Source organism: Hibiscus syriacus, unplaced genomic scaffold (assembly GCF_006381635.1).
Source record: "Hibiscus syriacus cultivar Baekdansim isolate YM2019G1 unplaced genomic scaffold, ASM638163v2 tig00021103_pilon, whole genome shotgun sequence".
NCBI lineage: Eukaryota > Viridiplantae > Streptophyta > Magnoliopsida > Malvales > Malvaceae > Hibiscus > Hibiscus syriacus.
The window spans coordinates 1-72,089 of record NW_024062509.1 but is presented as its reverse complement, the minus strand read 5'-3'; the positions used below and the strand labels follow the sequence as shown (position 1 = coordinate 72,089).

The window sequence follows — 72,089 nt, the reverse complement described above, 5'->3', positions numbered from 1 at the left end:
TTCCAATTAAGAACTTAACCCTTATTTGTTTATACCAGTCCCTTGCTAGAGTTAGAGAGATTCCGGCACCAAAATAAACAATAAACGAAATCAAAGAGATTCAACAGGAATAGAATATATAATTTTCATCAATATTGGACATAAAAAACATACCTGAGTCAAATGAGTCCGAAGGCAGTATGTTTGTAAAACCCGGGTCGACAATCTCATCCACCAACATGAAACGCTGACAATCCAACAAGTATTTTTTAAACCATGCAATTTTACGATTCTGTTGTGAAAAATATATATTTTTCATCATGACCGCTTCCATCATCCTAAGCAACTTATCCCGGTCAACAGAATCCAATGCCTTAGAACATCAGCAGCAACAATTTATACACCAACAATAGTTGTTGAATCATTCTTTAGAGTGATTATAAAAAGACGAAACTTCTTGTAAGCATCATCATAATCAAACACTGCTGACCCCAACTTCCTGTAGATGTCGTATTGCTGGATCTATTTACCTATAAATTGCATGTTGCAGATTTTATTCTAATAAGATTGTAATATTCTATTGTTTTTTATTTTATTTAAGATGATTTACAATAAACATTATTTTTTATGACATTGCTAAAATATGTTATTACGTCTCATATCTTACTATTACATATTGCAGAATAAGTGTATTCACACCGTGGATAACTCATATGATAGTATATTTATAATTCCTTTGATCACCAATGCTGATAATTATTCTGATGATATAATAATCTGTTTTTTAACTATACATATGAACATGCAGAGACACGAGTAAGGTAAATAGATTACAGTTTAGCAGTCGTAGATAATTTAAAATTCTTTTGATTCATGTATATGTGTACTACATTCAAACAAGTGCGTCACTTGTCAATTATTTCAAAATTAAGTCTCAGCACATATGAAATGAAGTTAAAATTGTATTTAGCCAATAAAACATCCGACAAAGATGTTTATAATAAGAACTTTATATATTTGGTCCTTAGATATCACTCATTACTAAACTTGCTACAACAACTCATACGTAGAACTAGGCGTTGCAATCATTTGAAAATATTGAAAAATATTATCATCTATCATCTACGGATTAAAAGACTAGAACAATACTTGAAATAAATATTACTTGTGATGTTCGAAAGTAGAAGAGACATCATACGAAATGCTTACGTGATATTTGTCAAGTTGTTACTTTTTGTTAATGCAGTCGTTTATTTTTAAGCTTTATTTAAAATTTGAAGAAACCAATAAATAATTTGTGACATACAATATACTAATTCTAAACTACTTCTTAATTGACAAACTCATTTTTATTTTATGAGGGGAGCGTTTTAATTTTCAAAAGCATAAGCGACGCCTTATGCGAGTTTAAGGTTTTTGAAAACTGGGACACTCGTCTTTTATTACATAGAGTTTGCACCAAATCCAACAGTAAATATAAAATGAATCAACAAACAAGTCATTATATTTAATGTAATGTATTTGTTTCATTCAAAATTTTCGATTATGAACAATTTTTATGCACCTAAATATTGACTTCTCAAATGTTCTCATATTTCTATTTAGTAGTATTCGGTTTGCAATATGAATAAGCCAAACAACCTACAAAAATTCAACAAGTCATCAAGTTACAAAGTCGAATTGACTCACACTAATATTATTCATGTTCAGAGTGTTTTAGTTTTATTTTACACCACGAGATCTTTTGAACATTTGTTTGCCCATTACATCGTTCCGAAATAGAAAACACCATACTCAACTTTTAACAAAACTTTTTGCACCTTTTTTCTCTAAAAAAAATTTGAATCTTGAAAACTAAATGTATACAAATTCATCTAAATATAAAGCAATCACATTTGCTCATTTCGTTAAGTAAAGCTTGAAAACATGCACTAACATAACTACAACCACACCAATAAACAAATAACAAGTAGCAACTTGTCAAAAACATCCGTCAAGTCACATGACGTGTAACACCCCCAACCCGTATCCGACTCGGATACGAGTCCGAAGTGTCACATTGACTTTTCAAACATTTATTCGTATAAAATAGTGAGTAATTTAAAAACTTTGATAACATTTAACTTATTCAAAACATTTACAAAATATATCAGAGTTCATACAATTTTTATCTTTAGACTACATGCCAACTACACTCTATATACAATACATATATTTTCTGATCTGACATTTGGTAAGGAGAACTGACCTGTCTTGCTTCGCATTACTCTTTACTCTTCTCGAAACCTACGTGTGAAACAATCACACGCTAAGTCGTTGACTTAGTGAGGCATATAAAAAATATAATATTTCATATAACATAAATCATACATAAACATATACCATCATTATCATTAAGAAACACACATAACATCATACGGTTCATGTAACACATTTCAAACCACTTATAAACCCATCGTATACATATCACATTCAGTATGCTTGTTTAATCACTTTATTAGCCCATGTACACTAGTGAGAACTTAAGGTATGTGAGTACATTGAGGTTGTGCACACATATGCTGTCACCACAGCTCGATCAATGTCCCGAAGGACCAGTCCATAGATTCCGAAGAACCTAGGTAAACAGTCCATATGTCCCGAAGAACATAGGTAAACAGTCCATATGTCCCGAAGAACATAGGTAAACAGTCCATATGTCCCGAAGAACATAGGTAAACAGTCCATATGTCCCGAAGAACATAGGTAACCCTCGACCCTTGGCATGCCAACTATACCCCTAGCTCTCATATCACATAACATGGGCATTATCATTTATGACTGTTCACATTACTTATTCATATTCTTTCTCTTATAAACACATATCTTTTCTTTTCAGTCACGTATCACATGTACGTGTAATCCTTGATCTCATAATCACATGTTCCTTCTCTTCTATCACATATCAAATGTATGTGTAAGCACATATCTAATATCATATGTTGCATTTTCATGTAAGCATGTAAATCATGTAACATATAAACATACATCCATTTCAATGTACTAATGCACACAGAGTAATCACATAACATTATATAATTTACTTCTTACCATAGTAACTCTATCATTGACTCATCGCAAGCCAATGTTTGATCAATCACATAAGTACAATTTAAATTGCACTCACCTTAGCCTTGCTTTGACTCGATTATAATCCTTTGATTATTCCGGAACTTGTTTAGGTTCAATATCTACATAAATATATCATTTCAAAACAACTATCAGAAGCCTAAACTTTAAACTTGATGTTAATAACTTAAACCGGTTTAATGAATCAAATTCTATATTTTCATTTAGGGGGGAATCGATACCCCCCCAGGGGAATCGATACCCCCTGAACATACTGGAATTTTTCGTTCAAGAGGGGAATCGATTCCCATTCATAGGGTATCGGTTCCCTCTACCCAGAAATTGTATTCTAAGCTCGAAAATCATCAATTTTCAACTCAAACCTTCCTATTTCACTTCCTTTAATACTCATAACTTTAATACACATACTTAAACTTATTTCTATTCCATAATCACTTCTTTAACTTCAAATCTAGTCATTCCTATGTAATTGCAAAAATTATACTAGTTTTGTAACATGTTCAAATTCCTATTCTAACACTTCCTATCCCTTAATTAACTTGATGACAAGTCAAATTCAACTTTCAATTCTCAATATAAACTTTATTTCGATATTTCATTCAAAAACTCCAAATCTTTAAATCCTCATAAACTCTTCATTTTGTTGTTTTAAAGCAAATTAATCCTTCCTTAATCTTACTTAGCATCTAATAATCAAAACTAAACTTAAATTTCAGCACATAATCAGCTCAAGAGAAAACTCACCTTTGCTTGGCTTCACACGTGGAGAAGAGAAAATGAAGAAGAAAAGAGAGAAGAGATTTTTCTGGAAAATCTCCCATCCTTATCCATATATATATATATATATCATTTAATTATAATTTTCAAGTCTAATGACCATTTTGCCCTTTAATTCTTTGGATAATTACTATAAACTTTTAGGAAATATTTCCGAACAAATCATTAAACTATTAAACTATTATACTTTAATCACCATATTCTGAAATTTTACAATTTTGGTCACTAACCCGTATTTTGGGATGTTACAAATCTCCCCTCCTTTTAAGAAAATTCGCGTCGAATTTTCACTGAACATCTTAATAAGAACAGATCTTCTAATGTTCTTATGTTGCTTCCCTGACTTATTCTTTCTTGTCATCATCAGAAACTTACTTTTCAATCCTTTAATTTTCCAACTATCTTTTTCGTTTATACATTCATCTTCTGTTCCTTATCATATAAACAATAACCAGTAATACCAATCCATTGTTGTCTTTTCTCTCATTCGATTAAGCATTTTTCCTTTGACCTTTCTAAAATTCCATATAATGTCACTCATCACGTTGACAGTAACATCCATCTCATCACTCTATATCAGAAATCCATCTATTTCTTCATAACTCTCTAATTACCTTATAACCATACCAAACTTGTATTTCGTCATCATTTGACCAAAACTCAACTTTAAATCTTCTTCAATTATGATTAAACATATACTTTAAGGAGTCAAACAATATTTTCACATCACCTTGCACACTTTTCGGGTTTCTATATCGAACTTATCATTTACACTTCCATACGAATCCTCACTTCATTCACTTATCACATTTACGTAATCAAAATATACAACTATATCCAATACAATTTCATCACAAAATCTTGTTAGTCAACGCTAACTCTTTCATTCTAAAGTACAAATCCTTATCATCTCCACACTCTTTCTTATACACAATATTATCCCTTTGTTTTAAATTCATAACTCTGATTTCATTCATATAATGTTACTTATCCTGTAGACAGTAACATCAATTCTTATCACTCAAAATCAAAAATCAATCAATTGATTTCTTTCCTCATTTCCTAATTAATTCTCCACAATCCAAACTTTTGCTCAATCTTTCATCCTTGTCTGTATTACGATACACATAATCTCTTCATATAACCTTACATACTTTTCTTACTTCTAATCAAACTTATAATCTGCACTTTCTTATAATCATTTATCATTTTTAATCCTTTCATTATCAAAATCTTCTTATAATATAACTAAACTATATCTTTTCATAACTTTGATAATCAACCTTACTTGTACATAACCTCATTCTTATCATCTATTATACTTGTATTTCCTTTAAACATACAAATCTTTATCTTCTTCACCACAACACCTTACAATGATCAAACTATACAACTGTATCCAAATCCTCTTCATATTTGGTTATCATAACCTGTCAATATATTATAATTCCATTACATTTTCATCACATACTCTTGTTAGCCAATGCTAACTATTTCCATCTAGAATACAAACTCTTTTACAAACAATAACCACGTCACTTGATCTTTTAACATCCTTATGGTGACACTCGTTCACCATATTCCATCTTATCCACATAATAACAAACTTCTCAATTTAATTTCTCCACTATGGAGAAATGAACATCTTCTAGCATTATCTTCATATCATATACCCAAAGGTCTGTAACAACAGAGCCTTCCTCAAATTCACCCTTGAGATCGGGTGCTCATAACTCTTTTAACTATTTTGATACATTCATTCTATGAGTTAACGAAGTATACAATTAAAAACACATCGGAATATCATTCAACATCATGAATCATCCTCTAATCTTATACAGACATTCCATGAGGTTTTCGCTCTTCTCCCTGCCTGGCCAGGGCAGGTGAATGCTATTACTCTCAGGTCTATCGCCTTGTGCTTCACTTTGGAAGCTCTCATATATTCATGTGCTCATATCCTTACTTCTATTACATATCACGTGTGCATATGATCATCCAATTCATATCATATAACGTATGTCATTTGTATATGTTCACATATCATCTATCATATTATATAAACATATATATATATCTCATAACTCATTCTCAGTATTCACTTATCTTATATCACATAACAATTTAACTCTATTAACAAGACATCACACTCCTTACCCTATCAGATCAGAAATTTTTCACTCTATGTTGGCATGTACACATTTTATTACACTTTGGACTTCGTTTTATGCCGAGAATCGGCTAAACCTTAGCTCTGATACCATTAAATGTAACACCCCCAACCCGTATCCGACTCGGATACGAGTCCGAAGTGTCACATTGACTTTTCAAACATTTATTCGTATAAAATAGTGAGTAATTTAAAAACTTTGATAACATTTAACTTATTCAAAACGTTTACAAAATATATCAGAGTTCATACAATTTTTATCTTTAGACTACATGCCAACTACACTCTATATACAATACATATATTTTCTGATCTGACATTTGGTAAGGAGAACTGACCTGTCTTGCTTCGCATTACTCTTTACTCTTCTCGAAACCTACGTGTGAAACAATCACACGCTAAGTCGTTAACTTAGTGAGGCATATAAAAAATATAATATTTCATATAACATAAATCATACATAAACATATACCATCATTATCATTAAGAAACACACATAACATCATACGGTTCATGTAACACATTTCAAACCACTTATAAACCCATCGTATACATATCACATTCAGTATGCTTGTTTAATCACTTTATTAGCCCATGTACACTAGTGAGAACTTAAGGTATGTGAGTACATTGAGGTTGTGCACACATATGCTGTCACCACAGCTCGATCAATGTCCCGAAGGACCAGTCCATAGATTCCGAAGAACCTAGGTAAACAGTCCATATGTCCCGAAGAACATAGGTTAACAGTCCATATGTCCCGAAGAACATAGGTAAACAGTCCATATGTCCCGAAGAACATAGGTAAACAGTCCATATGTCCCGAAGAACATAGGTAAACAGTCCATATGTCCCGAAGAACATAGGTAACCCTCGACCCTTGGCATGCCAACTATACCCCTAGCTCTCATATCACATAACATGGGCATTATCATTTATGACTGTTCACATTACTTATTCATATTCTTTCTCTTATAAACACATATCTTTTCTTTTCAGTCACGTATCACATGTACGTGTAATCCTTGATCTCATAATCACATGTTCCTTCTCTTCTATCACATATCAAATGTATGTGTAAGCACATATCTAATATCATATGTTGCATTTTCATGTAAGCATGTAAATCATGTAACATATAAACATACATCCATTTCAATGTACTAATGCACACAGAGTAATCACATAACATTATATAATTTACTTCTTACCATAGTAACTCTATCATTGACTCATCGCAAGCCAATGTTTGATCAATCACATAAGTACAATTTAAATTGCACTCACCTTAGCCTTGCTTTGACTCGATTATAATCCTTTGATTATTCCGGAACTTGTTTAGGTTCAATATCTACATAAATATATCATTTCAAAACAACTATCAGAAGCCTAAACTTTAAACTTGATGTTAATAACTTAAACCGGTTTAATGAATCAAATTCTATATTTTCATTTAGGGGGAATCGATACCCCCCCCCAGGGGAATCGATACCCCCTGAACATACTGGAATTTTTCGTTCAAGAGGGGAATCGATTCCCATTCATAGGGTATCGGTTCCCTCTACCCAGAAATTGTATTCTAAGCTCAAAAATCATCAATTTTCAACTCAAACCTTCCTATTTTACTTCCTTTAATACTCCTAACTTTAATACACATACTTAAACTTATTTCTATTCCATAATCACTTCTTTAACTTCAAATCTAGTCATTCCTATGTAATTGCAAAAATTATACTAGTTTTGTAACATGTTCAAATTCCTATTCTAACACTTCCTATCCCTTAATTAACTTGATGACAAGTCAAATTCAACTTTCAATTCTCAATATAAACTTTATTTCGATATTTCATTCAAAAACTCCAAATCTTTAAATCCTCATAAACTCTTCATTTTGTTGTTTTAAAGCAAATTAATCCTTCCTTAATCTTACTTAGCATCTAATAATCAAAACTAAACTTAAATTTCAGCACATAATCAGCTCAAGAGAAAACTCACATTTGCTTGGCTTCACACGTGGAGAAGAGAAAATGAAGAAGAAAAGAGAGAAGAGATTTTTCTGGAAAATCTCCCATCCTTATCCATATATATATATATCATTTAATTATAATTTTCAAGTCTAATGACCATTTTGCCCTTTAATTCTTTGGATAATTACTATAAACTTTTAGGAAATATTTCCGAACAAATCATTAAACTATTAAACTATTATACTTTAATCACCATATTCTGAAATTTTACAATTTTGGTCACTAACTCGTATTTTGGGATGTTACATGACGTCTCTTACATTTTCACAAATAATATTACCATATGTTATTATTCAATCTCTAAACCCGAAGATGATAAAAGATAACATTTTTAAATGATTGCAATACCTAAATCTACGTGTGAATTGATTTAAACATTCTTTTAATTTTTTCTGTTAATTTTATTAATTTAGGTTTATATTAAGCTCTACCTGGTATTAGTAGATGTTATCTATAGTTAAAAAAAAGGTAAAATTTATTGTGACCTTCACGAGCAACGAATCAAGTACCAAACAACGAGATTTTTAACGAACACGAATCGAACAAAATTTTAATTAGCTTAACGAGCGACGAGTTAAATCGAGCAACAAAATTTTCTAAAGAACATGAGTTGAACAATGTCTAACTCGTGATCGACTCGCTCGATAAGTACCCTAATCAAATGACAAGTTACATCTAGAACTATCCAGAAAAATATAATATTCTTTCATGATATAATTATTCAAGACTTTTGTAATGTGAAATTAAAAACTCACATCTAGAGTTCTGAATAAATTAATTGCGAGGTATACGTACTAAATTAATTCAACAAATTTTAGTTGTGGAGAGTTGCTTTTACACTCTATTTAATAATTTCCTATGTTTCTGACTTAATAATTATATTTAGATCACAAATTAATTTATTTAAGTGATTAAAAAATTATTGTTATTTTATAAGTTATAGGATCGAACGCCAACGACTACAACATGATGGCTGAACATTTATTGTCAAATGATTGATAACATATTTGAAATATATACTACTTGTAATCATATTATCTTAATAAAAAATTATATTTAAACTCACTTAAGATTCGTTTCAAAAATCATACAATTTAGTTATAATAATAGGTAATTAAATTGTTTTATTGAATTTGCCTTTACTAAATAATTTTTATTTTATTCTGTTGTGTTGAACAATTAGAAAAACCTTCAAGAACTTGTGAAATTTCTTTATTCAATCAAAAAAGGATGATTACACTCTCACATTCTTTCAGCTTATATATAACAGCTTTTACATGCTTGAAAAACTGCTCAACAATATTCTGTTGCACAATTACTAATACCAATCTTGTAACTAACTACCTCTAGAATCGTCTTTAATCATCCCATACATATGGATGCACGTGAGCATTCATGGGGCTGCTATACAACACGCAGTAACTCTCAACATTCTCCCTGCTTCTTCTCGTCTTCAGCAATCAATTAACCTTTTAGCTTATCACGAAAGCTGATGAATGCTGACTTTGACAACGACTTGGTCAAACCATCTGCAGTTTGATGGGCTGCTAGAACATAGCTCACATAGAGCTGATTTGCTGCAATTTTTTCTCGAACAAAATGAACATCTAAGTCCACATGTTTGGACTGTGAATGATATACTGGATTAACACTTAGAGCAATTGCACTCGTGTTGTCACACCATATAGTGGATTGCTTATCTCGTGGCACTTTCAAGTCAGCAAGCAAAGCATCCACCCACGCTACCTCTGCTGCAGCATCTATGTAACATCCTCCATACCGGGTTAGTGATTAAATTATAAAGTTTCAGAATTTGGGGATTTAAGTAGAATGATGGAAAAGTTCAATGACTTATTTGAGTTATTTTGTGTAGGATTAAATTATAAAGAAGGAGAATTAGAAGGACAAAATGGTCTTTTCATAGTAAGATAATTATTTGGGGTTAGTATTATATTAACCACGTGGAAGTATAGGAAATCAAAACAAGCTTCCAGAGTCCTCTTCTTCTTCTTTCTTCTTCTTCATACGTGAGACCCAAGCTAAGGTAAGATCTCTTGTTAGTGAATTTCTTGATGAATTTATGGTTGATTTATGACCATTAGGCAATAGTTAAGCTTAAAGGAAGTTTAATTTGTTTTAAAACCCCAAGATGAGAAGTATATGAAGAATTAAAGAAATGAAGTAGAAAAGTGAAATCTTGGATTTGAGTTCATAATAAGAATAGGAAGTGAGATTTGACTTGTCATCAAGTTAATTAAGGGATAGGAAGTGTTAAAATAGGAATTTGAACATGTTGCAAAACTAGTATAATTTTTGCAATTACATAGGAATGACTAGATTTGGAGTTTAAAGAAGTGATTATGGAGTAGAAATGAGTTTAAGTATATATATTAAAGTTATGAATATTAAAGGGAGTAAAATAGGAAGGTTTGAGCTGAAATAAGGTGATTCTCTAGCTCAAAATGAGATTTCTGGGCCAGGGGAATCGGTACCCATTCAAGGGGAATCGATCCTCCCTCAACCGAATATGAATTTCTAGAATACTAGAGGGGAATCGATACCCCCAAGGGGGAGCCGATTCCCCCATAAAAAAAGAGAGAGAGAGAAGCTAAACTATCAATTCCTTAAATTGTTAGGCTATTAGAGGTTAATTTCAAGACTTAGGCATCTGATAATCATCTTGAAAATTTTGCTTATGTAGATATTGAGCCTAATCGAGTTCTGGAACAATCGACAAGTAGGATCGATCGAGGGAAAGACAAAGAAATCTAGGTGAGTGCATATGCATAGCATGAATATAGTATTATAATCAGTTCTAGACTTATGATAAGTCTAGATTCAATATTTTGATGCATGATTACATTCCATATTGTGAAACATGATATGAGTTTATACCATATGCATTATGTGATATGAATATGCAGGAAATGATATGTCTATGTGATAAAGGTATGAAAATACTATGTCTACGTGATCCAAATTATGTGAATTGTGAAAGCCCATGTTATGTAGATGAGAACTATAGGTATAGTTGGCATGCCAATGGTAGAGGGTCTACGTGGTCCTTCGGGATATATATATATATTCTTTGGAACATGCGTGAGGTCTGGTGTGACACATACTTGATCCCTAGTATATGTATATGATTCTTAAGGAATGATATGTAGTCCTTATGGACATTATTATATGGCACTACGGTGCAATTCTACGCGGCACTCCGGTGTAATTCTACGTGGCACTTCGGTGCAATTATACGAGCTGTGGTGATAGCATAGTGCACAACCTCACAATACTCACATACCTTAGGTTCTCAGTATGGTATCATGGGCTAATGAACTTAACAATGTGAACTTATGAATATGAAATTTGATAAGTCTATGGGTAAGAATATGGTTATGGTTATTGCATTGATTACATTCATATTATCATTGCAACCCATCTCATTTTGGCAATTTATTTATATTTTATGGTTATTATTATATTGCCTCACTAAGTCGATGACTTAGCGTGTGAGTTTTGCACACGTAGGATTCGATAAAGTTGACGATCGAGGTTAAGCAGCTGGACAACATTACTCCTGCAACTATCAGATCAGAAGCAACTTAATAGTATGTCATTTTGTTATATAAATCAGTGTTGGCATGTAATAGAAGGTTAAGTTGCGTATGCTCTGAGTATTTTGTGAACCTTGTATAAATTTATACATACATATATATATATGTAGATTATCGTATTTTCTTAATTTAAATATTTTGTTATTTTATTAAGAATAATGCTTTAAAAAGGTAATGTAACATCTCAGACTCGTACCCAGGTCGGGTACGGGTTGGGGGTGTTACATTTAATGGTATCAGAGCCATGGTTTAGCCGATTCTAGGCATAAACCAGAGTCTATAGAGTCTTTAAATGGAATACATGCCAACATATAGTGAGAACTTCTGATCTGGTATAGTATGAGTATGTTGTTTTGCTAATAGAACGATGTTTTTATTCTTACTAGATGTCCGGACATAATAGCTCCCGAAGTGAAGCGGGAGAAGATAGGCCTGCTGAAAGCAGTAATTCACCTGCCCTGGCCAGACAAGGTGAAGGACAGGCATCTCAGGGAGTGTCTGTACAAGACCAAGATACTTTCTTCAGGACGTTGGATGCTATTTTGACGCGTCTTCAACCTCATGCTCCACCAACTCAAAGAATGAATGTAGCAAAAGATTTGAGAGGTTTAGGAGCTCCCAAATTTAAGGGAGAAGCCGAGGAAGGTCCGGTTGCGGTGGATCTTTGGTTAAATGATTTGAAAATCATGTTGGATGGTCTCTACTGTTCTGAAGTGGAGAAGTTAGATGGAGCTGTCTCGTTGCTGAGGGGTCAGGCGAGGATATGGTGGACGAACATCACCATGAGGATGTCCAATGACCAGTTAATCTGGTCTTTGTTCTTAGATGAATTTAAAAATAAGTACATTGGAGATCAGTTTATTCGGCAGATGAAGCAGGAGTTTTTGAATTTGAAACAGATGAACCGATCTGTATATGAGTATGAGTACGAGTTCAACAAGTTGAGTCGGTTCGTAGCCGAGCTTGTGCCTACTGAAAAAGATGTTTGTGAATGGTTTGTGGAGGGCTTACGCCCTAGATTGAAAGAGATGATGATAGTATTGAATTTGTCCTCGTTCCAGAAGGTGATCAATCGTGCAAAAGCTCTAGAGAGAGCTCAGAATGAGAGATTCAGGGATTTAAGAGTTCAAACATCAAAGAGGACAGGTGTTTCTTCCAGCTCAGCACCATCAAAAAGTCGGAAGAGATTCGGGATTTCGAACACAAGCTAGATCAGAATCAGTTGCATCCTCTGCTAGAGGAGCAAGTCAGGTGAAACCTAGACATACACAATCAGTGGGATCTGGTGCTGGGAGATCCACTCAGAGTCAAGTGAGACAGTGTCAGCATTGTGGGAAGAATCATTCTGGGTTATATCGGATGGCTTCTGGAACCTGTTTTCGATGCGGAGATGCCGAACATTTTATCCGGGATTGTCCATTAATGGTTAGTGAGCCTGTAACATCTGAGAGAGTTGGCTCTGCCTCGTAGAGAGGACGAGGAAGAGGCAGAAGAAGGAATCAGTCTGAATCCTCTGCGCAACATGAAGTTCGCTCAACCGCTCGGGTATACAGTTTGATGACAAGTGAAGATCGGGATGATCCTGATATTATAGCAGGTACTTTTCAACTGTATGATAAATTAGTATTGGTACTGATTGATCCGGGTTCTAATTATTCTTACATTACAAGTAAGTTAGTAAATGAATTGAGGATCCCCTTAGATGCTACGAGTAATGAAATTATAGTAACTAACCCTTTAGGCCATAGTGCTCGGGTGAACAAAGTCTGTAAGGGGTGTCCCATAAAGATTCAAGGAATTGAATTCCCTGCTAATCTGATGGAATTACCCTTTGACGAGTTTGAAGTAATTTTGGGAATGGATTGGTTGTTCCGTTACTATGGAGATGTTAATTGTAGATTGAAAAAGGTAACCCTGAAGAGTTCAGGAGAAACAGAAGTAAGTGTGATCAGTGAAAGGCTTAATCCTTTTTCAAATGTAATATCAGTGATGTCTGCCAAGAAGCTACTGTTGCAAGGATGTCAAGGTTTTCTTGCTAATGTGATAGATGCCAGAACTAAAGAGAAATGATTAAATGAGATTCCAATAGTTCAGGAATTCTCTGATGTTTTCCCTGCTGAGTTGCCAGGATTACCTCCAGATAGAGAGGTAGAATTTCAAATTGAAGTAATGCTGGGAACCGCTCCAATTGCAATGACACCTTATCGGATGACTCCGAAAGAATTGCAAGAGTTAAAGAATCAATTGCAAGAGCTGTTAGAGAAGGAATTTATTCGACCAAGTGTCTCACCTTGGGGAGCTCCGGTGTTGTTTGTTAAGAAGAAAGATGGGTCAATGCGTCTCTGCATTGATTATCGACAGCTTAATAAGGTGAAAATAAAAAATAAGTATCCCCTCCCGCGCATTGATGATTTGTTTGATCAGTTAAAAGGAGCTTCAGTATTTTCGAAGATCGATCTACGTTCGGGTTATCACCAAGTAAAGATTCAGGAGAAGGACATTCCAAAGACGGCTTTTAGAACGAGATATGGTCATTATGAATTCATCGTAATGCCATTTGGAGTAACGAATGCACCTGCTGCTTTCATGGATCTCATGAACAGAATTTTTCAGCCCTATTTGAACCAGTTTGTTGTTGTCTTTATTGATGACATACTGGTTTACTCGAAGTCCATGGAAGAGCATAGCGTACATTTACAAACAGTTTTGCAAATTCTTAGAGATAAGAAGCTTTATGCCAAACTGTCCAAATATGAATTCTGGCTAAGGGAAGTAATTTTCTTAGGGCATGTGATCTCTGTTAATGGGATTCGAGTGGACCCTCAAAAGATAAAAGCTTTAATGGAATGGGAAGTTCCAAAGAATGTATCTGAAGTTCGGAGTTTCCTTGGACTTGTCGGTTATTATCGAAGATTCGTTAAGAATTTTTCGATGATAGTGCTGCCCTTAACGAAGTTGATGAGAAAGAACGTATCGTTTGTTTGGACTCCTGAATGTCAAGATAGCTTTGAAGCTTTGAAGAAAATTTTGACAGAAGCTCTTATTTTGGTTCAACCGGAATCTGGTAAGAATTTTGTAGTATACAGTGACACATCTCATAAGGGTTTGGGTTGTGTATTAATACAAGAAGGGAAGGTGGTAGCGTATGCATCGAGACAGTTGAAACCACAAGAAAAGAATTACCCCACTCATGATTTAGAAATGGCTGCTGTAGTATTTGCTCTCAAGATTTGGCGTCATTATCTTTATGGGGAGCGTTGTTACTTATATACGGATCATAAGAGCCTGAAGTATCTGATGATTCAAAAAAAGCTGAATTTAAGGCAACGTAGATGGGTAGAGTTCTTAAAAGATTATGATGTGTTAATTGACTATCATCCCGGAAAGGCTAATGTGGTAGCAGATGCCTTGAGCAGGAAAACGTTTGCAGCCTTACGAGCTTTAGATGCAAGTTTATCTTTAACTGGAGACGGTGGTCTATGTGCAGAGTTAAAAATTAAACCAGCATGGTTGGATCGAATAGGAGAATTGCAAAGCCAAGATGAAATATGTTTGAAAAGATTAAAGCAAGTAAAGAATAAAGAGATTAAGGATTTTGAGGTGAAGTTTGATGGGAAATTGTATTATAAAGAAATAATTGTGATACCAGACGATGAAGAGTTGAAGAAAGATTTATTGGCCGAGGCTCATTGCAGTCCATTGATGATGCACCCAGGTGGAATTAAGATGTATATGGATTTAAAGGGTCGGCATTGGTGGCCAGGGATGAAACGAAGCATTACTGAATTTGTGTCCAAGTGCTTAATATGTCAGCAAGTTAAAGCCGAAGATCAAGTTCCGTCTGGATTATTGCAACCACTTTCCATTCCAAAATGGAAGTGAGAAAATGTAACGATGGATTTTGTTTCAGGGTTACCCCTGACTCCAAACAAAAGAGACTCAATTTGGGTAATTGTTGATCGATTGACCAAGTCAGCACATTTCCTTCCTGTCAGAACAGATTTCTCTATGGAAAAATATGTGGAACTGTATATTAGAGAAATTATTAGACTGCATGGGGTGCCTGTTTCTATAGTTTCTGATCGAGACCCTCGATTCACTTCAAGATTCTGGAAATGTTTGCATGGAGCGTTGGGACTCGCTTAAACTTTAGTACTGTCTTCCATCCCCAAACAGACGGATAATCAGAAAGAACTATTCAAATATTAGAAGATATGTTGCGAGCATGTGTCATTGAGTTTAAGGGATCGTGGGAGAAATATTTATCACTGGCAGAGTTTGCTTATAACAATAGTTACCAGTCTAGTATCAAGATGGCACCTTATGAGGCGTTATATGAGAGGAAATGTCGTACGCCATTAAACTGGTATGAGCTCAAAGATCGAAGTGTTCTTGGTCCAGATCTGATTCAAGATGTGGAAGAGAAAGTTCAGGAAATTCAGCATAACTTAAAAGTGGCATGTGATCGGCAAAAGTCCTATTCTGACCTTAAAAGAAAGGAGATTGAATTTGAAGTTGGGGATAAAGTGTTTTTAAAGGTATCTCCATGGAACAAGGTGTTGAGGTTTGGTCGGAAAGGAAAGTTAAGTCCCCGATTTATTGGACCATATGAGATTGTAAAAAGAGTGAGACCTGTAGCATACCAATTGACTTTACCACCAAAAATGAAAAAGATTCACAATGTATTACATGTCTCAATGATTCGGATATATCGATCGGATCCCTCTCATATCGTAACCCCAGAAGAGATCGAGGTACAACCGGATTTGACTTATGAGGAAGAACCGATTAAAATTTTAGCTCATGAGGTTAAGAAATTGAGAAACAAGACTATCCCATTGGTTAAAGTGTTATGGAAGAATCAAAAAGTAGAGGAAGCAACATGGGAGCGTGAGGAGGATATGAGGAATCAATATCCCCATCTCTTTTCTTATTGAAAATTCGAGGACGAATTTTCTTAAGGGGGAGATTTGTAACATCCTCCATACCGGGTTAGTGATTAAATTATAAAGTTTCAGAATTTGGGGATTTAAGTAGAATGATGGAAAAGTTTAATGACTTATTTGAGTTATTTTGTGTAGGATTAAATTATAAAGAAGGAGAATTAGAAGGACAAAATGGTCTTTTCATAGCAAGATAATTATTTGGGGTTAGTATTATATTAACCACGTGGAAGTATAGGAAATCAAAACAAGCTTCCAGAGTCCTCTTCTTCTTTCTTCTTCTTCTTCATACGTGAGACCCAAGCTAAGGTAAGATCTATTGTTAGTGAATTTCTTGATGAATTTATGGTTGATTTATGACCATTAGACAATAGTTAAGCTTAAAGGAAGTTTAATTTGTTTTAAAACCCCAAGATAAGAAGTATATGAAGAATTAAAGAAAGGAAGTAGAAAAGTGAAATCTTGGATTTGAGTTCATAATAAGAATTGGAAGTGAGTTTTGACTTGTCATCAAGGAAGTGTTAGAATAGGAATTTGAACATGTTGCAAAACTAGTATAATTTTTGCAATTACTTAGGAATGACTAGATTTGGAGTTTAAAGAAGTGATTATGGAGTAGAAATGAGTTTAAGTATGTGTATTAAAGTTAGGAATATTAAAGGGAGTAAAATAGGAAGGTTTGAGCTGAAATAAGGTGATTCTCGAGCTCAAAATGGGATTTCTGGGCCAGGGGAATCGATCCCCCCTCAACCGAATATGAATTTCTAGAATGCTAGAGGGGAATCGATACCCCCAAGGGGGAACCGATTCCCCCATAAAAAAGAGAGAGAGAGAGAAGCTAACTATCAATTCCTTAAATTGTTAGGCTATTAGAGGTTAATTCCTTAAATTGTTAGGCTATTAGAGGTTAATTTCAAGACTTAGGCATCTGATAATCATCTTGAAATTTTTTTTATGTAGATATTGAGCCTAATCGAGTTCTGGAACAATCGACAAGTAGGATCGATCGAGGGAAAGACAAAGAAATCTAGGTGAGTGCATATGCATAGCATGAATATAGTATTATAATCAGTTCTAGACTTATGATAAGTCTAGATTCAATATTTTGATGCATGATTACATTCCATATTGTGAAACATGATATGAGTTTATACCATATGCATTATGTGATATGAATATGCAGGAAAAGATATGTCTATGTGATAAAGGTATGAAAATACTATGTCTACGTGATCCAAATTATGTGAATTGTGAAAGCCCATGTTATGTAGATGAGAACTACAGGTATAGTTGGCATGCCAAGGGTAGAGGGTCTACGTGGTCCTTCGGGATATATATATATATTCTTTGGAACATGCGTGAGGTCTAGTGTGACACATACTTGATCCCTAGTATATGTATATGATGCTTAAGGAATGATATGTGGTCCTTATGGACATTATTATATGGCACTACGGTGCAATTCTACGCGGCACTCCGGAGCAATTCTACGTGGCACTTCGGTGCAATTATACGAGCTGTGGTGACAGCATAGTGCACAACCTCACAATACTCGCATACCTTAGGTTCTCAGTATGGTATCATGGGCTAATGAACTTAACAATGTGAACTTATGAATGTGAAATTTGATAAGTCTATGGGTAAGAATATGGTTATGGTTATTGTATTGATTACATTCATATTATCATTGCAACCCATCTCATTTTGGCAATTTATTTATATTTTATGGTTATTATTATATTGCCTCACTAAGTCGATGACTTAGCGTGTGAGTTTTGCACACGTAGGATTCGATAAAGTTGACGATCAGGTTAAGCAGCTGGACAACATTACTCCTGCAACTATCAGATCAGAAGCAACTTAATAGTATGTCATTTTGTTATGTAAATCAGTGTTGGCATGTAATAGAAGGTTAAGTTGTGTATGCTCTGAGTATTTTGTGAACCTTGTATAAATTTATACATATATATATATGTAGATTATCGTATTTTCTTAATTCAAATGTTTTGTTATTTTATTAAGAATAATGTTTTAAAAAGGTAATGTAACATCTCAGACTCGTACCCGGGTCGGGTACGGGTTGGGGTGTTACAATCTACAAGACTCCTGTACTCAGCTTCCATGGTAGATCGTGATACTACATTTTGTTTCTTTGCACTCCATGACACAAGACTGTTTCCAATGAAGACGCAGTAACCAGACATTGATCGCCTTGTTCAGTGTCCCTGCCAGGTAACGCAGAATGCATTTAGCTGCAAGTAAGTGTTGCTCTCGAGGAGCATGCATATACCGGGTCACCTTGTTCACACTGAAGGAAATATCGGACCTTGTGTGACACACATAGAGTAGTCCCCCTACCAAACTGCAAAATTCACGAGCATCATCAAGCAAGTGTCCTTCATCCTTATTCATCTTGAACGAAGCGACCATGGGGGTGGTTGTGGACGTAGCTTTAACCATTCGTGCCTTCTCAAGTAACTCCAAGATGTATTGTTTTGACTAAGAAACAGCAATTGATCACACCGTTTCATTTCAATACCTAAGAAATAATGTAACTCACCTAAATCTTTTAAGGCAAAACGATTTTTCAATAGTAGCACCACTTTCTCAATTCCATCAGACGACTGTCCTGTGACTATTATATCATCCACGTAAACTAAGACATAAGTTGATACTCCTCCCTTTGTTAGAACAAACAAAGAAGCATCGGCTCTAGACTCCTTGAAACCAAGATGAAGCAGATTGTTCTTCAATTTAGCATGTCAGTTCTGTGGTGCTTGGCGCAGACCGCACAAAGATTTTTGGAGGTTACAAACTAACTTACCACCATCAGGAGTAAGTTTCTCGAAGCCAGGTGGCTGTTGCATGTATACATCTTCATGCAAATCACCGTGAAGAAATGCATTGTTGACATCCACTTATCTCAATGACCATCCTCCAGACACGACAAGAGCAAGAATAACATTCAGCGTGGAAAATCGAATAACAGAACTAAAGGTCTCATTGAAATCTTTCTCGGGTACCTAAGAGTACCCTTTAGCCACCAGCCGTGCCTTGTATCGTTGCACAGACCTATCAGAATTATGCTTTATCTTAAAAAGCCACTTGCAACCTACAGTGGTTCGCCCTTCGGGTAGTTTCACAAGTGTCCACGTGTTATCACTCTGAAGTGCAGTAAGTTCTGCATGAACTGCTGCGCTCCACTTTTTAGACTTCATCGCTTCATCAATGGATGTGGGAAGAGAGTCATTCAAGTAACCGACAAATGCCTTGGGCTTAAAGATCCTACACTTGCTCCTTGTTAGCATGGGATGTTGATTTGTCAAGGTCATATTCTGCTCAGGAGCATACTGCATGTGGTCATTAGATAGATGTTCAGATGTTGTAGGAGAGAATTGGGTGGGTTCTGTATCTCTAGGCTAGGCTGTGCTATCTTGTTCAGCTAAATTATCAACAACACCTTGAACACTGGAACCTACATCATTTTAACTATTAGAGTCTTTATGCATATACGAAGACGTGTGAGAATGCAATGAAGGTTAAACCACAGCCCTTACGTGTACTTGTTTTGACACAATCGGTAAATGTGTTGATTGCCACGCACGAACGTCAGATACACAAGACATATTCATCAAATTTGGCATGTCTTGAAATATACACTCTACCATCCTGAGCAAGACATTGAAATCCTCTATGTTATGAGCTGTAACCCAAGAACACACATGGGGCAGACCGAAACATTAGCTTATGCTGTTGAAAAGACCTCAAATGAGGAAAACAATAACAACCACACACGTGTAGTGACTTGTAGTCAGGTTTTCGATCTAAATAATTTTTCAAATGGTGAGATGTTACCTAACACCCTTTTAGGTAATCAGTTTATCAAATGTGCTGCTGTGGCCACAGCGTAAGACCAAAATCTGAATGGAAGAGCTGCCTGAGCAAGTAGTACAATGGCCAGTTCGATTAAATGGCGATGCTTCCGTTCTACAACGTCATTTTGTTCAGAGGTGTGAGGGCATGTGACTCGATGAGAGATACCTGCACAAGTCAGCTCACATGATAGCTGTCTATACTCACCTCCCCAATCACTTTGAACTGATTTAATGTTCAAAGAAAACTGAGTTCCAACCATTGCCTGAAATAATCGAAATGCATCAAGAGCTTGAGATTTATTTTTGAGCATATAGACCCAGGTATGGCGTGTGCATGCATCTACAAATGATACGTAATGCCGATAGCCACAAGAGGGAACATGTGCAACACCCCAAAGATCAGTATAAACTAGTTGAAAAGGAACGCTATAAACTGTAACAGAGGAATCAAAGGGCATCTTGTGGCTCTTTCCCATGCAACAAGCAACACAAGTTGAATTAAGAGAGTTTGAAATATTGATATTGAGCAAAGTACACACATCTTTTAGTGTTTGAAACGAAGGGTGTCCTAATCTCCTATGCCAAAGTTCAAACATACTAGAAGCAACAACATTATGAACTTCAGCTTTATTACATGAAGTAACTGCATGTTCTATAGCAAACGTATAAAGCCCTTCACGTTGTTGTCCTCGAAGCACCACAGCACCAGTCATCTCATCCCGAACCAAGCACTCATGAGCATTAAACTCTAGGAAGACTTTTTTATCCTTAGCAAGCTTGGACACAGAAAGTAAATGCTTCGTTATTCTTGGTACATGTAAAAGATCGCTCAAAATTAATGTCTGAAGAGAAGCATTTAAAACAGAAGAACCAACCGAGTTTACCCTTAGAGAAACACCATCACCTACTAGAAGTTTACCTGGTCCAGTAAACTCAGAGGAGTTCATCACCTTAGATGCGTCTGGAGTTACGTGATGGGTCGCACCAGAATCAATAACCCACTGCTCACCTGAAGCCATGTGTGTTTGAGGAAGATTGGAACCAGTTTTAGCACTACAACAGGCACATCCTGACGAATCAACAAGCGCACAGTTAGCAGCACCCGACTCATCCCTGGACCGTGATGAACCAGACATCGTATTAACCCTAGGGAAGTCTCGATCAAACCTATACCAACATCGATCAACCGAATGCCCATTTTTGTCGCAGAGCTGACATTGAATATGGGCACGGCCTCGACCTCGGTCTCCAGACTATCCCCCATGAACTGAATCAGTCAAAGCAGCCACAGACCTCTCTTGAACCATATGTGCACTCATTGGGAAGTTCTCAGGCTGGGAATCAAACCCAACAATCTGAGTTTCGGCATCGACCAGTATGAAATAAACTTGATCTAATGAGAGTGACTCACGAGTGGTTGTAATTACTGCCATAAATGGCTGATACTCTCGTGGCAAGCCTTTAAGGATGCTTACAATGTGCTCGACCTGGGACACTGGGCTCTCACAAGAAGCAAGGGCACCGCAGATCTCTTTAACTCAGGTGAGATAAACTCGAATCGAGTCATCACCTTTCTTCATGGACTGAAGTTTATAGTGAAGATTCATGATAACAGTCATGGATCGATTTGCAAAGAACTGTAGGACGGTATTCCAGACAGCGGTAGCCGACTCAGCACCCACAAATTATGGTAGCAACGGAGCACTGATCGTGGAGAGAAGCCATGACGCAAGCGCACTGTCTTGTGCGACAAAGTCTTCATGAGCTTCATTCACCACTGTTTCACCATGCTCATTGACAATCGTTTCTGATAGAGCTGGTAAAGTACCGTTAAGCAACCGTTCAAGACGGTGACTGCGCACTGTAAGCAGAACATGTTGCTTCCATAACAGGAAGTTTGTCTCGTCAAGCACGACATTCACTAGTTTGTTAGTGAACAACCGAGCTTGTGAGGAGGATGAATCAGCAAAGAGCACCATTGCAGCTTCAGCAGAACGCTCCAGGACCAAAAGCGAATGATACCATGTTGAACAATTAGAAAAACCTTCAAGAACTTGTGAAATTTCTTTATTCAATCAAAAAAGGATGATTACACTCTCACATTCTTTCAGCTTATATAACAGCTTTTACAAGCTTGAAAACTGTTCAACAATATTATGTTACATAATTACTAATACCAATCTTGTAACTAACTACCTCTAGAATCATCTTTAATCATCCCATACACACGCATGCACGTGAGCATTCATGGGGCTGCTATACAACACGCAGTAACTCTCAACATGTTGTAGGGGAAATGGGAATTATTATGTAAAGGAAAAATTAATTAGAAAAGCCAACAAGAATTGAATTATTCTTTAAGTATAGACACAAGACACTTGAATCAACTCCGGAGATTTGCAATGACTTTGATCTTTGGTAAACATGGATATAATATTTGGTTCCATTTCTTTGTCAATAAATATTATTTTTTAATAAACTGTTTTTTTTAATATTGATTATAAAATATATTAAAATATGTTTAATATTAATTCGTTATAAGTAGGGATGGGCATGAGTCGGGTTGAATTTTTCAGTCCACCCGACCCGACCTAAAAATTTTAAATCCTCTACCTGATCTTAAACTGACCTGAAAAATATACATATTCCACCCAATTCGAGCCCAACCCAATTTTTTGAGATAAAATCCAAACTCGATTCAATACGAACCAAAATAATATATTTATTTAAAATACTATTTTAATTTAATAAAAATAGAGATTTAATTGAAAGAAAATAATATATATAGGGGTATTATTATAATTATCTCTAAATATATAAGGTAAAATCATAAATTTTTTTAGGTCGAGTATTTTTCACCCTAAACCCGAACTCGACCCGATCCGACCCGACATATAGCCGATTTAAAAAAAATCCTATCCGATCGAATTCGAATCTCATATCTCTCCCTAGTTATAAGAATCAATCATTACTATATATAAATGAGTTAATTTGGTATCGGAGTTCAGATTAAATATTGAAAGATGTTAAATTAATTTATATATATATATATATATATATATATATATATATATATAATAAATCTATTACAAAGTTAAATTTAAATATTATAAGAGTTGAATACCTTATTTGATTAATATTTAAAATAAAAAAACCTAAACTATCATTATATAAAAAATAATAAAAAGGTACTAAATAAATAAATTGCATGAATTGATGATAAACATATTTAAACTTAGACTATAATAACTCTAAACATAAATCATGTACAATAAAATTTAAGGTAAGGTACGATTCAGACGATTATCAATTTTTATTGAAAATAAATCAGTTGGAATTTATGAATAGTTGAGTGACAATTTTACAACTTTAAATACTCGAATGACTCAAAAAAATATGTTATAATTAAAGGATCATTTTTGTAACTTCTAATAACCGAATGATATTAAATTATATAATAAAACATAGTTCAATCTCGGTACATACTTTCAACTTCGACGGTGAACCTAAACACATTATTGGATTATTAAATGGGATCCAGCAAGAACATAGTCCTATGATATGATATCTATGTTTAAGTTATGAATGATTGGTTTTACAGTGGACTTTGGTTTTACAAATCACATTATTAATTATTAGTATTAGTTTATTAAATCCTAATTATTTAGGATAGAAACGCTTTTCAAATTAGGAAGTTTTATGTCAGTTTTGATTTAAGATATGTTATAGTACAAAATTACCTAAAATATTATCTAAATTGAATTAAAATTTTGACATTTAAATATTAAATTATGATTTTGTGTGAATATTAATATTAAAATAAATAAATGCATCTTGAGATTTTAAAGGAATAAATATTTATTGGTTTTCAAATAGTAAATGTTTTGTATGATTGATGTGATGTGTTTGACTTTTATAAAAAAAACTTTGTAGTAAGCGATAAAACTTTCGAGATTATGTTCTGAAAGAAATTAATTCACGAGCTAATGCACTCCCAAGATTAATTGCTCAAATAGGGTGAAATCTACAGTGTTGATCGTAGGTCGCCATGCACTCCGGACGACCTTGTAGTGCAATCTTGTAGGCCGCCGTGCACTCCGGGCGACCTACCCTTGCTCAAACAGAGAGAATGAACGTGTTGCATGTCACATGCACGTCCCAACACATAGGTCGCCATGCCCTCCGGGCGACCTTGTAGGTCGCCATGCACTCCGGGCGACCTACCCTCGCTCGGCTTCCCTCGGATTCCCTCGCATAGCTCGCTCGGTTGCCCTCGCATAGCTCGTTCGGATGGCCTCGGATGCTCTCGGATGGCCTCGGATGCTCTCGGATGGCCTCGGTCGGATGGCCTCGGATGCCCAGCGTGTTGGGACGTGCATGCACATACAATCTCTTGTAGCTCGCCGGGAAGACATGGCGACCTAGTAGGTCGCCCGGAAGGCATGACGACCTACGGCCAACACTGTGGATTTCACCTTATTTGAGCAATTAATCTTGGGAGTGCTTTATCTCGTGAATTAATTTTTTCCATAACATTATCTCGAAAGTTTTGCCTGTAGTAAGCCTAATACAATATTCCATTCAAATCTTTCTTTTGCATCCAGTGCAGATGACAAGTTCACTGTAATAGAACTCCTCTCGTCAATGGCTGAACCAATGCCTTGCATTGCCTCTCCCATTTCATCTAGCCAAAATAATGAACAGTTAGATAAAAGAACAAACGTGAATAACCCCTCCATAGAAAAATCGGCTGCAACCTTACGTCTTTTTCCTTTTTTGATGTTATAGGGCTCAGTAGCTTCTGAGTTAGCAGTGAGCAGCCAGTGATGGAAAAAATAGAAATAGGTGTCCAAAATGTGGATGTTAGGAAACTCATTAATGTCGTGAGGGATGAATTGGTAGGAGAAACATGACGAGTCCAGTGACCCTTGAGTCATCAAGTTGATCTGAGCCTCTAAGTTGTAAATCAAATGTTTCAAATCATTCAGGCGAAACATATTCACCAGAGCCCGCAAAGCCCTGCTCTCTCTGACGAAAGAGGAGACACCAGCAAAGGAAACTTTGGATATAAAGTCTTTCAGGCAAGGGGCAGAGGCACTTGAAGGGCTTCTTGAATTATCAGCAGAGTTACTGCAACATAACAGATTGGAAGAGCTGTCGATTGTTTTGAAGCCTTTATGGAAAGCTAAGGTGTCCCTGAGGGAGACAGCTATCTGGTTAGCCAAGAGTCTGAAAGGACTGATGATCGAGGATAGTGGACGGACTTCATGAATTCTTCTTCTTCTTCTTCACGAGGTAAGCTTTGATTTACTTGTGGTCGACATTATAGCTTCTCATTCACCACCGAATGCTTATCTTCTTTCACTTCCATTTGGTTTTCTAAAACATAAAACAAGTAGGTATTGTCTCTTTTTTTCACCTCATCCTATATAATTCTTTCAATGCATGTTGTTGCACATAGTTCACAATACCGTGATTATAAATTAGAGAAGCTCTTTTTTCAATAACATTGTTGAATAGTTAACTTTTTAAATTGAAATTAGTATATCCACCATCAATGATAATAATTAATCATTTAATAATTCGATCATCGAAATAATGAATTTTAAATTGTCTTCTCCGTCGATTTGTGCCTTTTTTCCTTCTCAATGAAGAAATTTCTGAGGAATTTCACCAAATCATCCAATGATTTCCCAATGTCCAAAATTTTCAGTAAAAAACAAATCTCTTTTCATTAGCTTCAATTTAAACGAAGCGAAAGAAGAAGGAAGTTCTTAGGAAAAAAAACTCGTCGTAATTATTATATAGCAGTAGCTGTTAAATTTTAATTAGAAAAAATTTTAATAACCCAAATCCGCCTTTCCATATTCATATTCTTCGTCACTTGTTTATATGTCGTACTCCGTCCCCAGCTCCCCGATTTCTCTATAAAATCCCTTTCCCTTTCCGATTTCAACGCCGCCGGTCAGCTCGTCAACGCTACGTGCAACGCGCAGATCCACGTCTCGAATCCCAACGATAAGATTTTCGTGTCATATAGAGAAGTCGTTTCATCGGTTTTCCACAAGGACTACTTGAGGAGACGCGAGTCGGGCCGTGTCGTTCGTGCAGGGAACGCGCAGCGCGAGCTCGATGGGGCAAGCTCTTCGCTGGTGGATTTTTCGTGGACGGGAAGGTGGTGGATGAGATGAACGAGGAGAGAAGTGGTGGCCAGATGAAGTTCAACTTGAAGATGGTAGATGATTTGGTGTTCCGATACCGTGGATTGAGGGGTCGGCGGAGGTTTCTTACGGTTTGGTTCGACCATGTTGCTATTACAACTTCGTCGGGGAAGATGACCTGTGGCTCCCAAAGGTGCAGCGTTTATTGAGATTAATGCAAGTTCAAATTTCTGTTTTTTTTTCATTAAATTATTACATTAATTTAAACTTTTTCTCTTATACATGATTGTGTTCTATTTTTTTATTATAAATTTCTCATATTATTATCCAAGAAGCAGTAGGAATTTTCACTGCTACAACCAATACAATCAGCAAAAAAAAACCCAGCAACAATCTCCTAGGAGATGTTAATCCCCTAAGCTAAACAAAGATTACTGTTAACTACACTACTCTTTATGACTATTCGAATTGATTTTACCCTAATAACCTCTTTAATACAATTTACCACATTATCAACATCTCTACTAACAATCCTAAATTGCCTATGATTTCTCTCCTCCCATATAAAGTATACATATGAACACCAAGAAGAATAAAATGTAAGGAAAGTTTTACTTTTGAACCGAGAGATTGCCCAATTCAATTCCTCATCACAACTCCCCACTATTCTGTCAACATTACACAGCCGATTGATCACCTCCCATACAACCTTCGAGAATGAGCATTTAAAAAAGATATGGTTGTGAGTCTAACCCACAACTCCACACAGTCTACACTTTTCATCCACCCCAATTCTCATTCGAACAAGGTTATCAGCAGTTGGCAATCTTTCAAGGATAGACATCCAAGCAATGAGTGAGTGCTTGGGAATGTGCATGGGAAACCAGACAATCTTATGCCATTCCACGTTCTCTTTCCTCCCCCTGATCTCCTACCACATCCAACGAGTGTTAACTTTATCCCAATCCATGATTCTTGAGAACAGAGGTTGCACTTCCTCCCTTACTTTCAAAATTTTCTGCATACTCTAGCTGAAAGAAGACTTGATTTCAATAGACCAGAAATCAACTCCTTTAAAAACATATGATCTCACCCAAACAACCCAAAGTAAGCCCTCTGCTATAAGTAGTTCTTTGACCAGTAGCAAAACACAAGCTTTATTCCAGCATTTTAATTGCTTTAGGTATAACAAAATAATTTGGATTTTTTATATCAACAAACCTAAATTTGTTTAATTTGAATTTAACTGTGATAAATTTTTAATGAGACACAAAATAGGGCAGACTGTCGTGAGACATTATCTACAAACGTTAAATCGTGCATCTAAAATTAATATGATAATCTATAAAAGAAAAGATTAATAAAATTATAAATAAACATAAGTTGTAGCGTCATCGAATGGAGAAAAAACAAAAACATACTGTTGAACACACGAACGTAGAGGTGGCTTCCATCATTGGTTAAAAGAGGGGGCCCAAAAGAATAATAAACGAACGAACAAATGAAGTAAATGTGTTTTTATGAGTTATTTTCTATGTTCTTTTAGTCATCGTATCGTTCTTTGACTTGTCCTCTAAGGTATTAAAAAGATGTAGCCGACGAAATCCGATTCCTTCCATGTATTGGATAATGTCACCACTTAATACTCCCTTCCAGAATTAATCATATGATATTAAAGCATAAGTTACGTTTTGTTGTTATTACCGTCTAATATTTCTTTTTGTTTCATTTTAGTATCTCGTATAAATTTTAACGTTAAGTTTTAAAAAAAATAAAAGTATGTGTAATAAAACGGACAAAAACTGATAGTTTATGTATTAAACGAGTTAAATTTTTAACGATAGACGCTAAAATGAAACAAAAACTAAATTTTATACATGGTTTTGGAAAAAAATTAAAATATTAAAACAAATCAAAATTAATAATTTAAATACTAAATGTGTGGTTTATCCTATGTCTAAATATTCACACAAGAACATTCAATTGATATGAGAATCGTGTTATAGATGTTCTTTAAATTGGAAATACGAGTGGAAGAACAATCTCACTTAGTTCATATATCTATCAAATATATTATATTTGATAATTGTATTTATTGAATCAATATCAAATGCTTAAAAGTAAAATATGAATTACATATAAAATTTTATCATAATTTAAAATAAATTAGATTATTTAACATATTATTTTTAGGCTATTAAATATATACAAAACATTTTGTGCGAGGTTAGATAAATGTAAGTGTTAAATGTAGAATGTCTAACAAATATAATATCAAATTGGTCTAAAAACAAAAATATAGCATTTATAAAAATAACAAATGACTAAACAAATATATTTATAAATAAATAATAAATTTAGATACAAATGATATATTAATCTGGAATTTTTAAGGGTGAATTATGCATTTAGTACCTAAATTATTGATTTTGGTCCATTTTTAGTACCTAAAATTTTATATATTTTTTAAAATCATACCTAAAATTTAGTTTTTGTTTCATTTTAATATCACTGCTCAAAATTCAACATTATGTTTTGAAAAATTGAAAGTTTAAGTTCTAAAACGGACCAAAATTGATAGTTTAAGTACTAAACGCGTAAAGTTTTTTAACGGTAGGACACTAAAATGAAATAAAAATTAAAATTTAGTTATGAGCTTGAAATAAATAAAAAATTAGATACTAAAATAGATAAAAACAGATAATTTAAATACTAAATGTGTATTTTATTCTAAATGAATTATGATATGGCCCATAGTAAAGAAAGACAAAAATGAGGGTAATTTACTTAAAATTTGGGCTCTAAGGAACATAGGCAGCCCAGCCAAGTTTAATAATTTTGTACGGACTCCAACCACCATTCGGCTTCCAGACCCATTGTCCCCAGCCGCCTTATCCCTCCTTTCCTGCCTTTGCCTCATTTCTTATTTACATTGTTATTTTCTGTAATTTTCTGGGTTTAGCTTAGACTCGCATAGGTATATATGGAGGATTGATTTGAGCAAGGCAATCCAAAACAAGAATGGAGTCGATTCATGCTAGCAATCGAATCTCACCCTGTATCAGTGGTCCCAACCCAAGAAAACCCCAGTTCTTGCCCCATTATCCCTTTCTTGTCTGCTTCAATCATAAGCTTCCGGTCACCAATTCCTTGAAATTGATCGCCTCTTCATCACCATGTCGGCAACGGTTTGCTCCTTTATCAAACCACAACAGATATGTATCGGTTTCGAAATGCCGGCGTGGGAACACCCTTTGCAGACTCGAAGGCGAAGATAAGCCGGCTGGAGGCAATGAGGTAAGAAGATTATAAAGCTGTGGTGCTTTCGTTTGAATTTTCACAGTAGAAGGGATTGATAGCTTGGTATTTTGCATTTGTTTATTATATAATTCGCTGCTGGATAAAGAAAACTGTGTACTTCCTATCCGGTTATTGTTGCTGTCTAAGGGTTCCTTTTAGGATTCACTCGTAGTTTCTTCCCTTTGATTTTAGGGTGTCTTTGGAATTTATTTGACAACTCGAAGACTAGGCCTTAAGTTGAATTGCTTTAACTGGAGGTGATATGAGGGAAGCATGGAGTTCTAGACAGGGACGGAGCCTGGATCGAATATCGGAAGGGGGCTAATTACTGATTTTCGAAAATACAAGGGCTTATTAAGTATTTAAATCTAAATTGGGGGGGGGGACAAGGGCTAATTTGTCTAATATTTGAACTTATAGGACCTAAATTTTCATTAGAAATCCTGCTCATCAATAGAGGAAATGGTTGAGAGAAAGCTAAATTGTCACAAATTTGGGATCTGTAATACAGTTATAATACTCAAGGAACCTGATCGAATATGGTATTGTTGTTGGCAGGATTCACCGTGGAAAGCTATTGAGAAAGCTGTAGGAAACTTTGGAAAGCAACAATCGATCGAAGATGTGTTGAGGAAGCAGATGGAGAAGCAAGAATATGCTTCTGAAGGCGGTGGCAAAAATCCGCCAGGTGGTGGAGGTGGCGGTGGTGGTGAGGATGAATTTGGTGGATCAGAGGATGAAAGCCTCTCTGGGATCTTGGATGAGACCCTGCAAATGGTTTTAGCAACCATTGGCTTCATATTCCTGGTAAAAAAGTTTTTCCTTTCGTCTTCGTTTATTTTGGCTCTTCGATCTCACTGTTTTTTCCAACAAATCCAATGGATGGCTTCATCACAACATAAAAGAGGCAAAACTAGTCATTTTGGATAAGAAATTTAACCAGGGTTATAAAGGTAACCGACAGTCGGTCGATCTAAAAGAAACATTTTTGACCCAGAAATGTACGGATCTCATCCGAAAATCATCACAAGTCAGCTGATTAGCCTTTAAAAACAGCTTCGATTTCTTATTCAAAATGACTAGTTTTGGCCTTATGCAGGTATCACTTAGATAAATCACAACTTTTCTGATAGGAAGGACGAGAGGAGATTTTGTTTTATTACGAATACATCGTTTCCGTGTATGCACTATGTAGTTCTGAAATAATAGTTATAAACAACCTTGTAACTGCGATATTTCGAACTTAGCATGATAAAATGAAATTCAGTTTTTACAACCGATCCTTTGAATGCTACAGATAAAAAGAAAATATACTGTTCTCGCACGGTCGATAATACAGTGGATTATCATACGTGCATATGAATTAGTGAAAGTATAGTCCTGTAAATGGTGTCTTATCCCAATGTATTTCTGAAATTTGTGGCTTTATGGAACTTGCTACAGTATGTATACATCTTGACCGGTGAGGAAATCGCTCGGCTGGCAAAGGATTACCTCAAGTACCTCTTCGGCGGAAACAAAAGCGTTCGATTAAGGCGTGCCATGTACCAGTGGAGAGCTTTCTTTGCGAAGCTGACTGAGAAGAAGGAATACGATCAGTTTTGGTTGGAAAAGGCTATCATCACTACTCCGACATGGTACGACAGCCCCGACAAGTACCGAGAGATCCTCAATTCTTACATCGAATATGAGGAAGACGATGACGACAATCGTAATGACTACGACGATGATGCAAATGGATCATATTATGATGAATAATTCCGAGTTGTCTTTCGGTCTATGTTCTTTAAAGATGTTGGTGTAACTGAAACCAATTTTTGACATTATGTGTAACACCCCAATTTAGGGGCTAAAATTAAGAAATTATAAAGTGGTGGATTTAATTGGTATTTAGAAGAAATTTGGGGATTAAATTGTCAGATTTCAAAGATGGCAGACCGTTTTAAGAAATGCATGAAGTTTAGTGGCTAAAGTCATGATTTAACCAATTTTTATATAGGTTGAATTATAAGTTCAGGTTCAGCGGAAAATTTTCCAGTTTTCCTCTCCCGTTCTCCCTACTTCGAACTCCGATCTACTCGCCGCCCGACCTCCGATCGACGAGCCGAAACCACCATCGTGTTCGTTGTCAACCGAGGAACAAAACCCCTCAAACCTTTCATCGTGAATCATCTCCGTTCGTCGTTAATTTCAGTCGGAAGTATCGTCGGTAATAACTCGGTTTTAGTTGGTTTTTCATCGATTCACAACGATCGGGTCATCCGTTTACGACACCTCCCGCACCATCGTGTTCCTTGTGCCGTTCCGAGTCCACCGGTGTCCTCCCTTTTCTCCGGCGGCGGCGGCGCGTGTGGAGGTGAAGAGGTTAAAGTTTCCGATTTGTTGAAATCGAGCTCTCCGCCGTTCAAAATTGTGAACCGAGCTTTGTAAGTATCTCGAAATCGCTCAAAATAATTTTTAGAAATTTTTCCGAGATTTTATCACTGTTCACGCGCCCCCACGCGCCGCCACTGCGCGTGGGGAAGACAAAAGTGACCGGTTTGACCGGTTTTAGTGGATAGTTGACCGGTTTGACCGGTCATAACCCGACCCGACCCGACCCGTTTACCCGACCCGTTTACCTGACCAGTTGACCCGACCCGACCCGACCCGACCCGTTGACCGTTGACCCACGTTGACCGTTGTTGACCAAAACTTTGACCGGCTTTGATCGAGCATTAAACGACCTTTGACTTCGACCGAGTATACCTATCCTGACATTTTTCGACGTTCCAAATCCGATTCCGCTGTCCGTTTTTCGAAATTCAAACCCGAAGACCTTTAAATTGCCGGTCAAACCCGTTGACTTTGATTTTGACCGAATATTCCAAATTTCCGAAAAGTCATATTTTATGCTTTCGACGTCCTGAATCCGAATCCGAAGTCCGTTTCGTCAAATTCGAACCCGGTAAGCCGTCTTTCACTGATTTATCACCCAATTCGATCCGTTTATCGTAATTAAGCTTCGTTTCTGATATAATTTATGTTGATATGTATCTGAGGAATTATTGGAAGTTGAATTGAAGATCAAAGGCGTTCGAATGGAATTTTTATGGTCGATCGGTATTGCACGGAAATCGAGGTAATACTTTACTACCTCTTTATGCTTTATGAAACATGTTGATATTGGTAAATGCATGGATAAGATAATGTTGGTCACTTTTGTGGAGTTGAATAATTTATACACTCGATATGAATGTGGTAGAAATTCAGTAACTGAATATGGATCGAATGACTAATATAAGAGATTGAAAGATTGTTAGAATTAAATTACAAGTTGTGATTTGTGATAAAGAAATTGGCCATGGATTTGTAAATTATATTTATATCATCAAAGGTTAAATGTTAAAGGTACTTGGATGAGAAATTATGAGAATACTCCGGTAGGGTAAAATTCTGAAAATACCCTTATATTGTAAGATGACAAGAATTGTCCTTGGAAGTTGGTTAATAACTTTGAAAAGATATATTGATTCGGTAAAATTTCATATGTGCATAAGAAATGCTAGTTTTGCTTAGGAAATACGGATAACCGGTTTTTAAACCCGAGGGTTTGTGCAAGATACTAGAAGTCGGTTAAAGAATCATTTTAAGATCAAGAATGTTTGGGAAAGCAATTAATATAGGATCTCCAAATTATATTATTTTTGTTAAGAGTTAATACCGAAATTATCTGGTTAAGAAATTACGAAAATGCCCTTGAGAGGTAAAATAGTCCAAGTTGACTCTGAATGAGAGAGTAACCTGAGAATTTGTTTTTAAATCGATAAATTACTGATTTGGTTGTTGAGATCCTACCTTTGTATGGAAAATTTTCTGAAAATTCGTTAGTAACATTTGAAAAGACATTTAACCTGGAAATTACCGAATTGAGTAAATACCTGAAGAATGATTTATCGAATGTGTTATTTGGTCAGAATTGTTTGAAAGGACTGAAGTAAGTGATAAGATTAAATTAAATAATAAGATCAGACGTAAGGAAATGATGGAAATACATTGGATCTGTAAAATGACCAAAATACCCCTGGAATGGAAATGACTCAAGAATGTCACCAAGCTCATGAATGAATGGATACTCAAAGCTTTGTAATGAATATAAAAACGTTGAGAACCAAAATGCCCTTATGACCTAGAATAAGTAAATGTCTTGGATTAATTAAGAAATCCAAATAAACATGGATGTTGTGCTACCAGTAAAAGTTATGGAACGCAACTTAAGTGATCAACCAACGCTAGTGCTATATCATTACCTGAATGATATAATTACCACTTGAATGTTTGTTCGTCTTCTCAAATTTGGATCGATGATAATTCTGGAAGTACTTGGTTCAGCTCAACTTTAGAGTGCATACAGTACTAATAAGTGGGTATTCGTGAGATAAATCAACCACGAATACCAGAATGACTTTATTATATGACTAAATTGAATTGAAAGGGAGTGCAACATGTATTTGAGATTCAGAAATGTCTGAACTATTCTGGAAAACTCTAAAGTAATCGGGATAAACTTGCTTACTAAATGAACTAAGTAACCTCAATGACCGAGGATTAAATAGGTGATTGGATGAGTTTGGAAACATTGTATGAATTGTCCTTATGGGTTATGAACATGAATCAAGTACGTCCATATTTTCTGATATCGTTGAAACATGGAAATGTAATAAAGACCGTTGGAAGATCTATTCAGCGATAATTATGGGGATGATCTATTGATATGCATTTGGTATTAAAGAGTGAATGCATTGGAAGGATAATGAATTGATTTGTTGACATGCATCAGTCTGTGAGTTGTGTAACTTGAGTTGTTTGATAATACTATCGATAGTCATAGATCGTAAATGACTTGAATCTTCGATTACATATTTTGATCTAAAATCAATTCGGTCATGTTTGAAAACGCAAGTAACGCAGAAGGAAAATATTCTGAATACCTCATTTGGTACAATTGGGCTGAAATCCTATGAATTCAAAGTATATTCCTGAATACCCCTGATTGTTTGGGTAATGGAATCACTCGCAGTAAATCTGAATTTAGAATTATTATGTAAAAAGGTTCCTGAACGTTTTCCTGATGCACATGGAAACTTAGTGGAATTCTAAAGTATCAATCAGAAATGTCTGATTATATCGGTTAGAAATCGATTCTCTTCAATGAGATCTTATTCCTGGAATCTGATCAAATTGCACAAGTTCGTGTTATCTATATTGATAACTACAAAATGCGTCTGAAAAATATATGGATTCTCTAGTGTGTTCCTTATATTTTGAAAATAATTGTTTTATTGTTTTAACATGTGGTACACTGAAATCTATGGTTTCTGTTTATGGATGCACCGACTTAACGGTGATGGCTTATGGATTTGTATCATTGTATAAACTGTATCTTGGAGATACATATTGTAAAGTACAGCTCTGATCAAGCTGGAAAATTTTATGGACCTAATGTGACACTTAGGTAGGCTCTGCGGCCCTGAGATCATTCTCGGGTAGGCCCTGCGGCCCTAAGATGTGTTCTTAGGTAGGCCCCACGGCCCCGAAATCTATCTTGGGTAGGCTCTCAGGCCCTAAGATGTTCCCTTAGGTTAATTCTTTGTAAGATGGTTTTAAAATACGAGTTTAAAAGCTCCACTACAATATGGTTTATGGGATTTTACTGAACTATCATTTGATTAGTGTACCTATTATGATTTTATCGTATTGATGAAACACACTAGACATCCTATTTGACCTCATGAAAACGTGATTGTATGAAAGGTTTCTTATGAACTGAGATTCATGGCTTCTACTCGATGAACTTCTAAGGGAACCCCAAATTATTCTACAAGCTGGTATACATATGATTCAATAAGGAAATTATATGGCTTTCTATTTATCTACATGTCATGTAGCATCATCTGGTAGTTCTGTATTACTGAGCTTTCCAAAGCTCATTCTATTACTCACCTTTTCAGGTTAAAACAATTGTACCAGTGCATCTATCGACTTCAGTAAGGGAGTTCTTCCGGCGTGGTTGCAGAGTATGGTACTTGTGATTAGGGGGCATGTAATTGTATTTTGATTTTTATACGAGTTTGGAAATCTGTTTTATTTTTAAATAGTGATAAATGATTTTATAAGTTTACATGTTCTGATAAAAATTTTTAAAATTTCCGCTATTTTTACGGTGGGTCGCTCCGGTGACCCTAATGTGACTTCCCGGATCGGATCGGGATACCCGCATCGGTCTGGGGGGTTACATTTAGTGGTATCAGAGCTATGGTTTGATTCAAAATTTTTCGAGATAGACCGGCCGGTCGAATGTCAAAATATGTCTGATCAATACATGCCCCTAGACTGCAATCGTACCTCTCTGAGCTGGAACTCCAGGGCTGAGCCCCTATCTGTAATGAACAAACTGAAGTTTCTATCTGTTAAGGCTATACTTGTACAAAAAGGAATTCCAGTAACATCTGTCTTAACGCAGTAAAGTACCTTAGCTATGTGAGAGTTATTCATCTGAGAAATTCTGACTCGACTCCAGAAATAAAATTTGGATATGTTATAACTCTATAAACCTATTCTCATAACAAAGGCTAAATTGATTCCACAAGGATAAATTTTTTTCTGATTCTTTTATTGGAATGAGGAAAAGTTCTGATAAGAATGTATACTCAACTGATTAAGGATTAGTGAAGGATCTGTGTTTCTATAAAAGCTACTTGAAAGATATGAAAGAACTGATGGAAGTTTCATTTCTGCAATTATGTGACATTAATGAATTTCGAGGACGAAATTCTTTTAAGGAGGGGAGAATTGTAACACCCCAATTTAGGGGCTAAAATTAAGAAATTATAAAGTGGTGGATTTAATTGGTATTTGGAAGAAATTTGGGGATTAAATTGTCAGATTTCAAAGATGGCAGACCGTTTTAAGAAATGCATGAAGTTTAGTGGCTAAAGTCATGATTTAACCAATTTTTATATAGGTTGAATTATAAGTTCCCCCGTGCGCAGGTTCAGCGGAAAATTTTCCAGTTTTCCTCTCCCGTTCTCCCTACTTCGAACTCCGATCTACTCGCCGCCCGACCTCCGATCGACGAGCCGAAACCACCATCGTGTTCGTTGTCAACCGAGGAACAAAACCCCTCAAACCTTTCATCGTGAATCATCTCCGTTCGTCGTTAATTTCAGTCGGAAGTATCGTCGGTAATAACTCGGTTTTAGTTGGTTTTTCATCGATTCACAACGATCGGGTCATCCGTTTACGACACCTCCCGCACCATCGTGTTCCTTGTGCCGTTCCGAGTCCACCGGTGTCCTCCCTTTTCTCCGGCGGCGGCGGCGCGTGTGGAGGTGAAGCGGTTAAAGTTTCCGATTTGTTGAAATCGAGCTCTCCGCCGTTCAAAATTGTGAACCGAGCTTTGTAAGTATCTCGAAATCGCTCAAAATAATTTTTAGAAATTTTTCCGAGATTTTATCACTGTTCACGCGCCCCCACGCGCCGCCACTGCGCGTGGGGAAAACAAAAGTGACCGGTTTGACCGGTTTTAGTGGATAGTTGACCGGTTTGACCGGTCATAACCCGACCCGACCCGACCCGTTTACCCGACCCGTTTACCTGACCAGTTGACCCGACCCGACCCGACCCGACCCGACCCGTTGACCGTTGACCCACGTTGACCGTTGTTGACCAAAACTTTGACCGGCTTTGATCGAGCATTAAACGACCTTTGACTTCGACCGAGTATACCTATCCTGACATTTTTCGACGTTCCAAATCCGATTCCGCTGTCCGTTTTTCGAAATTCAAACCCGAAGACCTTTAAATTGCCGGTCAAACCCGTTGACTTTGATTTTGACCGAATATTCCAAATTTCCGAAAAGTCATATTTTATGCTTTCGACGTCCTGAATCCGAATCCGAAGTCCGTTTCGTCAAATTCGAACCCGGTAAGCCGTCTTTCACTGATTTATCACCCAATTCGATCCGTTTATCGTAATTAAGCTTCGTTTCTGATATAATTTATGTTGATATGTATCTGAGGAATTATTGGAAGTTGAATTGAAGATCAAAGGCGTTCGAATGGAATTTTTATGGTCGATCGGTATTGCACGGAAATCGAGGTAATACTTTACTACCTCTTTATGCTTTATGAAACATGTTGATATTGGTAAATGCATGGATAAGATAATGTTGGTCACTTTTGTGGAGTTGAATAATTTATACACTCGATATGAATGTGGTAGAAATTCAGTAACTGAATATGGATCGAATGACTAATATAAGAGATTGAAAGATTGTTAGAATTAAATTACAAGTTGTGATTTGTGATAAAGAAATTGGCCATGGATTTGTAAATTATATTTTATATCATCAAAGGTTAAATGTTAAAGGTACTTGGATGAGAAATTATGAGAATACTCCGGTAGGGTAAAATTCTGAAAATACCCTTATATTGTAAGATGACAAGAATTGTCCTTGGAAGTTGGTTAATAACTTTGAAAAGATATATTGATTCGGTAAAATTTCATATGTGCATAAGAAATGCTAGTTTTGCTTAGGAAATACGGATAACCGGTTTTTAAACCCGAGGGTTTGTGCAAGATACTAGAAGTCGGTTAAAGAATCATTTTAAGATCAAAGAATGTTTGGGAAAGCAATTAATATAGGATCTCCAAATTATATTATTTTTTGTTAAGAGTTAATACCGAAATTATCTGGTTAAGAAATTACGAAAATGCCCTTGAGAGGTAAAATAGTCCAAGTTGACTCTGAATGAGAGAGTAACCTGAGAATTTGTTTTTAAATCGATAAATTACTGATTTGGTTGTTGAGATCCTACCTTTGTATGGAAAATTTTCTGAAAATTCGTTAGTAACATTTGAAAAGACATTTAACCTGGAAATTACCGAATTGAGTAAATACCTGAAGAATGATTTATCGAATGTGTTATTTGGTCAGAATTGTTTGAAAGGACTGAAGTAAGTGATAAGATTAAATTAAATAATAAGATCAGACGTAAGGAAATGATGGAAATACATTGGATCTGTAAAATGACCAAAATACCCCTGGAATGGAAATGACTCAAGAATGTCACCAAGCTCATGAATGAATGGATATACTCAAAGCTTTGTAATGAATATAAAAACGTTGAGAACCAAAATGCCCTTATGACCTAGAATAAGTAAATGTCTTGGATTAATTAAGAAATCCAAATAAACATGGATGTTGTGCTACCAGTAAAAGTTATGGAACGCAACTTAAGTGATCAACCAACGCTAGTGCTATATCATTACCTGAATGATATAATTACCACTTGAATGTTTGTTCGTCTTCTCAAATTTGGATCGATGATAATTCTGGAAGTACTTGGTTCAGCTCAACTTTAGAGTGCATACAGTACTAATAAGTGGGTATTCGTGAGATAAATCAACCACGAATACCAGAATGACTTTATTATATGACTAAATTGAATTGAAAGGGAGTGCAACATGTATTTGAGATTCAGAAATGTCTGAACTATTCTGGAAAACTCTAAAGTAATCGGGATAAACTTGCTTACTAAATGAACTAAGTAACCTCAATGACCGAGGATTAAATAGGTGATTGGATGAGTTTGGAAACATTGTATGAATTGTCCTTATGGGTTATGAACATGAATCAAGTACGTCCATATTTTCTGATATCGTTGAAACATGGAAATGTAATAAAGACCGTTGGAAGATCTATTCAGCGATAATTATGGGATGATCTATTGATATGCATTTTGGTATTAAAGAGTGAATGCATTGGAAGGATAATGAATTGATTTGTTGACATGCATCAGTCTGTGAGTTGTGTAACTTGAGTTGTTTGATAATACTATCGATAGTCATAGATCGTAAATGACTTGAATCTTCGATTACATATTTTGATCTAAAATCAATTCGGTCATGTTTGAAAACGCAAGTAACGCAGAAGGAAAATATTCTGAATACCTCATTTGGTACAATTGGGCTGAAATCCTATGAATTCAAAGTATATTCCTGAATACCCCTGATTGTTTGGGTAATGGAATCACTCGCAGTAAATCTGAATTTAGAATTATTATGTAAAAAGGTTCCTGAACGTTTTCCTGATGCACATGGAAACTTAGTGGAATTCTAAAGTATCAATCAGAAATGTCTGATTATATCGGTTAGAAATCGATTCTCTTCAATGAGATCTTATTCCTGGAATCTGATCAAATTGCACAAGTTCGTGTTATCTATATTGATAACTACAAAATGCGTCTGAAAAATATATGGATTCTCTAGTGTGTTCCTTATATTTTGAAAATAATTGTTTTATTGTTTTAACACGTGGTACACTGAAATCTATGGTTTCTGTTTTATGGATGCACCGACTTAACGGTGATGGCTTATGGATTTGTATCATTGTATAAACTGTATCTTGGAGATACATATTTGTAAAGTACAGCTCTGATCAAGCTGGAAAATTTTTATGGACCTAATGTGACACTTAGGTAGGCTCTGCGGCCCTGAGATCATTCTCGGGTAGGCCCTGCGGCCCTAAGATGTGTTCTTAGGTAGGCCCCACGGCCCCGAAATCTATCTTGGGTAGGCTCTCAGGCCCTAAGATGTTCCCTTAGGTTAATTCTTTGTAAGATGGTTTTAAAATACGAGTTTAAAAAGCTCCACTACAATATGGTTTATGGGATTTTACTGAACTATCATTTGATTAGTGTACCTATTATGATTTTATCGTATTGATGAAACACACTAGACATCCTATTTGACCTCATGAAAACGTGATTGTATGAAAGGTTTCTTATGAACTGAGATTCATGGCTTCTACTCGATGAACTTCTAAGGGAACCCCAAATTATTCTACAAGCTGGTATACATATGATTCAATAAGGAAATTATATGGCTTTCTATTTATCTACATGTCATGTAGCATCATCTGGTAGTTCTGTATTACTGAGCTTTCCAAAGCTCATTCTATTACTCACCTTTTCAGGTTAAAACAATTGTACCAGTGCATCTATCGACTTCAGTAAGGGAGTTCTTCCGGCGTGGTTGCAGAGTATGGTACTTGTGATTAGGGGGCATGTAATTGTATTTTGATTTTTATACGAGTTTGGAAATCTGTTTTATTTTTAAATAGTGATAAATGATTTTATAAGTTTACATGTTCTGATAAAAATTTTTAAAATTTCCGCTATTTTTACGGTGGGTCGCTCCGGTGACCCTAATGTGACTTCCCGGATCGGATCGGGCTACCCGCATCGGTCTGGGGGGTTACATTATGGAAGAATGTTTTTATTTTATTTTGTTAAAATAGTATATCTTATAAATACTTTCAATTATTTGATAATGAACACAAATCATTTTGCTGCAACCATCGGTGTTTGAACTCGTTTATTTAATTATTGACCATCGAAGTAAGTTGGTTCGTATAATATAATATTTAATTATTGATATATTTTTAAAAGTATATTTTTAATAAATATAATTTAGTTATTTTATTAAAATATATAAATTATTAAAAATTAAATATTGATGAAATAGTAATAATAATATGATCAGATGTAATAATAATAATAATAATAATAATTTTTTATTTTATCATTTTATTTATAATTTAAAATAAATTTATAAATTTAAATCTTCATACATAAATTTTTTATCACTTTATTCTTTATTATTTTCATAAATTGATTAAGGTGGTGTTTGTTTTCACTGTGCAAGCTCTTCAAACCACTTATGTCTGCGTCGCGCAGACCACGTGTAGACATTAGGCTTCGCAGACTATTTGTTTTTTAGACGACAGAAGCTCTTCAAACGTCTGCGCGAGCTCTTCTTGGTGCATACTTAGTTTTATGTCTTCAAAGGTCTTCAAACCTCTTCAAGAACAATTATAAAATATAGTTATTTATTAAAATAATTTTAAATAATTTAATAAGGTTATTTATTTTAAAATAATTTATTTTAAAATAATTTATTATAAAATAATTTACTTTAAAATAAATTATTATAAAATATGGATTGATTTATTTTAAAATAATTTATTTTAAATAATTTATTAGTATAAATTTATTTATTTTAAAATATGGATTGATTTATTTTAAATAATTTATTAGTATGAATTGATTTATTTTAAAATATGGATTGATTTATTTTAAATAATTTATTAGTATGTATTGATTTATTTTAAAATATGGATTGATTTATTATTGTAGTTGTATGGATTGATTTATTTTAAATAATTTATTAGTATGTATTGATTTATTTTAAAATATAGATTGATTTATTTTAAATAATTTATTAGTATGGATTGATTTATTTTAAAATATGGATTGATTTATTTTAAATAATTTATTAGTATGGATTGATTTATTTTAAAATATGGATTGATTTATTATTGTAGTTGTATGGATTGATTTATTTTAAATAATTTATTAGTATTGATTGATTTATTTTAAAATATGGATTGATTTATTTTAAATAATTTATTAGTATGGATTGATTTATTTTAAAATATGAATTGATTTATTTTAAAATATGGATTGATTTATTTTAAATAATTTATTAGTATAGATTGATTTATTTTAAATAATTTATTTGTATAGATTGATTTATTTTAAAATATGAATTGATTTATTATTGTAGTTGTATGGATTAATTTATTTTAAATAATTTATTAGTATGAATTGATTTATTTTAAAATATGGATTGATTTATTATTGTAGTTGTATGGATTGATTTATTTTAAATAATTTATTAGTATGGATTGATTTATTTTAAAATATGGATTGATTTATTTTAAATAATTTATTATTGTTGTTGTATGGATTATTTAAATTTCAATATTGTAAAACTAAAATTATTTAAATCTCAGTATTGCAAAACTCTTTTAAGTTTAAAAAGTCAATTTATTTATATTTCAGTTCATTTTAGCAGTCTGCAGACGTTAAAAAACAAACAATATTCTTCTTGCAGACTGCAGACTTTTGGTCCACCTCTTCTGCTGCAGATGCCTGCAGATGTGGTCCGCAGACTACAGACCTTTTACATATGAAAAAACAAACACCACCTAAATCTCTCAAAAACGGTACTTAACTTTCATATTATTTTCTTAGTACAATAATAGTTTAATAATAACTTCTAGTTACCTTATAATAGAATATAGATGTTCAACTATTGTTTTAATTCGATGTAATTGTATCCAGTAGTTAGGGGTTAGTGTTTGGTTGAGTTGAGTTGAGTCGAGAGTCTAGTTAAGTTAAAAAAATTTGAGTTATTTGAGTTGACAAGTCATATTTTATAACTCGGAGTTGACTTAAACTTTTTTCGAGTCGAGTTGAGTCAAATTTTTGAGTTTTTATTTAAATTTAATTGTAAATATTTATAATATTATTGCATTATTTTATTTTAATTTAAATGATATTTTATAACCATATAAAATACATATATATTTTTCGTATTTTTTCATATGTGATTTGCCTATATCATACAAAATCGGGCGACTGGACTCAAACTTGAAAATCAATATACTAATTACTAAAAATTTCAAGTTATTCTAGTTGTACTTCACAACTCGAATTGAACTTGAAAGTTTTTCAAGTTTATGGGTACACATATAAATAATACAAATTTTTTATATCTACATGGATATAATAAAATTTCAAGGTGAACACACATATATTAATAAAAAAAATCAAATTTTAAAGAAAAAAATTTCATAAAATTTCAAAATGGACATGTGTCTACCCTAAGATCAATGTACACCTGCCACTGCTTATATAATATGATAGTACTGAAAAGAAGATTAAATTAATGAAATATTTAAATATAGAAATTAAATTTATTAAATTATTTTAAATTATAACTTAATTAATAAAGTACACAAATTTTTTAAGCTGAAATTATATTATATTGTTTGGTTTAGTTTTAATGACCAATAATCTTATTTTTAACAATAATTTAATCAAATGATGAATTACAAAAAAGTGACTCATTTATAATCAAACTAATAATGATATTGAGTGTACTTTTACCATAATTATATATGAATATTTTTAATATTAATTTTCGGAGGCCAAATCCATCCAACGGTAAAACGCTACCTAAAATATAATTTTTTACTAGAAATGTTAATTTCGCTACCTAATTTTCGTAAGAAAAAAATAACATTTTATATAACATCCAATATTAATATTATTTTGTAAATATTTAATATTTTAGGTAACATATTATTAAAAATATTAAAAAAATTAATATTTTTAATAACTCATATCCTTAACAGTATATTAAGGATTTCGTAACTTATGCATCCACCAAATCCAGGCTGAATAAAGATTATAAAGATAAAAGAGAGTCCAATCGAGGCCCATAACCAACTAAAATACATTACAGTCATCTCTCTCGGTTCCCTCGCTCGCCCTTGGCCTTCACTCTCGAGGATCGATCTCCGCAAACGTCTCTGTAAATCCCTGCTTTGCCTTTGCATACATTTTCTTCCAGGTACCTTCTTCTTTCTTCTATTTTTCTTTGCACCTTCTTCTTTCTTCTATTTTTCTTTCTTGTTTAATCCTTCCTCCCTTGTGCCCGCTTCGATTTGTGTATGTGTTTCCTCCTCCTGCACTTGGCTCTTGATCTTTTTATCTTTCGCCACCTGTCTCTGTTGAAAAAGATTGATTTTCAGTTTCTCTCTTTCTTTTCGTGCAAGAAAATAAAGAACTTTCTTAATTAAATCCATGAATGGAATTATCTAAGCGGAGAGTTTACGAGATCTTTAGCTGGTTAAAAGTTTTGGGTTTGAATGATGTGGAAATTTTATGTAGGCTTGAATATAAGCTTCAATTTCGGATTTTACTGCTGTTGAGTTTGGCCACTGAGCTTAAATATCTGAGTTTTGACTTGTATATACTGTTGTTATTCATATGGATTTTGATGTTGAAGCATACCAACTGTGTAGGTTAAGTTCATTTTGGGGCCATTTGTATCCAAATCTTAGTAGACTTCGAATTAAATTGTTTAATAATTTACTTGAATTTTTTGGACTTTGGATGTGCGCAGACTTAGGAATTTAAGAAATGGATGACAACTTGTATGATGAATTTGGAAACTACATTGGGCCTGATATTGAGTCTGACCAGGGGAGTGACAGCGAGGGAAAAGAAGATGAAGATCTCCGTGACAGGCATGCTGAAGAGGAGGGGGAGCAATCTGACGGTGAGGCTCCACCTGGTGTGTCTAATGGATGGATTACAGCTGCTAATGATTTTGATATGGATAATCAGATTGTTCTTGCTGAGGACAAGAAGTATTACCCCACTGCTGAAGTTTATGGTGATGATGTTGAGACCTTGGTTATGGATGAAGATGAGCTGCCTCTTGAGCAACCTATTATCAAGCCTGTTAGGAATATTAAGTTTGAGGCTGGAGTTAAGGATTCTCCGACTTACGGTTCAACCCAGTTTCTTATTGGCTTGATGTCAAACCCAGGTTTGGTCTGCAATGTTGCACTCGTTGGACACTTGCAACATGGGAAGACGGGTTTATGGATATGTTGGTTGAGCAAACCCACCATATGAAAATGTTTGATGAAAATAGTGAGAAGCACATGAGATACACTGATACTAGAATCGATGAGCAAGAAAGAAGGATATCTATTAAGGCAATCCCAATGTCTCTTGTTCTTGAGGACAGTAGCTTGAAATCCTATCTCTGTAACATCATGGACACTCCTGGTCATGTGAATTTTTCGGATGAAATGACTGCTGCTCTTAGGCTTGCGGACGGTGCTGTGTTGATTGTTGATGCTGCCAAAGGAGTGATGGTAAGCATATCTTTTCATACATATTATAGTTACCGTCCTTTTATTTTAGCCTTCTGGTTATGCCTATGCTCGAGAGCGGCCTGATTTATTCATGGAAGTAGTAAATGTTGTATAAAACTTCAGAGGAAAGCGTCATAGTAAAATATGAACTCTAAAGAAAATGATATCCCTTGCAATCCTAGTCAACTCTCTTTCAAATTCATTGCTTTACCAATTATTGACTTTGAGGTTTCATGATAGCTTCACTTTTTAGAATTTACGAACAATATAAGGTTGTGGCAAATGATACTTGTGCTTTATTGTTGTAAACAGGTAAATACTGAGAGGGCTATATGCCATGCAATACAGGAACGCATACCCATTGTAGTTGTTATAAACAAGGTGAACACTTTTCACCTTTATGCTTTATTTTAAGTTATATTATATATTTTAAGCTTTTGGTGAAAACACCTCTTGCTTGTGCTCGTATGTTTTTATTTTTGAAGGTTGACCGGCTGATAACAGAACTTAAGTTGCCCCCTAAGGACGCCTATCATAAACTAAGGCATACCCTGGAAGTAATTAATAGCCACATATCTGCAGCCTCTAAAACCGCTGGTAATGTTCCGGTTATTGATCCTGCTGCTGGAAATGTTTTTTTGCTAGTGGAAGTGCAGGATGGTCCTTCACTTTGCAGTCATTTGCAAAATTTTATGTCAAACTCCATGGAATTCCATTTGATGCTGAGAAGTTTGCATCACGTCTTTGGGGTGATATTTATTATCATCCTGATACAAGGACTTTTAAAAGGTAATCCCCTACTGGTGGAGGAGAACGATCATTTGTTGAATTTTTGCTTGAACCCCTATATAAGATATATAGCCAGGTGACCGGTGAACATAGGAAGAGCGTAGAGTCTACTCTAGCAGAGTTGTCACTCTTAACAATGCTGCTTACAAGTTAAACATTAGGCCTTTGCTAAGGCTGGCTTGCAGCACAGTTTTCGGTTCAGCGTCAGGCTTCACTGATATGCTGGTTCAGCACACACCGTCTCCAAAGGATGCCGCAGCTAAAAAGGTTGATCACACATACACGGGACCTAAACATTCTACGATTTACAAGGCCATGGTAGAATGTGATCCATCTGGTCCCCTCATAGTTAATGTGACCAAACTATATCCTAAGTCCAATTGCAGCGTTTTTGATGCTTTTGGTAGGGTTTACAGTCGTAGAATTCAAACAGGGCAGACTTTGAGAGTACTGGGCGAAGGCTATTCACCAGATGACGAGGAGGACATGGCAATAAAAGAAGTAACCAAATTATGGATCTACCAAGCTCAATACAGAATACTTATAAGCGGTGCTTCTCCTGGCTCTTGGGTTCTCATTGAAGGTGTTGATGCTTCAATTATGAAAATAACCACCCTCTGTAATTTGGATCTTGATGAAGATGCATACATTTTCCGGCCTTTACAGTTTAATACTCTTCCTGTTGTAAAAACAGCTACCGAGCCTTAAAATCCCAGTGAGTTGCCCAAAATGGTCGAGGGTCTTCGGAAAATCAGCAAAAGCTATCCTCTAGCTATTACTAAAGTTGAGGAATCTGGTGAGCACACTATATTAGGTACCGGAGAGTTATACTTGGATTCAATTATGAAGGACCTTAGGGAGCTCTATTTTGAGGTGGAAGTCAAGGTATCTAACTCCATGTTATGACCCTAGGAGATTAGAGAAGAAAATTAGATGAAGAATGGACAGAATTGAGATTAAAGAAGAGAAGAAAAGGGATTCAAGAAAGCTGAGAATTCATTCATTCATTTCATAAGCCTCCCATGCTCTACAAGCAGGTAATTTATTTAGTTACACTAGTAGTACTGCGAATCTAGCTATGCCAGCTGACATTTACAATAACAGACTCATAACAGAATGGTTTTGTTTCATTTCTTCTTTTCAGCAGGTATTGGCCAACTGGTCTGGCCCTTTCCAGCGTTACTTGAGTCTTCCCAACCTGCTCCAGCTCTTCGGGTAATATCCTCACCTGACCATTACATGTTTTAATTCCCAATTCGCATTTCTCAATCCCTAATTCATTTTCTGAATCCCCAATGTCCTTCGCTGCTTTGTGCTTCTCCTCCTCTCTCCCAACCGTGACAATTCCTCCCCCTTTAGACGATCCTTGTCCCCAAGGATCAAAGTATCGAATTTGTGATAGCAAGACCACAAAATCCTTCCAAGTTGCAAAAGAAGGAAGTCCATCCCAACTAATTAGCCATTGCTTGTAACCAACAACACCCAATATCACATGGATAAAATGATCTCTAGGATGCACCCTCGAAACATGTCCCAATCTCATCAATTCAACATTGACTAAAATCACTTGTGCAGTCCATTTAGGCAACTTATTCGCATTGTTCTTTAACTCAGTAGCCAAAACTGCACCCCTTTGAGTCTCCAACTTCTGCCTCCAATTAACACCAAAGTACTTGGGATCAAACTCATTAAGTGCATTCAAAGTAAGGAAAGACTTCTGGTTATTAACATCAACAACACTCTGAATCTCACATCGAGCATCTAACTGCATATCATTATCAAACTTCCACCTTCTATACCTATAAGCAACAGAAGCCACTTCGTCGTCTTCATTGACAAACGGATTTAGCTCATCGAAACTAACCTTATTGCCATGCCTAACTAAAACCTGCTGTGAAAACTTCTGATTTATATCATTTTTCTCTTCTGCAAGTTGGGACAAATCATCCTTTGCAATAGCCAATGAGTCTTCAAGTAATTTCATAGTTGTTTGGGTCTCTGTTAACTTGCCAACCAGGATGCTAGCCTCGTCCTTTACTTCCCTCAACTCTCGTTCAATCTGTGTCTTGGTAGACTGACAATAATCAATTGTTGCTTGGGCCTCTGCTAGCTTTCCAGCCATGGTGCTAGCCTTCTCTTTTACTTCCCTCAACTCTTGTACGACATTCCTCAGACAACCCACCTCAGCAGTGTCCTCAAGCCGATTCTCAAATTGAAAAAAAAATTACAGTAAGGAATTCATTACTATTAATCCTGATGTCCTCTACATGAAGAGTTTCCCAATTTTGAGCTGTCATAGCCTTGTACTGAAATGGAACAATAAAGAGCTTGCAATAATTTCCCAAGCAATGACCTGTTACCTCAATCCTTTGTTTTGGCCGGAAACCACATTGGGGAAGCACGATTCCAGTTATGCATAGCTTAGGAGGCCTACCATGTCTCTTCGAGAGATGTTGAATAAAAATAGGCCACTGAAAACTATATAGGATACTGAAATCTACAATATGAAGGAAACTTGCGTTCCCAACCATGTGGTAAATCATTTTGTCTCCATACATAATTGGTAGCTTCTTAAACTGATAAGCACTAAGGTATCCTTTGTAAGACTTCAACATATCAGCAACCGTTGTCTTCTCGGAAACTAGATATGCATAAAAATTTTGTATTACAGTTTCACTACCATCCAAGCATGCCTCAAGATCATTCGCAAATACTTGAGCCAACCTCTGAGTTCCATTACCGAGAGAAGTAGAGTTATATTTAGTCTGCTTTAGTATGTTATACACATAAGAACCAGTCTCGCTATGTGTAGTATAGCAGCTTATAAACCCCCACATATGTATAGCCTGAAGGAATTCATTTTTGTATATAACCCACCATTTTGTAGCGAGCAGAACAATTGTTGTTCTACAGAATAAACTAATTTCTCTTTTAGGCACACTCAAACTCCTATCAATTTGAACCATCTTCCATCTCATCAACAAAAGTCGAAACAAAAAAGGATCAAAGATTTTAACATGTTTGTTGACATCCCTAAACATTTTGGAACAATTTTCTCTAAACGCGGATGGAACTAGATAGTTGGCATTATTTGAGTTACCCATAGAAAAATCAACTATGGAGGACGTAAAAGTAGCAATTTGAACTGATATAGGCAAACCTGTCTTCTCAAACAGTGGAAAAACTATTAAGTGTTGCTTCACATGGCATTTATGCTGCAGGAGCTCAACAGCAAGAACATCCGAAGGGGCAGTTGCCAAAGTTGTCTGCTGGAAGCTCTATCAAGACTAAATGTATCCAAAACATCAGTAATTTCTTCTGTTTTAGGAAGATTAACACCAAACAACGGACGCTTTCCACTTAGTTTAGATAGTAGCCATTCCTGTCTTTGTTCTTCAGACCACTCACGGTAGAGACTGATTTCCAAGTGTTGGGTAATGGCTTCCAACACATTTGTATGGCGGTTAGACTCTTGACGATTGTTAAGTCTAACAAGTGACAGCCCAAAAGTTGAAACTTGCCTTAAGAAATCAAGAAGACTTCCATTAGCAATTGACTGGTCACCACAAGAGCAAAGTGATCTATAATATAGTTCAAGAGGTTCCAGAAACTGCTCAATGTTGGTGAAAATTTCTTCATCGGAAATGTCAGAGATACCATGAGATAACATTTGGCGAAACCTTTCACTTGTCTGATACAACTTATCCCTAACATCACCAAGAATAACACGGTAGGGTTCATTTGGAGGAACTTGTTTGCAGAACTGTTGATGTTTCCCCGAGATCAGTTTGATAGATCGAACGAGACTGGTGTTCTGATGCAGCCTTGAATCAACCTTCATGGTACTAGTGATTGATGACATTCCATCAATTACTTTTGTTCGCATTTTATCAAACACTTGATACCCTTCATTTGTGCCTTCGATTGCCACAGGTAACGACTCCGTTTCAGGGCTGTTTTGGTCTTGCTCCATCGTCTTTCCTGTCAATACTCTTAGGATCTGTTCGAAATAACCCTTATTCTTTGCAATCCTTGTCTCCAGGTACTGCTGATCTTGCTTCACCAGCTTTGATAAGTCATCAATCTGGTTTTGAATTGCAGAAATTGTAGAGGATTCAGCCATTGCTTTGCCAGGAGTGGTGGCTCTGATTACCAATTGTTATGACCCTAGGAGATTAGAGAAGAAAATTAGACGAAGAATGGACAGAATTGAGATTAAAGAAGAGAAGAAAAGGGATTCAAGAAAGCTGAGAATTCATTCATTCATTTCATAAGCCTCTCATGCTCTACAAGCAGGTAATTTATTTAGTTACACTTGTAGTACTGCGAATCTAGCTATGCCAGCTGGCATTTACAATAACAGACTCATAACAGAATGGTTTTGTTTCATTTCTTCTTTTCAGCAGGTATTGGCCAACTGGTCTGGCCCTTTCCAGCGTTACTTGAGTCTTCTCAACCTGCTTCAGCTCTTCGGGTAATATCCTCACCTGACCATTACATGTTTTAATTCCCAATTCACATTTCTCAATCCCTAATTCATTTTCTGAATCCCCAATGTCCTTCGCTGCTTCGTGCTTCTCCTCCTCTCTCCCAACCGTGACACTCCATTTCCTATTTTAGTTCTATATATCTTTCTGAAACTTATTTATTTGTTATATGGGCTTTGCTTGACTTTATTTTGTGTGTTTTCACTTCTTCTGCTTCTCCTAAAATATAGGTGGCAAATCCTGTTGTTTCATTCTGCCAAACAGTGGAGTCTTCATCCATGAAATGCTTTGCCGAAACACCTAACAAAAAAATAAAATAACCATGGTAAAATGCCTTCAATTCTTTTTAATCTAGATGCTTTTAGTAATAGTTACTAGTAGTACTTGCCTTAAGGCTGTATGATCATATACCTTTCCATGATTTTAAAGATTGCTGAGCCTTTGGAGATAGGTCTTGCAGAGGACATTGAGAATGGAGTTGTAAGTGTTGACTGGAGTAGGAAGCAACTTGGTGACTTTTTCAAGACAAAATATGACTGGGATTTGCTTGCTGCACGTTCCATCAAGGCATTTGGCCCCGATAAGCAGGTAACAAAGTGCAATTGTTTTTTTGACCTTTTTCTAACTTAATCCCTGATTGGGGTGATTCTATCTCTCTTTAAAGAGCTGAAAAAATTTGAGCCCTAAGAATTTGCTTCTCTGGTTAACCACTGCTGTTTTCAATCTTGTTTTGCAGGGACCTAACATTTTATTAGATGATACACTCCCTACTGAGGCTGACAAGGCATTGCTGGGATCTGTCAGGGATTCTATTGTCCAAGGGTAAAATTATCTCTTCTTTCCTGATCTTCTACGTAGCTAACCTGCTGCTGTGGTTAAGGATTTCGTGTTTTGCTGGGCATATTTCAGTGGGGTGCTAGAGAAGGACCTTTCTGTGATGAACCAATTAGAAATGTGACGTTCAAAATAGTGGATGCAAGGATTGCATCTGAACCATTGCATCGAGGATCTGGACAGATCATCCCCTTAGATCAACGGGTGGCCTATTCAGCTTTACTTACGGCAACTCCACGACTTATGGAACCTGTATATTATGTGGAGGTATGTTCAATGTTCAATGATATTCCCACTCGCACAATATCTATTTAAAGAGAAGCCAACTGAGACAACGTTGCAAATCAAGGTACACAGGATGCTGTAGCTTATTCTCCAATGATAAAACAATAAACACCATAATGTAATTGCCTTGGCATATGAAAGATGAAAATAGTTCTGAAATTTCTGTAAAATCTTGCCCTGATTGCTATGTCTTTTGGCCAAATGGTATCCTCTTCCTGTTAGGATTAGGAAAAGGCTATGCAAAGGTTCCAATCCTACCCGGAAGCAAGCCTCTATTTTGGCCAATAAAGTGTCTTTCCGATCATATGCAACCGCCTCAAATGACAAACTTGTTTATTTTGCCTATGTGATTGTGTTTCAAATAAAAACACCAATTGACTGTGTTTCTGCTATCTACACGGTGTTGTCTCGTAGACTTGGCCATGTTACAGCTGATGTTCCACAACCAGGAACCCCAGCCTATATTTTGAAGGTTTGGAAGCTAACCCTAAGTTCCTTAAGAACTATTTGCATGCCTGTTGGTTTTGTTTTTTAATGTGAGCGATGCAGGTAGTAGTGAAGATATGTATTGTATAGTTCGCTTGCCTAATTTTGTTGACCATTCATGCAATTGCCTAATAGCTTACTACTTACCTCATCTATATACATGCTTACGAATTCATCTGATATTCTGATTCCCCTTTCCATTTAGGCATTGTTGCCAGAGATAGACTCATTTGGATTTTGAGACAGACCTAAGGTACCACACACAAGGTCAAGCTTTTTGTCACTCGGTATTCGACCACTGGGCCATAGTTCCCGGAGATCCCTTGGACAAGAGCATAGTTCTGTGGCCTCTCGAACCTGCACCAATACAGCATCTCGCTCGAGAGTTCATGATGAAGACAAGGCGCAGAAAGGTATTCCTACTTCAGCCGTGCTGACATTCCATCTGTAAAATGGACAAAAATCTTATAAAAAAAGAAACAAATCGAAGCACAGTTGAGTGAATTTCTGTTAACTTTCCAGGGAATGAGTGAAGATGTGAGCATAAACAAGTTCTTTGATGAGGCTATGGTGGTGGAGCTGGCTCAGCAGGCTGCCGATCTTCATCAGCAGATGATATAACCGGATACTGTGCATGTTTGTCGTGTTTCTCGGATTTTGGGGATGAGAATAGGGTAGTTAATTAGTTGGGTTGTCATTTGTGGAAGTGTTCTAACTTGTAAAGAGAATAGGAAAAATACATGTCAGCCTTATCTATCATACATACATGTATCATGTTTCTTGCTTATTTTTAACCAAAAATTGAGAAATTATCCTTTAAAGTGTTCCAACACAATGATTAAAGTTCAAGTATATCACAAGTAATTTACATTTTAATCACTGAATTTAACTTCAATTTTCATTTAGATCACAAACCTTCAATATAATCATATTACATCATTAGCATTGTTTTTTGGTTCAAGTGTTAATTTATTTCCCTATTGACAAACTTATTGGATGATAAAAAATTAGATGAAATTGTCAATATTTTTCATGACCAAACTGATAAAATGGCATTCTTAAATAAGCCTTAAAAACAACACTAGTTAAACTTATTGTCCATGGCAGCCCTCTAATACTCTCATTGAAACCAAATTGAGCTCCATACAAGTTCCCAGACCCCAAACACATTCTTCAGCCCCAAAATAACTTGTAAAAAGATCAACTTCATTTTGATATGATACAGAAACTTTAGCTTGTAATTTCCACTTAGCTTTTAGGATATCGAACCCTCTTATCTCCTCTTTTCTCCATTGCTCACTGGGTTACGTTTCCCTCTCAAACTGGTCTCTCTCTCCAAATTCCCATTTCTCTCCCCCTCCCCTACACACTTTATACTATACTGTGTGAGACAGGTCCTCAGCCAATGGAATAAGAATAAAACAGAAGAAAATTTAAATCCAATAAATACTGAGAAGAGTTCTCCTTCGCTTCGAGATACGAAACAATTACCATATTCATTCAAAAACCTTTTAAAACAGACTTTAGGTGCATTCCTAAACTTTCATTACCTGGATAGGAGTCCCAGTGAGACACCAGTGACGATCAGCAACTAAAGCAGAGGCAGCCATGGAAATTTTATTTTTAGAAGACTTTATGGTACGTGCTTCATCAAGAACAATCCTGAACCAACGCACTGAGTGCAGTCCTCCATTATCTTCGGAGTTCTGGCAATACAAGAAAAGTCGGCTTTTATTTGCGTAGAAGTGCAGTAATTTTATGTTTTAACTGTTGAAAATTTAATATGCATGCACCGAAAGCAGCATGCAAATGTTGAAAAAAAAATTTATCTCCATCGAATTGTGTAGTAAAAAATGAGCTTGATTTTGCTGAATTTTGAAAATGGTAAAACCTTAATTTTAGTCATTGTAATTTAGGGTATTTATAAATTAGTCCTTAAAGTTTCAACTATAAATACCCTAGCTCATTTAGCTTCAAAACCATCCCAAAGCATTCTAGCTTTCTTCCAATACTAGAGAATTTAGAGATTTTCTTGAGAGTTGTTTTCTCCTTTTTATCAAGAGAGAATTATCATTGTTTTCTCCTTGGTAGATCGAGAGAAGTTGTAATTCATATTTTCTCATAGTGAAATTCTTCTACCGTTGCCCGTGGTTTTTACCCTATATTATTTAGGGGTTTTTCATGTAAATTTTATGTCTCTTTTATCTTCATTTTTATTTTTTCAAATTATCAGTTGCGATTTTGCTCTATCCGATAGCCGTCTTCCGCAATAATTGGTATCAGAGCTAGATTAGAGTGTGTAATATTTGCTTATTGTCTTTGTAGTTGCCACCAAAAGGTGGATCCTCCAACATAAGAAAATAAGAAGGTATTACTCATTCTTTGAAGGTTCCAGAGAACTATTCACGATAGTGAAATAGTGGGAGCTATCCGTAAAAGAAGCTATGGCAATGAAATTTGATATTGAAAAATTCAATGAGAGAAATTTCTCATTATAGAAATTGAAGATGAAAGTTATCCTGAGGAAAGACGGTTGTCTAGCAGCTATTAGTGAAAGGCCAGTGGATTTCACATATGACAACAAATGGATCGAAATGGACATGAATGCTATGGCAAACTTTCATATAGCATTAGCAGATGAAGTATTGTCAAGCATCGAGGAGAAGAAGACAACGAAGGAGATATGAGATCATCTCATCAAATTGTATGAGGCCACATCGTTGCACAATAAAATTTTCCTTAAGAGGAAATTGTACACTATCCGGATGTCAGAATCTACTTCAGTGACGGAGCACTTAAATACACTGAACACTTTATTTTCTCAATTTACATCCTTAAGCTGTAAAATAGGAGAACAAGAACGTGTTGAACTTCTACTTCAAAGTCTATCGGATTCGTATGATCAACTCATCATCAACTTGACAAACAGTAATGTCACCAGTCTAGTCTTCGATGACGTTGCAGCTGCTGTTCTACAAGAAGAAAATCGGCGCAAGAACAAAGAAGACAGACAAGTAAATCTGCAACAAGCAGAAGCGTTGACAACGATGAGAGGGAGATCAACATAACGTGGCCAAAGCAGCAATCACAAACATGGTAGATCGAAGTCAAGGACCAAGAAGAATTTAAAGTGTTACAACTGTGAAAAGAAGGGTCACTTGAAGAAGGATTGTTGGAGTTTAAATAAAAACTCCAATCCACATGGCAATACCGCAAACACTTCAGATAATGGAGATGCTCTATGATGTGAAGCGTCAACCACCGTGGAAGGCAGAAAAAGATTTACAGATATATGACTCATTGATTCGGGAGCAACATATCACATGACCTCAAGAAGAGAATGGTTCCATCATTATGAACCTGTCTCAGGAGGATCTGTGTATAGTTATAATGATCATGCCTTAGAGATCGTTGGCGTTGGAACCATCAAATTGAAGATGTATGATGGAACAATTAAAGTTGTTCGAGATGTGCGGCACGTGAAAGGCCTAAAGAAAAATTTATTATCCTACGAATTGTTGGATAATAATGCAAGCAAGATTGAAACACGGAAAGGAATCATGAAGGTTCCGTGGAGCGCTTGTGGTACTGAAATGCGAAAAGATAGCAGCAAACTTGTACATGTTGAAGGGAGACACTTTGCTAGAAACAGAAGCCTCTGTTGCCTCATATAGTTCAGATTCTGCAATACTATGGCATCAGAAACTTGGACACATGTCAGAACAAGGAATGAAAGTCCTTGTGGAGCAAAAGCTACTTCCAAGCTTAACAAAGGTATCACTTCCTTTGTGTGAGCATTGCATAACAAGTAAGCAGCACCGGTTGAAATTCAACACATCAAATTCTAGAGGCAAAATTGTTCTAGAATTGGTTCACTGTGACGTATGGCAAGCACCAGTTACATCCTAGGCGGAGCAAAATACTTTGTCTCATTTATTGATGACTACTCCAGGAGATGTTTGGTGTACCCTATTAAGAAGAAGTCAAATGTGTTTTCCACTTTCAGAAACTTCAAAGCGCGGGTGGAACTTGATTATGGAAATAAGATCAAGTGTTTCATAACAGATAATGGAGGAGAATACACAAGCGAAGAATTTGATGACTTTTGCAGGAAATAAGGCATCAAAAGACAGTTCACAGTAGCGAACACTCCTCAACAAAATGGAGTAGCAGAGCGGATGAACAGAACCTTGTTAGAAAGAACAAGAGAAATGTTGAGGGATGTAGGCCTAGAAAAATCATTCTGGGCAGAAGCAGTCAATACCGCCTGTTATTTGGTGATCGAGCTCCATCAACTGCAATAGAGTTGAAGACATCAATAGAGATGTGGATTGGTAAACCAGCTGATTATTCAAACCTACATATATTTGGAAGTATTGTGTATGTGATGTACAACTCCCAAGAAATTTCAAAGCATGATCCAAAATCCAGGAAATGCAAATTCTTGGGGTATGCTGATGGAGTAAAGGGGTATCGCTTGTGGGATCCCACTGCCCGTAAAGTGATCATCAGCAGGGATGTTCTTTTTGTAGAAGATAAACTACAAAGAAAAGAAGACGATGATAGCGCTGAAAAGTCAGAGACTACATAGATACATGTGGACAAGGAGGTTGAACAAGGAGATTCTTCTGAAGCAGAACCAGCACATGATGAACAAGAACCAAAGAGTTCTGAAGCCTCAATAACTCTTCAATCAGATCGTGTGAGAAGACGTCCCAATTGGCACTCAGATTATGTTATAGAAGGTAATATTGCATACTGCCTTTTAACAGAGGACGGTGAGCCATCAACATATCAGGAGGCAATAAACAGCTCAGATGCTTCACTGTGGATGATTGCAATGCAAGAAGAAATTGAAGCCCTTCATAAAAATAATACATGGGATCTTGTGCCACTACCACAAGGAAGGAAGCCAATTGGTAACAAATGGGTCTTCAAAATCAAGCAAAATGGTGATGATCAAGTGGAGAGGTATCGGGCAAGACTGGTGGTCAAATGATATGCTCAAAAAGAATGTATTGATTTCAATGAAATATTTTCTCCTATGGTTCGACAAACAACAGTTCGATTAATTTTGACGATGTGTGCTACATGAAACTTACATCTAGAGCAGCTAGATGTTAAAACAACTTTTCTTCATGGAAATCGTAAAGAAGAGATTTACATGCTTCAGCCTGATGGTTTTGAAGAAGAAGAAAAGAAGAACTTGGTTTGCAGGTTGAACAAATCTCTGTACGATCTAAAGCAGGCGCCGAGGTATTAGTATAAGAGATTTGATTCCTTCATTATGTGCCTTGGATACAACAGACTTAATGCAGACCATTGTGCTTATTTCAAGAGGTCTGGTGATAACGATTTTGTTATATTGATGTTGTATGTGGATGACATATTGGTTGTAGGACCCAACAAAGATCATATTGAAGAATTGAAGGCACAACTGACTAGGGAATTTGAAAAAAAGAACTTGGGATCAGCAAACAAGTCTAGGGATACAAATTCACCGAGACAGAAGTAATAGGAAGATTTGGCTTTCACAAAAGAATTACTTGAAGAAGATCTTGTCACGATTCAACATGCAAGATTGTAAGCCAATTTCTACCCCTCTTCCTATTAACTTCAAATTATCTTCCAGTATGAGTCCTAGGAGTGAAGAAGAGAGGATGAAGATGTCTCGAGTACCGTATGCATCAGCAATGAGAAGTTTAATGTTCACTATGATATGCACAAGACCAGACATTGCACAAGCAGTGGGAGTGGTTAGTCGATACATGACGAATCCAGGAAAAGAGTATTGGAATACAGTAAAAAGGGTCTTGAGATACATCAAAGGGACCTCAAATTTTGCATTATGTTATGGAGGATCAAATTTACTAATCAATGGGTATGTAGATTCTGACTATGCAGGGGATTTGGATAAAAGCAAATCTACTACAGGATATGTGTTCAAAGTTGCTGGTGGAGCTGTAAGCTGGGTTTCAAAATTGCAGTTAGTTGTGGCTACATCCATAACAGAGGCAGAATATGTAGCAGCTACACAAGCCAGTAAAGAACCAATTTGGTTGAAAAATATTATTGGAGGAGCTTGGGCACAATCAAGAGCATGTTTCTCTGTTTTGTGACAGTCAAAGCGCCTTGCATCTAGCAAGGAATCCATCATTTCATTCAAAGACAAAACACATACGAGTTCAGTACCACTTTATTCATGAAAAGGTAGAAGAAGGAACAGTAGATATGCAGAAGATCCATACCAAAGACAACATAGCAGATTTCATGACGAAGGCGATCAATAACGATAAATTTACTTGGTGTCGGTCCTCTTGTGGTCTGTCAGAAACGTAAGCAACATGATGGTATAAGGTAGAAAGAATGGTGTGAAGATATGATTGTTCCAATCAAATCTTCAAGTGGGAGACTGTTGAAAATTTAATATGCATGCACTGAAAGTAGCATGCAAATGTTGAAAAAAAAAACTTATCTCCACCGAATTGTGTAGTCAAAAAGGAGCTTGATTTTGCTGAATTTTGGAAATGGTAGAACCTTAATTTTAGCCATTGTAATTTAGGGTATTTACAAATTAGTCCTTAAAGCTTCAACTATAAATACCCTAGCTCATTTAGCTTCAAAACCATCCCAAAGCATTCTAGCTTTCTTCCAATACTAGAGAATTTAGAGAGTTTCTTGAGAGTTGTTTTCTCCTTTTTATCAAGAGAGAATTATCATTGTTTTCTCCTTGGTAGATCGAGAGAAGTTGTAATTCCTATTTTCTCATAGTGAAATTCTTCTACCGTTGCCCGTGGTTTTTTACCCTATATTATTTAAGGGTTTTTCATGTAAATTTTGTGTCTCTTTTATCTTCATTTTTATTTTCTCAAATTATCAGTTGCGATATTGCTCTATCTGATAGTCGTCTTCCGCAACATTAACAACAACAGAATCAATCTTTTTTAACCACCTATGTTGAAAATTCTGAAGCTACAACTCTATATGCAGTGATTACAACATCATTCTGGGCAAGAAGTTTTGCATCCTTTGACCATAATGAACATACAAGGACAAAGAACCTGGTTGTGCATGAGTTTCAATCTCTGTCTGACATCACCCAAATGTTTAGAATATGATAAAATCTTATCATAGAATCGCTTGAATTGTATTTTGTGGATTGACTCTCCGTTTACATTATGACATCAAGCAAATGTTTTAAAACAATGGTAATACGAATAAACATCATAAGAAAACTATTTTCGATCATAAATTGTGTATAGAAAAATAGTCTCTTTCGACAAGATAATAAACATAAAATATAACCTAAAATTTTAATATTTTTAAGTGTTAAAATATAATCTAAGTATCATTTCATCATAAATAGAAAATGACTAAATCAAAATTTTATCATATTGATCCTTAAAGACAAAATTCTACCATTTTAGGGCTGCCAAATCCACATTAAAAATAGATTAATTACAAATTTGATAACTAAACTTTGTTCTCTTTCCTATTTCACTCAATGTATTTTAAATATTTTTAATTTGCTCATTGAACTTAATACATTGAGTATTTTTTGTCACTCAGCCGCTAAACAATTAATGACGTTAAAATGATTTGTTATATAGATACAAAACGACGTCGTTTTGGTAAAAAATTATTTTTTTTAAAAAGACATCATTTTTAATGTTGTTAATTATTTAACGACGTAGTGAACAAAATAGGAAATAGATTAAAGTTCAATGAAAAAAAACAATGTATTAAGGTCAGTGATGAAATTGAAAACTTTTAAAGTTCAGTAGGCAAAATAGGAGAGAGTAAAAGTTCAATGATGCAATTTGTAATTTACCCTTAAAGATATAAAGATTGATGGCGATTTTCCCGATATATCACCGTTGAACAGTATAATTATCGATCAGGCACCGTTCAGACTATATTTCCCGATCTAACACCCTTTACAGTAAGGCGCGCCCCCTGCAACGCGCTTTATGTTGATTTGGTGTCACGTGGGGTAAGGCGCACCACTGAAGCGCGCCTTATGCTGACATGGTATACAAGTGTGTAAAGGAGGTATAGCACGGTGCAGGGGTCACGCCTTACTTGTGAATCTGCCACGCGTCAGTAAGGCGCACCCCCTGCGGCACGCCTTAGGTATAATTACCCACTTACCTCGACGTTTCACACCCCAATCCCCCTATAAATACTCTCATCCTCAATCACTTTCATCACACCAAAGTCTCTCAACTTCTCTCAAATACTCTTATAATCTCTCTCTACGATATATTTTATTATATTTTTAATATTTTGTATTTAATTTATTTAATTATTTAATTTATTTAATATTTTACTTAATTAATTTTTTTACAGATATAAAATGGAAGACGATCTACTTCGCTTGGATGGAAATCATATATCTCGACACTTTGCCGATACAGTAACATTTTAACGTTTTAATTTAATTAAAATTATTAGTAATAATTTGTTAATTTATTTAATGCATGATTATTAGATTAAGAATTAATTTTTGTAATTATTTAATTTTAAGAGAAGGACCGTGTATTAGATCCTTTTATTAGGAATCTTAAGTTAGTGATATCTACCTGTGTCTTGCCGTATTTAGTAGAGGCTGGATTCGGTTACATAGGTAGATATCAGGGTCACTGTAAGATAGAATCAGACCTTATTTCTGCCTTAGTAGAGCGGTGGAGGCCGGAGACCCACACATTCCATCTTCCGTGCGGAGAGTGCACGATTACACTTGAGGATGTTGCTATGCACCTGGGGTTTCCGGTGGATGGAGATGTGATATCGGGGATCGCTCAGGGTTTCTGGACTGCTTTATGTCGGGATACTCTAGGACGTGTCCCGGAAAGTTTTAACGATGGTCGGATACCGTTAAATTGGTTAGATGCTAATTTTCGGGAGTTGAGCGAGGACGCGTCAGATGATGAAGTTAAAATGTATGCACGGGCATGCATACTGCAGTTGATAGGAGGGTTGTTGATGTTGGACAAATCGCGCAACCAAGTTCACTGTATGTGGTTGCGACATCTTATCAACTTTCGCCTGGCCGGATCACTCAGTTGGGGCTCGACAGTTTTGGCTTTATTGTACAGGGAGATGTGTTGAGCCACTGACTACAGGAGAAATGCTATCGGCGGATGTCTCCTCATGCTGCAGTCTTGAGGTAATTATAAAACTGATTTCGTATATTAATCATTTTATATAGCGTATAATAATTTTTTTCCTTGAATATGCGGTCTACTAATAGGAAAAATCATCAGGAGCTACCTGATGATTTAGAGAAAATTAGGGTGCTAATTGATCAGAAGGCTGGCACACATGTATGAATTTTAATGTTTAAAAATCGATTTTAGATTATAATTATATAAGTAGATTATTATTTTGATAAAAATTATATATATTTGTTTTAGTTTGAGTGGGTGTCATATTCTAATGATGATGTGAGGACGGTGATCCCACCTGAGTTGAGGGACCCATCAGATATTTGGATGGTGATGGTTCATTTGATCTGTTATACGACCGTCGAGTGGCACTCCACTGATCGCTTGCTCCGGCAATTTCGTTGTTTTCAACCAATTCCGGAAGCACCTCGTAATATGGACGAGTTGCATAGTACAGATAGACGCGAAAATACCGATACAGATTGGTTGGTGAGGCATCATGAGTGGGTCGTGTTGTGGGAGGATCGACATCGAAGCCTTCCCCGTAGAGAGCCCAATTATGTTGATCACTTGACGGTTGGTAATGATTATTATGAGTGGTTCAACAGAAACGGGAAACCGTTTCTGCTTCCTGAGGATGCACGAGGATAGACCTTTCCACGATGTCGACAAAGACATTCACCGACACAGCATCATCGTTCCGCAACTCGTGGACGGAGAGCAGGTGCTTCCGGTTCATCCTCAAATGCACCATCAGGACCTTCACAGCAGCCACCATCTACAGCGACTTACATACCGCAACCATATGTTATGCCGCCACCGACATTCCCTTACCCGATGCCGTCGCCGCCACCCTCACATGGTTTTATGACCCCGCCGCCGGCACATTCACAGAGTTATATGACCCCTCTTGGAGGCTATTATGGGTATGGGTTTATCTTTGCAGATCCGACTTGGGGTTTATATGTTGAATATTTGGCGAGTTCAGCCTCATCACCCATGGCCGCAGCACATACATCTCCTGTACAGTTTTCACACTCAGCGATGTCAGGGTTTTATGAGTTTTCCCAGTTTTCGCAGGCCGGTGGGATAGTCAATCATACACCTACAGGGTTCTTATTCTATGGAGGTTCTTCATCGTCATCAGCTCCTCATCAACAAAATTTAGTTGCTCAAGACGACGGCGACGGTGACGGCGGCGACGATGACGACGACAACAATGATGATGATGATGAAAGTGAGGAGTCACAACCAGTGATTCGAAGAAATCCTCCTCGAGACCGACAATCACCGCCCTGCGGAACACATTCGCGTCGTAGGCATCGATAGATTTTGTTTTTTTTATTATATTTGTATTTAATACTTTTTATTGTAGTTGTTTATTGGACTTTATTATTGTAATTTTTTTTATTTATCATTTAAAACTTACTTTAATTCGTTAATATGATTGGATTTATTTTAATTTATTTTGTTAAATTTGTTGGACTTTTTGTTAATTTATTTTGTTTAATTTTGTTTATAACCATTTAATATTAGTAATTGTAATTTGGTTATCATTTACCATTTAATACTTATTGTATCGTTAATATCAGTTATTTGTTAATATAACGCCAACGTCCAATCTCGTATAATTGTATCGTTTTTTTTAATCTTCATCAATGGTTATCAAATAACATTAACTTGAAGTAAATGCAAATTAAAGTACAATAATTATTAATTGATAAACAACTACATCATTTCCTCATCAATTGTTACTTGATGACAACAGAAGTGGACATGTTTTTCTAGTGTGTCATGGGTTTCTACAATGCTCACATCTTCTGTCTTGTCTAGATCTTTCTCGAATATTCATATCGCAATAAATTCGATTAGATTTTGGATGACCACGCTCTCTCAATAAACTCGGATTTGGTACAATTGGAAGTCAATCTTGAACCTCATCAGGGTCTTTGTCATTACCTATGGGGGAACTCAAATTCGTATACCTTAAAAATTTCAGATAGTAGGTATACATGATCCACAACATGGTTATAGTCTTGATGTGTATGCGAGCAAACTGCTATCACATGAGAGCATGGATATTTCAGAGCTTGAAAAAACCCGCAATCGCATGTTCTATCCTTTAGATTTACTCTTAACGACACAGCTTCAATCCCTTGAAGAGGTCGCGACAACTCTGTGACACAAAACATTTTATGCCTTTTAGAGAAACTTGTTACAGACATCCCATTTGATGCAACAATTTTTTTCTGTAGATCTGCAACTAATCTAGGGTGATAGACATGACCGTCTTGCATCCAGGTTTGAGCTTGTCCCCGAGCTTCGCAAAAAGCGTCCCCAAACAAAAATATGTAGTCTTTACCAAAGTCGCTACAGTTAAGTGATGTGCACCCTTTAAGGTTGAATTGATTGTCTCTGCCAAGTTGGTTGTCATGTGTCCATATCAATATCCACCATCATATGTATTCGTCCACATTTCTTTATCGATTAGGCTGATGTAATCGTATCCTTCCTCGTTCTTCGCCCGCAAATCTTGAATCATTGATTCAAAGATTCGAGGAAGTAGTTCGTAACCTGATCAAAAAATGTATAACTTACTAAACTGGTCAAAAGGATCGAAAGAAAACAAACTACATCAGTTTCACTTACTCATGCGCACAAGTAATTGACGCTCATCATTCTTTTTGTATTTTCCATGGTAGTTCGTAGTAATGTGTCGGAGACAATACCTGTGTTGGACAAAGGGTGGTTGCCACATTGGACCCAAAGATTCCATTGCTGCTTTGATCCCAGCTCCACGATCTGAAATGACACATATTGTTTTCCCTCGTGATAACATGTGCACGTAAATTTCGGAGGAAAAAACCCCAAGAATATGTATCTTCTCCTTCGACAAGAGCAAAAGCAACTAGAAGAATGTTGCGATTGCTATCTTGGACAACTGCCAATAATAAAACTTGCTTGTATTTTCCATACAGGAAAGTCTCGTCGATCTGGACCACAGGCTTGCAGTATTTGACAGCATTAACGCACTATAGAAAAACCAAGTAGAATTTGCATCGATCGCGGAGAACTCGATCATTATGCTATGCATAGGAGGTTTTGAAGTCCACAATTGTCCCAGGATTCAACCTCCGCACCAGCCTAAACCAGCCTGGAAGTTCGTTGTAAGATGCATCCCATTCGCCATGAAGTTTGACAATGACATTTTGTTTTGCCAACCAAGCTTTTTTATAGGAGACAGTGTACCCATATTGCGATTGTATAGCTGAAATTAACACAACAACGACTATATGAGAGCTTGTTTTTACCATGGGCATGACGGCTTGGCATATCACTTCAGAGTCTAAGTTGGGATGATCTTGGTTGACCCCTCCAGCACAACATGTGTGAGGACTATTATATATTGTTAGTTCCCATATGTTATTTTTCCTCTTCCTCTTCGATACGCAAACCATCCAATTGCATTTGTTTTCGCGTCGGGCACAATAGCATACATATTTTTATATCGTGAAGCGGTAGACTCTCGATTGAACATAATTACGGATATTGTAATTTTTTATAGCCATCATCGCTTCTTCTTTGCTTGAGAACTCTATGCCTAAATATAACTCACCATTATTTATTGATGAGTAACATCCATAGTCACCGAGATGAGGCATATCCACAAATTCTGGCCCATACATTACACCATAATCAACTTCATACATGTGTGCTGGAGGGTCAGTTTGTGCCACATTTGCTGGAACTTCATCCACATCATCATCATCATCAGAGTTGAATTGCGGTGATTCTGGGTGAATGAATAGTCCAGTCTCAACACGATTCGCACCAGGCTCATGAAGCGGTTCTTCTGGTGGAGATGATTGTTCCTCCACTCTCTTTACATTTAGGTCGAAGAACCTACTACTTGCACGCCTTACCCTTGAACTGGAAGGCATATCGATATTCAGATCGAAAAAGCTCGCAGTCGAATGCCTCCCCCTAGAGCTTGAAGCCATCGTGTCAAATGGAAACTCCACAGATTGTTGCGTCGATGGCATCTCCTTATTAAGGTCAAAGGGATTTGCAGATGAATGTTTACCCCTTGAACTAGACACGATGTTACCATACGGATTGTTCGTCGACCCACCTCGGTACATATCGTAAGGAGTTGCAAATGAATGTCTCCCATTATGACATTAAAATCATTACACATTACTATCGTCGGGCTGTCAACTTTACCAACTTGTTCAGCCAACCCATAGTGGGAACTTAATGATTGACCCCGAACAACACGCTTGAATAAAATTTGCATACATCTCAATATCGGCTGAATAATTACTTTGAGCTTCAACCATCATTTCAACATCATCAGTGTTAAAAAGTTCGACGCTGTATAAGTTAATGGCAACAATGATGTTGAAAATCTGTACTGCAACGACGATATTCTTCTACTACTTCCAACATGAATCTTCCTCGAAATCTTCGTTATCAGCTCCTCAAGAGTTATGTTTCTCTTCAATGATATTTTAACACGCTCATTTGATACGAAAACAACGCCGATTTCATCTTCTCGAATTTCACCATCATAATAAACAATAACTGAAAGTCACGTCATTCTTTGAGTTTAAAAGTGCGACAATATATATCTGCAAAAAAAAAAATAACTGAAACAATAGTGATTAATAAATAATATATGAACGAAAATATAACACAATAAAATTTTTACACATAAACGTAAATAATTTAAATAATATAATTTTATATTATTACTTGTACCGCAAAACTATTTCGACGTATACTCCCGCTTTCTAATTTTACAAACACAAAAATTAATTGACAACAATTAGTATAATATTTTTTCAAATAATCATAATAAACAATAAGTATAATAAAAAATTATCACAAAATTACTTTATAACGAAAAATCGCATGAACTTCTGAATCAAATATGAGAAGATTGTCGGATTGTTATATTAATTTTTTTATAATCGAGAGGAAGTGTGAGGAGTTCCCCCGGGGAAAGAGTATTTATAGCCGGGAAAGGGTATTTATAGCCGGGAAAAGCCACAAGACGCGGTACCTGTACCGCGCCTTACATAATTATATTAGATAAAACTAAGACGCGACCCCTATTTCGGGCCTAATATAATTGTGTTAAAGGTAAGCGCGGTTTATACTAGGCCTAAGGCGCGGGGGCGCTTTACAAACGTGTATACCATGTCAACATAAGGCGCGTTTCAGGGGCGCGTCTTACCCCACGTGGCACCAAATCAACATAAAGCGCATTGCAAGAGCGCCTTTCTGCAAAAGGTATTAGATCAAAAAATATAATCTGAACGACACCTAATCAATAATTATACAATTTAACGGTGATATATCGAAAAAATCGCCAAGATTAATATAATTTTCTTAATAAAGAGATACAAAATGTGAAAAACATTAAAGTAAAAGTACTCCCTGAAAAATACCGGGGAAAACAGAAAACCCCTCATTTTCATTAGAGCGGAAGATTAAAAAAGCCAGTGGGAATGGACTCTAGTTTAGCTGCGCTGAAGCTGCTATGCGGGCAGCTGAAAGATGCCCGAGGAACCCCTTCTCAAAATGCCTTGACTCTTGGCGGCATTCTCTTCCAACGTGTCTGGATCCAGGTATCTTCTTTTCGGTTTAATCAATTTCCCTATTCTACCTCTTTACCGTTTTCCTCTGTTTTGAATAGGGCGTTTTGGTCTCAAACGACGACGACGACCGCCTTCTTCTCGATTATAGCACCAGCGTCGTCGAGCTTAGCCTATCCGTTGATTCCCGTCAACGTCAATGGAGAAAAGGTATTCGTTTTCCCCTTTCCTTTTCACTGCTCTTTTTTTCTTTGTGTTCAACCAATATGGCATTTGAAAAAAACTTTTGCAGGGATGTATGTAATGGTGGTGGGAGGATACTTTATCCGTACAGGCGATCTCCCTGTTATTAAGGTACTCGGAATTTCCCTCATAATTTCTTCATTTTCATGCTAAATTGTCTTCACCTTTTATTTTTTGTAGTTTCTTAAGAGGGTAAAAGAGGAATGTACTTACAAATTACTGGTTTTGGCATGCAAAATATTAGAATTTGGCTTGGTCATTGCGTAGTGGAGTTTGATTTGGATCCAATGAGCTGTTGAACGAATCAATTGAATATTTCTAAGCTTGATCGTAGCTGGTGACCATAATTGACTGTAGTTTACTGCATCCATAGTAATTGAAATGATTTAAAAACTCTGGAAATGGAGGTTAATATATAAGAAATGTTTCAATCTTGTTTGCTGTGTCTTTAAGATGAAATACTGTTTTTTTTTTCTCCAACACTTTGATCATTGCTGTTAATAGGTTCATAAGATTGTTGATTTATCTCCGTTTCCGATCGAGAAGCGATGTGGTATCTTGAAGTTTCGGAAGCTTACAAGTTGTTCTACCAGCCTCTCATTGAAGAATTCTTATGAACTCGTGAATTATTCAGTTCTGTGTCTGTTAGACTCAACCCCAAAGGTTAGTTGGAGAGAGCTTGATTGAGTTTTCCAACTTCTATTGATTTGTTTTACATGTTATTAGTAGCAAATTTAGAGATTGCCATTGTTGCCTGCAATGAAACAGCTGAAACATGTTCTTCTGATCCCTTAGATTATGAAGGATGTGTTTTCTTGGCATTTATATACTTTAGGACTAGCATATCATGATTCAATGGTACATTGGACTATTATTCACTCTCAATTAGGGAGGGCAAAAAAAAAACTGTATCTGACAGGTTTTGACTTAATCCGAAGATAGGATCAGTGTTCTTTAATGAAATTCAGGTTTTGTGTCGGGTCAGGTCATACTCGGATTTTCAATTAAAATTTCAGGTTCGTTTAGAACGGGTAAAAAAAGTTATTCTTGGTTCTTCATTTTTGTTGGGGTCGTTTTTTTTAAGATGGTAGGTCGAGTTCGAGTCGGTTAACATGGAGCCGGAATATCTCCCATCTTTTCAATATCTGTCAGCACAATTTTTGCTAAATTATGCGACTAATAATCGGGAATGATGCTACTAGTAGTAAATTTTAGATTTTCGCTCACTGATGATCCAGGATCATTGACATGAATCTGAAATATTGCTCCATCACTGTTCAAATTCTAATGGATTACAATATTATTAGCTAGTTTAGAGGCTGCCATCATTGACTGCATTAGTCTAGTGAAACATGTTCTTCTTGATTCCCATAGGTTTAAGTGATGGATCTTATTGCCATTTAAAAACCACAGCTTTTCGTAATGAAGTGAGTAACGATTATATTTATAAGTAATGAAATGATGACGATGATAGCTAAAATGATAGTCATCATTTATGGTTGTTAATATATAAATGGGAATAGAACATTCTTAGGGATGACAATTTAACCCGAAACAAACGTGTTCGATAGGATTGGATTTTCTCTTAAAAAAATCGGGTTCAAGTCGGGTCGGATTTTTTAAGGGGTTAGGTCAGGTTCTAGTGGAGGGTTAAAAAACTCCGATTGATCTGACTCGGGATAATGTAATTCCTTAAAAAGTTTATTATTATTTTAATTAAGTCCTTATTTTATACTGGATTGGGTCAGACTTATCCTCTAAAAATTTGGATCGGTCGGAGTCGGATTGAGAATATTATTTTTGGTCGGGTCGAATAAAGGATATATAATTTTTGCCTTTAGGTTAGATTCGAGTGATGATACAGATTTTTCAAATCCGATCAGACTATAAAAATCTCAACCTTAACTTGACTTATTGCCATCCCTAAACATACTAAATACTAGTGGTATTCCAAAAGCTTAAGATTCGAGATGTCCATATGATGTCAAATATGGTGTGCCGTGCCCAATTCCTTGGCATGCAAGCCTCGAAGGCTCCTACCATTATGCGAACAAGATTGTCTACACTCGTTCACATCTTAAACGAAAAACGAAAACGAAAAGGACGGTTAGCCACAACGAGCGAGCCAAGTAGCACTTTGCAACAACTTAGTCATGTTATTTCCCATCTTTTTCAACCATTTCTCTCTTCAATTTTCTGCCCAAAGTACATATAAATAAAGAAGAAAAATACATTTGGTCTATTATGATTTTAGTCCCTCTACTACATCACAATATGAGATTTATTTCTTTTACTTTTTGTTAAATTGATGATATACATTTTCTTTTACTATTATCAGTTATAGTTGGTCATAGAACCTAATCTATCACGTTAAAAAAAAAATCATGTCACTCAAACATTTAAAATGTTTTAGAATAACAAATTGCATTATCATTTTATTGATAACATCCAATATATATTAATTTATGTATAAAACAAAGTAATAAATTAATTATTGATGAAGTGATTAAAAAAACTTTTGTTGTTATTAAATTGTTGGTTGAAATCTGATTCTAAATTCAAACCTTTAACGAGGGGTATTCAAATTAATTCGTTACCGTTAACCGATGTAACCGTTTCATTTTATAGGTTAATTAATTGAACCATTAAGATTAAGAGATTTTAGTTTCGATCCGTTAAAAATATAGATTAACGGTTACGGTTACGATTAATGAATTTTAATAAATGATTAACCATCGATTAACCATTAATAAATTATATAATTAATATATTTTTAGAGAATAAAATTAAAAAAGTAAATCAAAATGATTCCTCCTATTTTTTAATTATCATGTTATCTTGTATAAGATCACATTAAATTAAACATAGGGAATAAATACATGATTTTAAATTAACAAAATATATTATACACAAAGTTTTAAACTGCACAAAATGAATATACCTCATAATATATATATATATATAATAAAAATGCATTATAAATAAAAGATTTTTACAAATATATATGTTTCCATCATCCTAAATTTTATAACAATTGGAAAACTTTAAGTGTGTTATGTTTAAAAAATATTATAATAGGTTAATCATAGGGTGCCCTATACGAACCGTTAATAATGATTAATTGCTAACGATTAACCGTTTCTTAATGATTAGATTATGATTAAAAATTTAGTAACGTTGTAACGGTTAACCGACCGTGAACGCCCCACCTTTAACAATTATTTCTTGTCTCCTATAAAAACAAAATAAAGTTATTTTCCGTCCTTAAATTTATAATGATAAAAAATTAGAGAGGATTATGTGAAATTAAAGGGGAGATTAGATCCTCAAATTTCAATATAATAAGGGACTAAAATCAAAATAGTTTTTGTTCAACGGACTAAAATCAGAAATATACCATTACATTAAAGATGAAATAAAAACGACGAATCTAATTCTAAGCCACATCATAATAAAATAAGATAAAACGGATTGGAAAAAGCAGAAGCCAGTTTATCCGTTCTGTCAACGAGAAGAAACCAAACTATGGCGCTAACTCCTTCCCTTCTTCTTCTTATCCAAATTCTGCAATTATCTGTTAAATCTCCATCTCCTCTATCCACGTCCACACATTACCTTCTCTTCGGTTCTCCATGTCCCACCGCTTCGCCGTTTTGCTTCAAAAGAGCGGGTTCCCCTACTCCCGGTCAAAGTGAAACCTTCTTCTTCTTGCAGGAGCAAGATCAAGTACTTTACTACCAGATCGTTCACGAAAGAAGACCGTTTGAACCAACCGGAAACGTTGGCCGCTGAGAATGTTGGCAGCGATTATGATGAATTTGGAGGGACTGAATATCCGAACTCGCAGCACCTTAGCTCTGCAGTTGCGACGCAGAGGATCACTACCTCTTCCGGTGATTCTCCATCGCTTGGAATTCGTGAGCCTGTTTATGAGGTTTTATTTTTATTATCCTTCATTACAGTGAGATAAGTAGAATTTTACTTCTTTTTCATTTATTTCTAATATTAGAAGAAGATGTTGCATGCAATTATGTATTATGTGCTAATTCTGATTAGTTGCTAATACTAATTTGCCATTTTTTCTTCGGGTTTTTGGATTGCATTCCAGCTTTGTCTCCTTTTTTCTTTTTTATTTTGAATGTTTATAACTTTAATTATCGTCTTTAATTTCCCCCATATAAAGGTGGTAGAGGTGAAGTCAAATGGATAGTATCTACAAGGAAGATAAACCGACGTCAATTACTGAAATCAAGTGGTAATGTATTTTTTTTTCATCTTTTTACTTATTATTAAGCTTTACTTGCAGGAAAATAACTGTCTTTATTTACTTATTTTTGTGGATTAATTTTTGTTCACCGTTTTCCTTAGGCCTTCGTCCGAG

At 35.7% G+C, this 72,089-nt stretch overlaps 1 protein-coding gene and 2 pseudogenes across 1 annotated transcript; all 3 read left to right on the top strand.

Moving 5' to 3' along the window:
• The first annotated feature begins 29,612 nt into the window (after positions 1-29,612).
• Positions 29,613-31,775, top strand: LOC120209965. The gene is made up of 3 exons (XM_039208824.1): positions 29,613-29,972; positions 30,534-30,782; positions 31,419-31,775. The coding sequence occupies exons 1-3, from the start codon at positions 29,697-29,699 to the stop codon at positions 31,731-31,733; spliced, it is 840 nt and encodes a 279-aa protein (XP_039064755.1). The 5' UTR covers positions 29,613-29,696; the 3' UTR covers positions 31,734-31,775.
• A 12,619-nt stretch (positions 31,776-44,394) lies between these two features.
• Positions 44,395-53,418, top strand: LOC120209964 (annotated as a pseudogene).
• A 13,912-nt stretch (positions 53,419-67,330) lies between these two features.
• LOC120209963 lies at positions 67,331-68,514 on the top strand (annotated as a pseudogene).
• The last annotated feature ends 3,575 nt before the right edge of the window (positions 68,515-72,089 follow it).

Excerpts from the sequence above, each read along its gene's own strand:
- LOC120209965 (XM_039208824.1), top strand. The coding sequence starts at position 29,697 with ATGGAGTCGATTCATGCTAGCAATCGAATCTCACCCTGTATCAGTGGT. Across the intron at positions 29,973-30,533 it reads AGCCGGCTGGAGGCAATGAG|GATTCACCGTGGAAAGCTAT; the intron begins GTAAGAAGATTA and ends TGTTGTTGGCAG. Across the intron at positions 30,783-31,418 it reads CCATTGGCTTCATATTCCTG|TATGTATACATCTTGACCGG; the intron begins GTAAAAAAGTTT and ends AACTTGCTACAG.